Genomic DNA, 72089 nt, shown 5'->3' with positions numbered 1-72089 from the left:
AAAATCAGTCGTATCATAATTTCACGTAATTTCTCATATTCTATTAGAAGATTTTAAGTTTTAAGATGTATAATAACAACAATACTGAACTCCAAGGAAAGTTCAAAACGGAAAGTTCATCATCCAAATTAAATGGCTGCTAAAAAATTAAACGAATGGAATAAAACTGTCTGGCATTTTGCATTTGCACTACCTGTCATATGTCTTACTTGGTACATGTACAAGTACTATGATCTCCTTATGTAGAAAAATGGCATATTTAACTTGCTTTAAAAGCTATCTTAACCTCTGACTTACATCAGGGCAGTCGCATAACATTCCATTATATCTAAACTACTGTTATGATAGACTCAGATTATATTAACAACAATCAAACAATTAAATTGTCAAAACAGAGGTAATATTTCTTTTTCGGATAAATTAATTCTCATAACTAAACATAATTTTACGTAATTCCGGATATTATGTAACCGAAAAGAATTCCCGTTTTAGTAGTTTTAACACTATTATCGATATTTATTATAAAAGATGCTATGAATACAACAGTTTTATTTAGGCATCGGATTAACTTCTTATAATACATAATTTAACGTAATAACGCATATTTTGTCTCAAGTATTTTGTAAGCCTTGGAAAAAATCCCGTTTTAGAATTTTTCACAATCAGTATCGTAATATATTATATAAATTCTATTAATACAACGGTTTTATTTATGCATCGGATTAATTTAATTAATCTTATTGTACATAATTTAATGTTAATAGACTACTTGTCAATGTGTGGCATTTAATTGTTTATCAATTATAAATGTAACGAATCTGTGTAATTCGCCCTAATATATTTTTGATAATTGGAAATCCCGGCATGTTCTACCTTGTTGGTTCTGTAAAAAGTAAAAGGTAATGTTTAATCACGCAAAACGTACTCAATATATATATATATGTCGGTTGTATGATGTAAGGAATGTTCTTTAAAAGGTTGGATGAATTAAGTCAACCGCTCATATATCTTCTTCGTAAACTTGATACGTCATCTTATATCACAAACAGTTAGACTTTCATTTTCGTAAAATTTGATAGAGAAAAAGAAGATAATTGTGTGCAAGATTTTACACCGAATTTGCGAAGGAGAAGAAATAATTCGGATTCTATTTAAAAATTCGAAAATTTGTGAAAATAGTTGTGAGAGATGCCGACCAAAATGTGAACAAATTATTTATTCTTATTTATAGTTACCGGATACAATAACAATGGCATCAACATACATGAAACTTCGCATTGCATTGTTTGTGTTTTCTGCAATTGGACTAATTCTATATATTGCGGCATTTGCTCTTCCAAAATGGTCTTCTCACAAAGATGGAAACGATGGACTGTGGCAAACTTGTTATTTAAATGGTGGCACTGCCACTTGTGCTGTGTGGCCGGACAATCTAAAATCTGGTGAGTGACTGGGAAAGATTCATGTTATTAATTGAATTTCTTCTTTCGCACGGTTAAATCAAAATGACTTAAATTTTAAATTTTTATATTCTTGTCTTTCCTTTTTACTAATGTCCTTTGTCTATATGCAATTGTGTGCACTTTTGTTTGATTTTACAGGGATTAAGATTATAACACAATGTTGTCTGCTGTAATCATATATTTGACATTTTTATCATCTGTTTGTTTAGTTCACACATCATTGTCAATATAATGTAATTCGATGCGACTGTTATACAAGTAACAGGTTTAGCCAGCTATAAAACCCGTGTTTAATCCACCATTTTCTACCTAAGAAAGTGTCTGTACCAAGTCAGGAATATGGCAGTTGTTATTTATTTCTATTTTGCCATTTGATTCGGAACTTTCCGTTTTTCTATTTTCCTCCGAGTTGAGTATTTTTGTGTTTTTACTTTTTTTTTAAATACTAAAAAAGTCCGTTTCATGTCCCTTTATCGTTGACTTTAGATAACCCAGAATGGTCTACATAATTATATCAGTTTATTATTTTCTTAGGTTCCATGGTGTAGATAACCCAGAATGGTCTACATAATTATATCAGTTTATTATTTTCTTAGGTTCCATGGTGTAGATAACCCAGAATGGTCTACATAATTATATCAGTTTATTATTTTCTTAGGTTCCATGGTGTAGATAACCCAGAATGGTCTACATAATTATATCAGTTTATTATTTTCTTAGGTTCCATGGTGTAGATAACCCAGAATGGTCTACATAATTATATCAGTTTATTATTTTCTTAGGTTCCATGGTGTAGATAACCCAGAATGGTCTACATAATTATATCAGTTTATTATTTTCTTAGGTTCCATGGTGTAGATAACCCAGAATGGTCTACATAATTATATCAGTTTATTATTTTCTTAGGTTCCATGGTGTAGATAACCCAGAATGGTCTACATAATTATATCAGTTTATTATTTTCTTAGGTTCCATGGTGTAGATAACCCAGAATGGTCTACATAATTATATCAGTTTATTATTTTCTTAGGTTCCATGGTGTAGGCTAATCAATGAACAAGAGAGAAAGGTGCCACTTTCTGATTTTAATGCATTTTTAAACCACCATGAACCACCAGTAAATACAACTTAATATTAAATAATCTTTGGTGGGGAAGCTCACATAATCCGCTAATCCTTCATATCATCTTAGACCCACCCCCATGATACATGAAATCAAATTTGTCTGAATATTGAAGTGGAAAACTTCTCCCAGTGAAGACAATGATCTAATATAAAACGATGAAATTTATTCTTTTGACAAAAATTAAAATTGTATATAAGTCCCCCAATTCAGTTTCGGTCATATATTAGCCAACTAGTCCTTAGTTTTGATGAGAAGCAATCTTTTTCAAAACTTATAATGGACCTGTTAAAAAAATGAAAGTGCTATTCCGGCGACAATAGTTTTAGATTTTCTGATTATAAAAAATATTCAACGGTTTAATAAAACGAAATCTCTATTCAAATTTGAAGAAGACCTGTAGAAAATGATGATTCATAGATATAAGAAGATGTGGTATAAGTGCCAATGAGACAACTCTCCATTCAAGTCATAATTTGTAAAAGTGAACCATTATAGCAGTCTAGAAATTGTTTAGTACAATAGACAAGTGTGCACTTATAACTTGATGTTGTATTTTTATATTTCAGCTGACCACAAAGTAACTCAGATTCTCTCATGTCTGGGACTGTCTTTCTTCATTTTGTTTGTGGTGATGGCTGCGTTGACTATATTCTGGACAAATCATTGGAAGAAGGCGAGAGCAATTAAATATACAACAGTCGTTTTGGCCGTTTTGGCAGGTAAGTAACAAAAGATATACAAAAGAAGGACGAAAGATACCAGAGGGACAGTCAAACTCATAGATTGAAACTAAACCGACAACGTCATGGCTAAAAATACAAAAAAGACAAAAAGACAAAAAATAGTACCGAAGACACAACATAGAAAACTAAAGATTGAGCAACACGAACCCCACCAAAACTGGGTGTAATCTACAACAGTCGAAGAGCGGTTTTAGCAGGTAAGGAACAAACTGTCCCAAGTCATGCAGGAACTTCTGTGATTTATTAATTTGTTTCATTTGTATGTTTTCGGAGTTTAGTCAGGCATACATTTCTCTGAACTAGTTTACATTATTGTTTTATGCCATATTGTTGTTAAATGCCATTAAAAAATATGCATGGGGCTATGATACTGCGAATTTAAGAAAAGTTTGTGAAACTTTATGCGAATGGTTCGCCCTATTGTGAAATAAATTCAGTAAGAATTGTTCCGTCCTCTTTTGAAAGGCTAGATTTTGTTAGGGAACGAATAATGATCTACAAAAACTCATCCAATATAGAAGGATACAGGCACGCGTTTCGTCTACAAAGGACGTGTCAGTTCCCTTTAAATAATCTTTGGAAGGTAAATCAAATATAATGTATAACATTTGAATTAAAATATAATTAGGTACATGTATGTCAAGAATATAGATCATGATGGGGGTAGAAATGTTATCTCGCTTAATTGCAAAAAAAAAACAACAGTGAAACTTATGCGATATTACCATTCAATTGTCAATTCATTTTAAAATAAATAAATTTGGTGTATTTACTGTCTTCTGATTGGTAAAAATTAGTAGTTTTATTTTCAATGTTGTCAATTTTGATGGCGACACGCCCACTATCACGATGGTTCAATAAATTCAAAATAGATGATAGCCATTCATCAAGTAATGAATTTTCTTTTTAATTTTCCAATACGTTTATTTGTATTTTCAACTATCGTATTGATAACTTTTCTCCACACAAATGTTTGAATACAATAATTAAATTAGAACACGGTGGTATATTTTCTGACAATACAACAAGATATTTGAATAAATAATTACTGAAATTGTCAATATAAATTAACGATTTCCATAACAAAAACTAGTTCTCTTGTCGGTATTTTAAAATGTCACTAATAAAGCAGTAGGTAATCAAAGTGAATTATTAATTCGGAGGCATAAAATATTAAAATAGCAACCAATTATAAAGGCCCGAGAACACAGTTATTTCGTAGTGCATTTCTTTTAGACAATAAATGAAAATAAAAAAAAAACATAGCACCTGCGCTTTTCAATGATATTTTTACAGTGAAGTGTTCTACTTTTGGGACAAACTATATCAAAATTATAGAAACATTATCAGCAGTAACTCAAAATATGGACAAGTTCACGTTACAAGGTCTTCAAGTTGATATCTTTTGACAGCTTCAGACGGTTTTTTCTTCAGCTTGACCAAAATCAGTACTTTACTTTGACTAAAATTTTGTTACAGTGTTATTTCATAACCGTACTTGTTATTTGAGGCATAAAGCAGGACGAAATAAATTTTAAAATGGAATACATGTACTAGTAAACAAAATTGCAATTAATACACTGTCCACAGTAAGAACTCTATTAAACATAGTTTTAACCTGAAGCAAAATCAAACAGAAACTTTAAAAAAAACCTACGGTTGTCATGTTCACTACATGTGGTTATATATTCTTCTTTTGGGGGTGCCAGGTTTTATAAAACGTAATTTATTGTCAGAGTTATCGGGTTTTCCCCCCTCTAACATTACGATTTATAACAATTGATAATTTCTTTCTATTACAGTTATTTTTGCGTTTGCATGTCTGATGATTTATAAGAAGGACAAAGAGTCCGGGAACAGCACCATAGCTATTGGGTGGTATCTAGCCTTGGTTGGTGCCGTCATCGCAGTTATAACTATTCCATTTTATTTCGTCGATGCCTGCAGAACGGTGGAACCGAAGAAACAAGATAAGGAAAAACTGTTTCAAAATATTGGTGTTCCGCCGATGCCAGCTCCGACCAAATTTCCAATCAAAGGAGAAACAGATCCGTTTAATCCAATTAATAGTTCATTTGATCCTAAAAATAGTAAGAGACCACCATTACTGAACCAACTTAGAAAACAACATACAACGTTCATTCATCCGCCACCAAAACCACCCACTAAAAAATTAACAAAGAAAGAAATAAAAACGTTCCCTCTACCGCCGTCTAATACAAAAATAAATTTGTTTGATAAAACTGAAATTGAGGATCATCCTTCTCCGGTTCCTCCTCAAGTGATCCAAAAAAGTTCAACCCCGGACGGTGCCAAAAAGGACTACGATACGGCCAGTACTAAAAGTACCTCTATAGGAACAATGTCTCCTGTCCAAAACGAGGCAGACAATAGTCCACCTAATCACAGTGTGTTTAAATTCCACAAAACAAAGACAGTTCATAAAAACGGCAAAACAATGTTGAAAATTCAAAGTCAAAATGATACTGATCGACTCCCACCTGTCATGATGGTCATGCCTGGGGAAGATGAAAATGGCGACGATATCGACGAGGTTTCACTCGAGGGCGGAATAAGTGGCGGGAAAACACACAACTCTCAATGGGACCAAGAACAAGCAAGACGGAAATTTGGCGCGTATTTTGCCGATATGAGTGCAGGTGATAATACGCTCGTAGAAGGGAAAACTTCAAAACTCCTGGGCAAATTTAAGAAAAAGATAAATTCCTTATCTGAAAAACAAACAAAACCCATGAAAGGTAGAGTAAATGATGTTGTCGATATATATGCAGACGAACACAATAAAGAAGCTGCAAAAGAAAAACCTAAAACAAAGAAAAAATCTAAAAAGAAACAAAAGCTGAAGCGACCAATTTCATCATCCTCTTCTGCATCAGCTATAAATCCTGACATTGAAACGTGTGTTAATACCTACAATAGAGAAAGCAGTAACGTAACCCAGGACGGACTGACAATACATAACGAACTTGACGAAGAGGATGTATAAACGTCGGTGTAATTCATGAAGGACTTACAATGCACACTGTACTAGAACGGTTGAAAGGAGAAATAAGGTTATACTATTGAACTTGATAAAAACTGATCTCGGGTTCGTTAGTTTTCAGGTGACTCGAGTCCTCATTATTGCAGAGATCTGATTCCTTAATGCTTGTTAATTTATTTTTTAAAAGTGCTCTTAGGTAAAATGTGGTATCAATACTAAGTAAAAACTAAATATAAACTGTTAATGTAAGAAACCGTCCACAAATTTACACGTTTGTTATAATGTTATGTACGAAACAGATTTTTGTTGATCAATAAAAATAATTGTTACACGTTATTGTCCGTTTTGCATCATTCGCCCTTCTTTTATAATATGCTCTGTAACCCTCTCAGTTAAGCGTTATTTGATTTATTATACTGAATGTCCTATTATTTTAAAAACGAGATTTTCACTAAAACATCTAGAAATAAGGCTGCAATATATACAATATTGGCACAACTTCATGCTTACTTTCAGACTGTGAGGACTTTTTTCAGACTGTGAGGACTTTTTCAGACTGTGTACAAGTATTATTATTTCTATGCAATTTGTTTTAAAAATCAGTTGTTGGCATGACACGGGTTATGTTCTTCTCGTATATTTTATGATATTATGATACTAAACCCATAAGTGGAGGGATTGTGTCTGATATTCATATGATGAAGACATAATCTTTCAATCTGTTTCATTGAGGTCTGGAGCTGGCATGTCAGTTGGTAACTGCTAGTAGTCCTTTGTTATATATGTATTACTGTCATTTTGTTTATTTTCTTTTGTTACATCTTCTGACATCGGACTCGGACTTGTCTTGAACTGAATTTTAATGTGCGTATTGTTATGCGTTTACTTTTCTACATTGGCTAGAGGTATAGGTGGAGGGTTCGGATCTCATAAACATGCTTAACCCCGCCGCAATTTTGCGCCTGTCCCAAGTCGGGAGCCTCTGGCCTTTGAAAGTCTTGTATGATTTTTAATTTTTAGATTCTTATATATATAATTAAGAATTCTAATATGACGTCCTTATTACGCTTTGTAAACACAGCCGTGTTCTAATTCAAATAGAACATGGGCTGCACGTGATTGACGTCACAATTGAAATTGCAACGTCAGACGAATTTTGAACAACGCCAGAGATCATAAATGGACATTTTTGTTGGTGTTGCTCGCTAGGAAATTAAATAAAAACATTCTAAAAGTAAGTTTAAATGCTTCTGTTCTTTTTTTATTGATAAACTGCTGATTTCCTATAACGTTTTTGGCTCATGAAATCAAAATGATGACATTCCGAGCGTCTACTATAGGTCCGCTTCGAAGTGAAAGAGTTCAAATATTCCTATTAGAATCGAAATAATTCTATCCTGCCATGCTCTATGCTAATTTTAACATGGGTAGGCATTATATTTGTAAACATTTAATACCTCGCTAACGCTCGGTATTAAGATATTAACAAATATAATGCCTACCCATGTTAAAATGAGCATAGAGCATGGCAGGATAGAATTAAAATGAGCATAGAGCATGGCAGGATAGAATTATTTCTTAAATAATTCTGTCATGCCATGCTCTATGCTCATTTTAACATGGGTAGGCATTATATTTGTTGATATCTTAATACCGAGCTTTAGCGAGGTATTAAATGTTTACAAATATAATGCCTACCCATGTTAAAATAAGCATAGAGCATGGCATGATAGAATTATTTCGATTCTAATAGGAATATTTTGAACTTTTGTACTTCGAAGCGGACCTATAGTAGACGCTCGAAATGTCGCCATTTTGATTTGATGAACAAAAACCCTATAGAAAAATCAACAGTTTATTAATAAAATAGAACAGAAACATTTAAACTTACTTTAAGAATGTTTTTATTTTATTTCCTAGCGAGCAACACCAACACAAATGTCCATTTTGATGTCTGGCGTTGTTCAAAATTCATCTCACGTTGCCGTTTCACTTGTGACGTCAATCACGTGCAGCCCATGTTCTATGCAAATTAGAACATGGCTTTGTACCCAAAGCTAAAGAAGCACGTCATATTAGAATTCGGAGTTTAGTATGACTTCCATTATCACTAAATTATAGTATACATATTTTTTTAAGGGGCCAGCTAAAGGACGCCTCCGGTGTGGGAGTTTCTCGCTACATTGAAGACCCATTGGTGTCCTTCGGCTGTTGTCTGCTGTACGGTCGGGTTGTTGTCGCTTTGACACATTACCCATTTCCTTTCTGTTGATGTTTGAAACAGTTTATGGGGTTCATTTGTCTGGTATCATATCCTTCTCAGATTTCTTCATGTTCGCTTATAATGGAAAAAATCTTGTTCATTGTTACTATAACTTGTTAATAATGACTTCAAAGACGGGTATTTTATTTTTGTACAGTCAAGCTAGTCCAGTCCTAGTCTTAGTGACTTTATAACCATTATTTGTTATGTAAAAATGATAATAAGTCAATGAGGCTATGTTTGAACTAAAGTCAAGCATGTTGATTGCTAATCGAGAAAACAATTTCTTAAAAGTGAATGACCCTTCTCGTTCTGTACCTTATTAGCACTGTGGACAAAAAGGGTAAACTGTCAACAAACTTATACACTAAAGTATCTCACAGAGTTCCATCATATCTCATCAATGATTCAATCAGCCTTGTCAACAAACTAATACACTAAAGTATCTCACAGAGTTCCATCATATCTCATCAATGATTCAATCAGCCTTGTCATCAATGTTTTTTTGTAAACAAGTGTATTTTACGCATGGTCAAGAATTTACAAAAAAATATTACAATTTGAAAACACCAGTGACGTGAGTCAATTTAAAGATAAAATAAACAATTTTTTTCAAGCAATAAGAGAGAATTAATTATATGATTTATTCTAAACTACTCATTCAAAACAACTGTATATGGATGATATATCACAAATTAGTTAAAGCTATGTGGTTCCATGGTTCATTGGTTATGGGAAGATCAATAGGGTTAATAGGATTGATTTAAGTACCATGTTAGAAAGTCAATATTTTTTTCTAAATTTCCATTTGCGTTGGTAGATTTCAATGATGACACTACAAAAATAAGGTACAATATAAATAAATGATTTTATGATAAAGTTATGTGCTGTGGTATAAACAAAAATCCTTAAACATTTAAAATAACAATCCCATAACAAATGACCAACATCACACTTTTTTGTTTTTTCACTTGCCATAAAGTTGGCTCTAACTATGAGTCGTTTACTTTTTACTCTGATTTAACTTGGATTCACACCGTTCTAATAAATATTTCCCTGGTATGGACGTTTTTGCTAAAATTGGAAATACAAAAATAGGATAGAACATTACATAATTTAAATACTCAGAGTAAATAACCTTTAATTTTAACATATCTAATGTGTGGTCATCACATTTACAACACAAGACATTAAATAATTTAGAGATATCGAAATAAAAATAAACCCGTAATCATTAACTTTGGCTAATAAATAGAAACATTTAACAATATAAACAAGAAAGTTAAATTTTATAAAGGTTTGGCATATATTCCAAAGTAAAAATATGTATACCATCAACAAAATCATATGCAACGTATAGTCGTACTAAATGGTGTATATATAAAGACAGTACTAAATAATCACTAACATACCACAGTTAAATAATCTAAAATAAAACACACAGAAATAATCACAGACATAACACACAGAAACAGTCACAAACATAACACACAGATATAATCACAAACATACCACAGTTAAATAATCTAATACAAAACACACAGAAATAATCACAGACATAACACACAGAAAAAGTCACAAACATACCACACAGAAAAAAGTCACAAACATAACACAAAAAAGTCACAAACATAACACTAAAAAACTCACAAACATAACACACAGATATAATCACAAACATACCACAGTTAAATAATCTAAAACAAAACACACAGAAATAATCAGACATAACACTAAAAAAAAAGCACAAACATAACACACAGAAATAGTCACAAACATACCACACAGATAAAATCACAAACATACCACACAGAAATAATCACAGGCATACCAAACCAAAAAAAGTCACACGCAGAACACACAGAAATAATCACAAACAAACGACAGTGAAATGTTTACTTACATTTATACAAACAACACTGAAATAGTCATTGACATAATCATAATCATACCACGTATACAAACGTACCACACAGAAAAAGTCACAAACATAACGCACAGAAAAAGTCTTAAACGGCATACCACACAGGCAAAGTAAAAAAACAAACCACACAGAAATACCACACTTAAATAATCACAAACATACATCACTGAAATAGTCACAGACGTACCACACTGACATTGTCACAAATAAATCACATTGACATTGTCACAAACAAACCACATTTACATAGTCATAAACAAACCACAATGAAATTAATAGCACACTTATACTACACTGAAATAAATATACAGACAACACTGATACAACAACAATGACATTATAGATACAGCATGCAGACTCTTCTGAGTGGCATAATCAATTACAGATGAAACACTCACTGACTGGAAAAATTACATAAATGGCAGCACTTAGTACATACAACACAGAAATAATTTCAAGACAGACAAAACCGAAATAACAGCACACAGAAAAAAACACTACATGTATTTCAATTCACAACACTGAAATACTATATTACAATACAGAAATAGGTTTGAGGTTATACACATAATCTTAACAGTCAGTGATTGCGATCAATTTGACATAAGAAGAAGTACCGTTTTCGGAGAATTTCGTGAGCTGAAAGGGGTGATTTTAAAAAAGGAAAATAACAGCGGTAATTTTTAAATTAAGCCTGAAATATAAATGAAAATGATGACTTCTACATTTCAATCCTTGTGTTGTCTGGGTTTTTCTTCTTCTATGAATTGAGATTGCCTCTTGGTTTATTCTCTGTTAAAAGTGTTTAAATGCACGCTAACAATTTGGGCCAAAATCTCGTATCCGAAGTTGTGATGGTTATTAAACAGGAATTGTATAAAGAAAACAAAATATTGAAAAATAAGATCTGAAAAATTCGGACTACATGTAGTTAAAAAAAATGACTGAGAAACAACTGACACGTAAAAGAACAAAACTGTAACTAAATGAATCACATAATTAATGGATCATAAACCAGTTAGAAATATATGTAAAAAAAAACCTCATCATAGATACCAGGACTAAATTTTGTATATATACGTCAGACGCTCGTTTCGTGTACAAAAGACTCATCAGTGACGCTCGAATCCAAAAAAGTAAAAAGGCCAAATAAAATACACTCCTCATTTATTATCCTATACGTGTAGTCAATGTCTAGCTAGTCTTGTTTATATCTAGGGTTGTTTATAGCTAGTCTTGTTTATATCTAGGGTTGTTGTATTATTAAATAACACCTTAGCAATCTGCAATGCTCCAATGGCTGACTGACTTCCAATCTAACTGACACAGTTCAATGGAAATTATAATATAAATTGTATCCCATTTCATTTTACTTTTTTAAAATTAAACATGAGAATACCTGTTTATGTAATTGATTGTAACTGGGTGAAAGTTCGTATGCAAAAATCATCATTGATTGAAAAGAATACATTGAATCTTTTATCATAAAGTCAACAGTTTTTTCTATCTGTATACAAATACATTTCCATGCATTTAAAATGCTAAATCATTTAAATGTTTTAATAATGTTTTAATAAATGTTTTTAAAATGTATAAAAGAGATTGAAGGTATGCATCTAAAATTAATTTAAACCCCCGGTTGATAATTTACGATAGGGATTGCGTACGTTATTCAGCACGGAAACGTGTCATACTTCAGTGCAATTCTTGTGATTAAGATTTTGTTTGTAAATTTATTAAAAGAGAGGCGAACGATATGAAAGGGACATTCAAACTCATAAGTAAAAAAAAAAATGACAACGCCATATCTAAATCAGAAAAATACCAACAAACAAACATTCTAATGCAACAACGTTTGTAACGTTCATTTTTATTGGATAACGTCACTTTCTTACATGGCATCAATTGACAATTGATGCTCTTGGACGTACGCACAAGCACAGACGGCATTTGACAGATTTTAAATACATGTTTTAACGTTGTTTTCTGTCAGTTTCATTAGAATGGAGATAACAATATTGTATTTTAACCTCCGACGGCATCAATTGGGTATTTGAATGTCGCAAATACCCGTTTACTGTCTCCACTAACGCGTCGCCAGTAAACTTAATTTGCGACCATCAAATTCCCAATTGATGCCGTCGGAGCTTAAAATACAATACAGTTATCTCCTAAATAGTGCACAAAACACAACATAGAAAACTAAAGACTTCAAGCAACACGAACGCAACCAAATCCTGTAATGATCTTATGTTCTCCGAAAGGATAAGCAGCTCCTGCTTCACTTGTGGCACTCATCGTGTTACTCACTTAAGTACAAACCCGGTTTTATAAGTCAAAGTCGGTAGGTCACATTCGAGAACGGGGACAGGATTGTAGTTACAACATTAGGCACATATCCGCCATTATATGTGAACGGATACTCCATAGCGGTCACCCAACTCGTGATTGCATCGGTAAAATGAACGAAGGTAGGATAAAATAAAGAATAGATTGAGAAATCAAATACAAATTTTTTCTTTGATAATATCTGCTCTGTTACTTTTTTCAATGCATATTCGTTTACAAAAAATGTTGCCGTTCTATTTTTCTCAAAATGTCACCAAAAAAGAATGAAAATTGTAGTTTGATAATAATTATTGGTTTGAATTCCAACACCTTTCTTATGTGAATGTTAACTATGATAATAGTCATCAAAAGTACCAGGATTATAATTTAGTACGCCAGACGCATGTTTCGTCTACATAAGACTCATCAGTGACGCTCATATCAAAATAGTTATTAAGCCAAACAAGTACAAAGTTGAAGAGCATTGAGTATCCAAAACGTAATTTAATTTACAAGGTTTTTGGAATTGTAAAAAAACAACCTCTTTATATTTTGAGTTATGCCGCTTTGTTCAACGCATAAACAGGTTTTAATGATAATATTTGGTGAAGAGTTATCTTTCTTTTGCTGAACTGACAATGTCGTATATATATGTACTATTGTTTTGTTTATATATGAATCATATTATAATGTTTAATTTCATATTGTTTCTAAATATGTATTTTAATTTATGTTTTGTCTATTATCCATTTTGTTTGTAATTCATATGCCTATAAGGGCCCTTTGATTAGGAAATAAACATATTTGATTTATATTTATCTATACACTAGACCTTTTCATAATATACCACCATTATCTTGTTTAAACGTAATTCACTTGTCCTCTTTAGGAATCTGTAACAATGAGTAACCATAACATGATAGCTGCACGTACTCATGGCAGGCAATCTCAACCGACAACAGGAACTGTCTGCAACCAATCTAATTAAAATATTCATCTCTGAAGCATATGCAGTATAACGTAATTAGAGATCAATATTTTAATTAGATTGTGTCTGCAACTATAAGAAAGTTAACTGGGAAAAAGTAAAACAGCAAAGGTCAGAGGTCAGCAATTCTCTCAACTCAGAAGAAATCATCACCTGTGGAAGAGAATTATACAGAAGAAATCATCACCTGTGGAAGAGAATTATACAGAAGAAATCATCACCTGTGGAAGAGAATTATACAGAAGAAATCATCACCTGTGGAAGAGAATTATACAGAAGAAATCATCACCTGTGGAAGAGAATTATACAGAAGAAATCATCACCTGTGGAAGAGAATTAAACAGAAGAAATCATCACCTGTGGAAGAGAATTATATAGGTTTTGAAATATCTGTTTTTGAAATTATGGAAAATGGATCCCCAAAAAAAACATTAAAGAAGATACTAGATGTGCCATTGATGTCAAATACATTGAAATAAATTGAAATAATGATCAGAAAAAAGAACGACTGTTTAAACAAGCACTTAAAACAAAAGCCAGCAAAGAAGTTGTAAATTTCTGACATTCAGAAAGACTTTTTTCTTCCTTCATCTTACCATAAATACATGAATAGCCTGTAAGTTCCTGCAAAAAAAACCAACATCGAAATCTTTTTGGAAATGTATGAAATCAAGGAAGCAGAATACAATTAGAACTCTGAAAGCATAACATAGAAAACTGAAACACCAAACGAGTAGGCAGATATGTAAAACAACCAATGTGTATATGTCATTACCGACGAGAATTATCATCAAATTCCAGACAAAGGTTCATATTCTCACAAACCTACGATCAACAATCTAATATCAGACAAATGAATTAACAAACGCATAGAACTCATAAAGTGATAAACGAAAAGAAAGCCTGAGGCCCAGATAAAATATCGATTACTTTCCTCAAAGAAACAGTAAAGGCTATTTATATGCCACCAATACTTTCCAAATATATTCCAACCGTTTATAGATACTTGATATATACCCAGATGGATATACTAGGATGATACTATCTTTGTTCCAATTTTTAAGAAAGGCGACAGATCTTAAAACCTGCAACCGACCGGTATCTCTAGTCATATCTAATATACTAGAACGCATAATAGTATCCCAGATGATGGGACACCTATATGGACAGAATATCCTATTGTACAAATGAAAAATTAGTACATTTCAATCTTTGTGCTATCTGTTTTGTTGTGCTTTAAGATTGTCTCTTTGTTTCTTCTCTGTTTAAAGTTTTAAGGCACAAGTTGACAATTTGGACCAAAATCACTCATTTGAAGTAATGGTGTTTGTATCAAAATGTTTAATAAGAACTTGTATAAAGAAAACAAAGTATTGAAAATAAGATCCAAAAAATTTAGGACTATGTATTTAAAAAAAAAATGATTGAGAAACAACGAGCACGGAAAAGCACAAAAATACTAAAAATACTAAAAACTGGATGGATCGCCTAATTAATTGATTCATAAACCAACAAGAAAAATATATGAAAATACACTCCTCATTTAGAATCCTATAGTGCAGTGATAAGACATCATCAGACTCGGACTTCTATTGAACTGAATTTTAATGTGCGTATTGTTTTGCGTGTACTTTTCTGCATTTGCTAGTGGTAAAGGGGAGGGTTGAGATCTCACAAACATGTTTAACCCCGCCGCATTTTTGCAGGAGCCTCTGGCCTTTGTTAGTCTTGTATTATTTTAACTTTTAGTTTCTTGTGTACAATTCGGAGTTTAGTATGGTGTACATTATCACTGAACTAGTATATATTTGTTTAGGGGCCAGCTGAAGGACGCCTCCGGGTGCGAGAATTTCTCGTTGCATTGAAGACCTGTTGGTGACCTTCTGCTGTTGTCTGCTCTATGGTCGGGTTGTTGTCTCTTTGGCACATTCCCCATTTCCATTCTCAATATTAATGTCTAATCTTGTTTATATTTAGGGTTGTCACAATATATGCTTTAACCATCCTATTAAATAACATATTAATCTTCTATGCATGGCTGACTGACTTCCAAATTCATTGACACAGTCTAATGGAAATTAAAATATAAATTGTATCACGTTTTTTAAAACTTTTTAATTTCTTTTAATTTGGCAAACATGGACATACCTGTTTTATATGTAAATGATCCTAACTAGGTTAAAGTTTGAAAGGATGCATTTGATTTTATATCATAATATAAACAGATTTTTCCATGAGTATAAAACTGCATTTCAGTCATGCGTTTGTTTCTCGTTTGAATTGTTTCGGGGGCCTTTTAAAGATGACTATGCGGTATGGGCTTTGTTTATTGTTGAAGGCCATACGGCGTTGTTAATTTCTGTAGTATTTCGTCTCTTGTGGAGAGTTTCTCATTGGCAATCATTCCACATCTTATCTTTAAAAAAAAATGATATATCATTGTATAAAAGTGTAAAAATATATTTAGTGTACACATCTAAATTTAATTTAATTCACCGGTAGAGAATTAACGTAGTCGGGAATACGTGCGCTATCAGATTTAATACTAAGCATGAAAAGGTGTCATACTTCAAGGCAATTTCGTGTCATATAGATTTTGTTTGTAAAATATCAAAAGAGAAACTCATAAGTCGAATTTAAACTGTCAAGGCCATGGCTCAAAAATAAAAAGACCAACAGACAAACAATAGTACACAAAACTCAACATAGAAAACTTAAGATGAGCAACACAAAACAATGCACCCAAACCTTGGGTGATATCAGGTGTTCCAGAAGGTTGAGCAGGTCCTTCTGCACTTGTGTCACCCGAGTTCATGTTAGTTTAAACCCTGTTATAAGTCAAATTCGGTAGGTCACATTCGAGAAGGGTGCGTATTGTAGTAACGACATTAGGAACATATCTGCTACTTATTATATGTGAACGAATATTGCTTCATAGTCAGCCAACTCGTGATTGCGTTCATAAAGTTAACGAAGCATTCAATGTATGATAATAAAATTAACGGTACCAATTTTCTTGCATCAGATGCGTATTTCGACAATACATGTCTCTTCAGTGATGCTCGTGGCCAAAATATTAGAAATCCAAGGCTTATATAAAAGATGAAGAGCTATTATTCAAAAGGTCCAAAAAGTATAGCCAAATCCGTGAAAGGAATCAGAGCTTTGCATGAGGGAGATTAATTCATAATAATTTCTAATATTTTGTAGCAGCAAATTTTAATAACACAAAAAATCCGTATTTTCATGGCAGTACCGAAGTACTGGCTACTGGGCTAAAATCAGCAAAATATTGCGAATTCAAATCCTTTATTTTCTTTGTAAATATTTTCCCTGTTACTCTTTTCAAATCAATTTCATCCCTTCGTTTAAAAAAATGTTACCGCACTATTGTTCTTAAAATATCACTATCAAAGACTGAAAATAGTAGTTTAATAGAAATGTTTGGATTGCCGGAATTTCAATACATTAATGATTTCTTATTTTAATGTAAATGAACGTTACAATTAATTTTACAGGTGGCACGGTAGTATTTGCTTTCCAGAATTTAGGTTGCTCTTTTGTGTACCCTACTTAGGTAAATGTATCTAAACAGTGTGATTGGACAAAAAATACAGTATCAACTGAACATACTTTCCCAAACTGAGTGATGAATCAGGTGTAGAAAAATATGAAATAATTTTATATACAGATGAAAATGAATTTTTGAGAATTTTTTTAAATTTTGCATTCACTGCACCATAAAAGACCTAAAAGTACTAGTGGCCTTAGGATTTTAAAAATAGCAAAAAAAGTAAACGGTCATGGTACATATCCAAATTCATTTCTGAATGGTAAAATGAAAGTACTTCAGTTAACTGTGAATGTAGAATTTTTTGCAGTGTTAGAAAGTGGTGAAAATTCTAAAAAGGCTATCATTATCCCTTATGGCCAGGAAATACTACCGTGCCACCTACAGGGCCTTATGTAAAATCTTTTTAGATTTTGAGTTATGCCGCTTTGTTCAACGTCTATATACTATATACTATACCTTTTCATAACGTATATCCCTATTCAAAAGAATTGAACTTACCCCCTACAGGAATAAGTTACATGCTAGTTCTACGGACTCATGTCAGGCCATCTAGGCCAATCAAGACAGCAAGAACTGTCTACAACAGAAGGAGAGCTAACTGGAAAAAGAACAATATCTGAGATCAACAATTCTTTCCTGGCAGAAGATAAAAGACCTTCATCTGTGGAAGAGAATTTGACATTTTTTAACTGTTTTTGAAGTAATGAACAAATACGTCAAATCCAGGAAAGATAATACAATGAGACACTGAAAGCGAAAATATCCGAAACACCAAACGAGAAGGCATATATGGGAAACAACCAATTTGTATCCGTGTTTACCCACGAAATTAATAATCAAATTCCAGATAAGGGTCAATATCTTTACAAACCCATTAATAAAATTCAAATTAGAGACAAGGGAGTGAAAAAGTGCATAAAACACTACAACGAATAGAAAGCCTATGGTCTAGATAAGATACTGATTACAATCCTCAAAGAAAAAGTAAATGCAATTACACCAATACTATCCAAATATATTCCATCAGTTTTTATATATTTGAGATATACAAAAAAACTGGAAAATGAAATAAAATTGAGAATGGAAATGGGGAATGTGTCAAAGAGACAACAACCCGACCAAATAAAAAAACAACAGCAGAAGGTCACCAACAGTCAATGTAGCGAGAAATTCCCGCACCCGGAGGCGTTCTTCAGCTGGCCCCTTAACAAATATATACTAGTTCAGTGATAATGAACGCCATACTTATTTCCAAATTGTACACAAGAAACTAAAATTAAAATAATACAAGACTAACAAAGGCGCAAAGACCTTATCAGTGACTCAATATTAACGCCAAAATATGCAATCTTTAATGACTTGACAACAGTATCGTAATTATATCCCTTCTTAATAAGTCTATTCAAAGGTTTTGTAAGTTTATGAGGTGAATACTGACACCTTTGTGCTTTATAAAGAATATTTCCATAAAAAATTGGATGTGAAATACCTGAACGTATAAGAAGTCTGCATGTTGAGCTATATTTACGAATGATGTCTTTATACCGATGATAAAATTTAGTAAATGTTTTGACTAGTTTGTGATATCGAAAACCCTGGTGTAATAATTTTTCAGTAATACATAAATTTCTCTCGTTAAAATCTAAAACATTGTTACATACACGAGCGAATCGTACAAGTTGAGATATATAAACACCGTAAGATGGTGACAAGGGAACGTCACCATCTAAAACGGATAATTAACGATAAGAAATGAAAAATCATCCCTTTTATCATAAATTTTAGTATTCAGCTTTCTGTTAGTGATATAGATATCAAGATCGAGGAAAGGGCAGTGGTCATTGTTAGTATAAGCTTTATTTAAAGTAAGTTCACCAGGATAAATTTCATTAATATACATACTGAAGTCGTCATTATTGAGAGCCAAAATATCATTCAAATATCTAAAGGTATTATTAAATTTGTTTATCAGATGTTGTTTTGATGGGTCTTTGCTTATTTTCGTCATAAATTGTAACTCATAACAATACAAAAAGAGGTCCGCAATAAGTGGTGCACAGTTAGTCCCCATTGGAATTCCGATAATCTGACGATATCTGTTATCTAGTAAAAATTCAAGGGCATATATAGTATCAAAGCATGTCCAGTTAACATAGTTTTTTGTTTATTGCTACTAAAAAATGACCTAAAAAGAGTTTGAACATATATATTCACATTCTGATTTTTTGAATGCCCATTTAATTAGGTGTGTGATTTTTTTCTAAATGAGAATGTGAGGCAATGTGGTATACAGGGTAGAAAAATCAAAAACTTTGAACAGATTCAAAATCACCAATATAAGCATGCAATTTATCAAGTACTTCCAACGAGTTCTTGACACTCCAAAAGTAATTTATTCCACTATTTTCGAAGGCCTTATTTGAACAATTTATTATAAGGTTTTTAATTGTACCAAGTGTGCTGGTAAGAATAATAGACAATTTAGTAGTTGAACAATGGCTTGAAGACGAAATAAATCTGTATTTGTAAGGGGTTTTGTGTAGCTTCGGAAGCCAATACATAGTTGGGACTTTCATTGTATTTGGCTCTGCTTGTAAAGCGGTGGCGAAAAGTTTATGTTTGTTACAGATTTCGTTTTCTGAAAATGGAGTCAGTTGGAATGTTGGTGAATTGGTGATATTTCTTTTTCAGAACCTCAATGTAAAATTTACGTCAAACAATAACTATATTATTAGCAGCTTTATCGGCCGGGACAAAAACAAATTCCTTGGCTAGTTCTTTTAGTTTATGAAAACATTGTTCCAATTTTCAAGAAAAGCGACAGATCTAAGCCTGCAAACAACCGACCGGTATCTCTTATATCAGTCTAATCAAATATACCAGCATACATCATATAGTATTCCAGATAATAATGGACACCCAGATGGACAGAATATTCCACATGACAAACAACATGGTTTCGGTGGAAAGCGATCCTATGAAACACAGCTGCTGGTACCAATAGACGACATAAAAGTTCACTTCAACCAAAAGCAAGTTGAAATGGGAATATTAGAGTTGTCGAAAGCGTTTGACAGAGCTTTCCACATCGGATTGTAAAAAAACTCCAACATAACGGTATCCAGATCAGAACACGAAGATGGTTAGAAATTTTCCTGAAAGACCACAACAGGTTGTAGAAGATAACGCTTTATCATACACAGCGCCAGTAATATCAGATGTCCCACAGGAGAAAGAGATAGGAACCACACTTTTATTGATATACACCAACTACCTCCCTGATGGAATAGTATATAAAAAACACAAGGCTTAGAGGGTGATAAAGTGCATAATGTTACCCCGAGAAAACAATGTCAACCGAGGCGATACCAATCTGCTCTATCACCCTCTCAGTTAATGTTATTTTATTTACCGGGTATTATACCGAATGACCTCTATGAAATGGATATTTCATAACGATTAAACAACTCGTGGTGGCGTCCGTAAAATTTACGAAAGGATGATTTCAACTTCACCATTTGGAACTTTGGGTTTTATAGCTTCCTTGTGAGCAGCAAGGAAATCATGATAGAAAATACAAGCAATGAAATATCGTATCATCTCGGAGATATATACTCTGTATGCAGAAGCGGCTGGAATGTCGCTTCATAGAAATGGAAAGTTCACAATCGGGAAGCTGAAATAATCTCTTTTGTGGTGAAATTTTGTTATCAACCCATCCTTATTGTGAATTTTTAGATGCAAGTCAAGCTATGATGCAGACTTAACTGTTTCTGATGTATCCTTAATCACAATTTCGATGGGATAACTATGTTCAACATAGTCACCGAATTTTTAATTATATAGTGAGAGAACACCAATCTATATAGCAGAAAGTAGAGTTAAAGGATACTGCTCCGTGTGCTCATTATTTTTCTTGTCTTTCTATGAAATTTTTGCATGACGTCAGCCTCACATGAATAAAAAAACAAGTCGGAGAGAAGAGGAACGCATTTGATTTCCATGGTGATGCCGGTTGTTTGTTCAAAAACACGTCCTACAAACCAAATATATCGTCAATCAAGAAATCAAGAATTTCCATAATGTCTATTTCAGAGGTGGGTGTAACTGAAATGGTGGGGAAAAAAAGATATGCTGGACAGGGGTAGAAATTTTGCCTTGCAGTAGGCCATTTGGAAACAGCATATAAAATCCCCGTTTTAACATGAAGTGGCTGCGATCCTCACAGTCATACCCGTACTCTAGCAGAAGTTTTACTGCCGGACGCGAGAAGTTAAGGCTATACTACAATTGTATACCCCAGTCTACTCTTGGGATCATTCATCCTCCATGGTCATGTCCGTATTCTAGCAAGAGTTTCACTGTCGGACGTTTTAAGTTTGCTATATGTTGATACCCCATTCAACCCTTAGTGTCTTACACATATTCATAAGACAAACTGACAATAAATCCATTTGATTTAAGATCTAAAGAGTGGATGGATGGTAATTAAGGATGGAACATTTGGACTGTCATTGGAAACACACAGAAGACAAATAGAACTTATTTGTCTTGCGTTTGTTACATTCGATTATGTAGATATATCGCATGTTATATTGATATACTGAAAAAATAAGACCAGCACAAAAAAGTCATCTTAGATCTACGGGAAATAAGTCTTAGTCTCAAAATTTCATTGGGGAATCGTCCAAAATCATTTCGTTTTTTACCAGTAAAAGGAATGTTGAGAGTACACGCATAAGTCCTTTACAAACAAAAACAATTTGATTCTATCAAACTGTTATAGGATTTGTTAACAGAATGCCAAGAATGCCAAGCTATTATAAGTATACTCTTTGTTCTCTTTAATTGATTGATTGTTATCATATTGGAAATTCTCATAGTTTAAAGCGTCGATTATGTTGAATCAGGGCATTTCCCTTATCGGTTTAGTTAATTATATATTATCACATATTTGTAACGAATACGTCGGGTTTTGCATATGCAATAACCTCAAAATTGCCCGGGGCAAAAAAGACATATCCATATTGTGCCCTGTTCCTAATGACGTGACGTCATTGCATCCTTAACAACACGTTTGTGATAATTCCCTTAAGACTTTACCTTTTACGTAATTGACGTTTTTTTCTCTCTCTTTTCTGCAGAACTTAAATATGTGATAAAAAGATTATAACATGTCTTTTCCATATTGGCCCGGGTATCATCCCTCGACCCATATCGGCCCTCGGCTAAAGCCTCGAGGCCGATATGGGAGTCTCGGGATGATACCAGAGCCAATATGGAAAAGGGCATGTTATAATCTATACTTATTAATAAATGTGACCCAAGTTAAAACAAACTTAGTTAACCTTCTGGTGCAAAAAAGGAAGCTGTATGATATGTGTTATAGAAACGCAACACATACATGCACTTTCCATTTGATTAAATCAAACAGAGACATCGTTAGAAGTGGAATTAGATATATTCTTCAAATAAGCCCCGCATTTACAGCAAGTTTTTGTAGCTCTTCTGTTTTACAGATTTAACATTCTCAGTTTCCATAGTAAGACTAAATAAATAGTCTTTTGCATTTGATTTAGTAAGATGAAATTTGGATGTTCATTTGTGTAACTAGGTCGTTATGGTTACATTTGATAATTATATATACACATTATGGTAGTGAAACCATTATATCTACTATTACGGATCGCTGTGGCACTAACATTTATTAAACTAAACAAGGAGCCTGTTTTGTTGTCGCGTCACCAACACAAGCATATCAAATTGCGATGAATAAAGAGTTTTTTAATTTGATAACCATTTTTATACATATGGTGTTGTTCTAAAATTTATTTTGTTTATTTGTTTTCCCTATTCTTTTTGTTTTTGCTTTTTACAAAGATGTTTTGACAGTTTGTGACGCTCTCTTGTTGATAAATATATAAAGAGACATACATAAATATGGTCCACTTATTTATCTCATGATACTTTTATATCGCTGTGGGAGACATTATTTTCTGTAGAATTTTTTTCAATTATAAATTAACTAAACATAAGATATAAAGGATATGTGTTGAGAAAGTTAAAAAAAAATGTATTTATTTTGTTTTGTATTTTAAAGAACGAACAAATAATACATTATAATCATTAAACATGTTTACCATATACCAGTACAATGAATACTGCATTCACATTCAATCTACCTTATTTTAGACCTACATTTCATCTGAAATCTAACTATAGTTAATGCATGCCACCAATCAGTACACAATAATTGGTCTTGAGTGAAGGTCTCCACTTCACAATTTTTGTGATATTTAAAAAGATTCAGTCTTGCAAAAAAATAGATTGTGTTTGTTATTGTAGATTTTTAATATTCTAATGTAGAATTTAAAAGTCTTTCCTTTCTATAAATTTTAAACCTAGACGAATACAAATATGTATACAAATATAACTATATAAATGAGACCAAATGTTTCTACAGACAGTGCAAAAACAGTTGATCTTAAGAAATTCCACAATACATCGTGTAGTGAGATGAAGCCGAAGAGGAAGGGTACGACTCGACAAAGGGTTTTAAATTTCATTCTATAATCTGAGTCTCGTCTCGACTGACGAAACCAGATTTCATGAAGCATTGTAGACAAGAGTGGTCTTTAGTGATTGACAGTCCATGACAGTGAAGGTGGGGCTGTCGCGATTTCTTTTCAGTTTAGTCTGAGGAAAGGACAAACGTTTGCCAAACCAAATTTTCAAATTTATCATTGTAGGGCTAAATCTCAGACAAACTTAAGTATATTTTTATTTGTGAAGGGAATTTCCAAAGGAGATTGAGGAAGTACCCATGCACAGGTTAAATATAGATATCATTGTACATATAGCTGTATTTCACATTGGTTTAAATACTTTAAAAGATTTGTTATTTATGATATTTAAGACACGAACTCAATTTAAACAATGTATAATAAGGTTTGGCGTGTCAAATCCCCTTTTACATGACGTATGAAAATGTAATAAAATCTCACAGTTCTTTTTGAATAAACTCATCATAGATACCAGGACTAAAATTTGTATATACGCCAGACGCGCGTTTCGTCTACAAAAGACTCATCAGTGACGCTCGAATCCAAAAAAGTTAAAAAGGCCAAAAAAGTACGAAGTCGAAGAGCATTGAGGACCAAAATTCATAAAAGTGTTGCCAAATACAGCTAAGGTAATGTATGCCTGAAGTAGAAAAGCCTTAGTATGAAAGGAGTCTACTTTTTAAAAAGTTCAAAGATGGGTTTGAAAAGATTTTATTTACTTAAAAAGAATAGTTTGATTGTGAAATAGCGGACATTGAACGTTAATAAAGTATCAATATTTGTTTTGATTTTGTATAAATAAAGGCAACAGTAGTATACCACTGTTCAAAATTCATAAATCAATAGAACAAATCCGGGTTACAAACTAAAACTGAGGGAAACGTATCAGATACAAGAGAACTACGACACAACACGTTCGTTTATGGTTGTTACTTTTGTTTCCCATATCACATTATTTAATTAGTAGGTATCTCTGTTTCAGTTAAGAAAGCTTATCAGTGGTGTCGGAGATGGTGGGTACTACATTTTAACTTCATCCCCCTTTTTAAAAATGAAAAATGAAAACTAAAGAGGACACTGACTAAATTATTTGATTGGCTATTAAACTAATTTGTTTCATATTGACACTTTCCGAAATTTCCCTCCCCTTTCCGTCTACTCTGTGTATCATATAAAAATGAGAATGGAAACTATCCAAATTTTAGATCAATTGAGGACCACCTGAAACTACAACAAATTCTGCTATACAAATATATAAAAACAGAACGGGACCACACTCTTTTACAACAAAATCTGGTTAGCCTAGAAAAAATGGACAAAGACTGCGTTTTGCGCTTCAACACAAAGCAATGTTACATCTTGAGCATTAAGAACATAAGCCTGAAATTCTATACCCTCGATGGAAACATATTCCAATAAGGCTAACCCAGTCCATACCTGGGACTACAGATATCGGAAGATCTGAAATGGACCACCATCATTTCAAATGTTACTAAGAAAGCAAATTCTACACTAGATTTTCTAAGGCGCAACTTAAGATTCTACCCGAAAGACTGTAAGAAAACAGTATACATTTCATTGGTGAGATCTACGATGGAATAGGGGGCAATTATATGGGACCCTTATACATCAATCTAATCAAAATGGCCTCATACATCAAACAACATCAACCAATTAGAAAGAATACAAAGAAGAGCAGCACGATTCATCACAGGGTACTAGACATCAAGGATAGGTCACCAAAATGCTAATAGTACTGGAACTTGAAAACCAACAGTCCAGAAGAACAAGCCAAAGACTGGTATTTCTGTACAAAGTGGTTGAGGGTTTGGTCCCGGCTATCAAACCTGAAGAAAATCGGAAGAAAGAAAAACCAAAGGTATCATTAAGCCGACACGCTTTGAAGACCTCGAAAGCTATAATACAGTTAACCACTCAGTTAAGAACCAACTGGAAGACAGACATAGTTTGCGCATGAGAACTTCAAAACAACTCTAATGCCGTCATTATGCGCTCTCTTTCCCGTCAGCGAGTGAAAGCCAAAAATGGTATTGCATTTTTGTCATAATCGTCAATGGCATCAACGAATGTTACTGATTAAACTACAGAAATTATCTTCACTATTCAAGACTTAATTTTGGAAGCAATTATGTTTAGGTAATTGAAATTATGATGACAATAATATACGGTAGTCTGTCCTTGAGGACAACGGTACATGATGTATCTTAACATTTGAAGAACAACATTACTTTAAACATCTACACTAATACAACAAAATAAGTTTAACAAAGAACTTTTAATGAGAAGAAAGCCATGATTGGTTCATGGCATACTCTTCCTGTACACAACAGTCCATGGTTTTAAACAAAATGATCATGGTGGGTTGTTCAGTATAAGTTTTCTATATGTTTATTATTGATGTAAACATGTAAATATAACAGTCTCTCTTTTATCTTTTGAGAATATGTCTTTCATATATTGTTGTGTTTTATAGGTTAAATCTGTTTCACATGCTAGACTTTGAAATAAATATTCTGTGAAGTTACCATGCTTTGATCTTTGAATAATCAAAATAAGAAAAAAAAACAAAGTTTTATCCAATCTCACTATAAAGAATCAGTTTAAGAATACTGGTGTGGGTAAAAAAGTCTTAATTGAAAAAAAAAACATACACTCTCGTAAATATCAGATCTCGTAAATATCCGAGACTTCAGGACAAGTTACTTTTATTTTTAACTTCGCCACTAAACGAGCCTGGAACCAGATTCCCCCTGTTTATTCATTGACGCAAGGATTTGTATAGTATACAAATCCTTGATTGACGCTCGTACTCAAAAACAAAACTTTCATATACAGAGATGTTAATATTTTACCGTAGAAACGATATTGAACGAGTCATGTTTCCTTGTTCTGTTGAAGATTATAGATACTAAATAGTCAAATTGAAAATAGAAAAAGGGAATGTGTCAAAGAGACAACAACCCGACCATAAAACAGATAACAGCAGAAACCTATATAGGGAGTAGCTTTCCAATTTAACGGAAACAACAACAAGGTTACTCATATAATATTATAAAACAGGCTTACTTTTATGGATATATCTATTGCATATCTTGTTTATTGTAGACTCAGTATAAGAAATACCACATATACAGTACTGGTTGGCAGAGTTGTGATAAGATGCTTTCAAGTGAAGTTGAAGGCCAATGTGTATTTTCATATGATAGCTATAGATATATCTTTGACATTTATTGCAATGTTTTCAATAACCCACAAAATGCACAAAATAAAACAAATTAGAGAATCAGTGTATTGTACATGTGTAAATATCAAATACTAAAGTAGTGAAAAAAAGAAATGTATAAATGGAAACTTTGTTTTATAACACATTTGTAAGTAATGCCGCTGATGAGACTATCTATCCTGACAAAAAGCACCGGTTACAAAAAAAACATGAACAAAATTTAATATCATTCCTCACATCTACTAGCCTCGAAATAAAATATTCATTACTCCTACAATGCTTTTTTCCTAAACAATTCCTTTTGATTGCATCTTTATTCTTGTCTGAGGTATCGTGAACATTGTCCAAGGACACCGACACTGGCCATCCACTTTACATCAAATAATATACAGCTTGTTTGTAAGTGACTCAAGTACACTATGTATCTGATCTATCGGTTTTAGAATCGCCGTGTGATGGAGATTGGTTCTGTGATGATATGGCCTCTTCTACCCCTTTTAATGCTAGAACAAGTGGATAAACCCTCTCGTAACGGTCTTCTCGAACATACTTTCTTACCACAGTCTGAAAAACATATTTAAATTGACTATTATCATTCACATATAAGATTGTTGTATCTATAAGTATAAGTGGTGACTAAAACATGTAATTCATTAATAAACATTATTTTACGTAATATGACCAGAATTCAGAAGTCAAGTTAACTTTTCTTGTCATTTTAAGACAGACAGCTATTTATATATCTTAACCGTTGATATATGTACTGAATAAGGTTACTCAAGGTAGAAAAATAAATATTTAGATACTGAAATAATTCGATATATACTTGTAAAACAAAATTGCTCGTAGATCTCTGAAAAATCATTTTGGCCTACTTAAGAAGTAAAATACCTTTATTTTCTCGTAGTCTGTTGAATGTTTACGACATACTTTAATAATCTTAGTCACATGTTCACTTGCTTTGTTGCTACCCATTAATCGAACTATTTGTCTGTAAATAATAATAAATTAAAAGTATTAACACTCAGGATATATAATTTTATGTTGGTTTAAAATGGTGGAAAAAAAAGAAACTCAACCGTTTTCACCATATTTATTAAAAACTTGTTTGACTGTTTATGTAAACTAAGAGTATATTATGCTTAAACATCTGATATTTTGTTGACTGTTTATGTACACTCAGAGTATCTTTTTGTACGCCTGTTGTTTGTTTGACTGGTTATGTAAGCTAATTAGAGTATCTTTTGTTTATGCCTGATATTTGTTTGACTGTTTATGTAACCTTAGATAGATATTGGAAGATGTGGTATAAGTGCCAATAAGACAAGAGTATATTTTACTTAATTTACTTAGGAGTAAACTTGGAGTATCATTTACTTAGGCCTGATATTTGTTTGACTGTCATGTTTTATGTGTTTATGTACACTCAGAGTATCTTTTGCTTACGCCTGATATTTTTTTGACTGTTTGTGTAACCTCAGAGTATCTTTTACTTATGCCTGATATTTGTTTGACTGTCTTTGTAAACTTGGAGTATCATTTACTTAGGCCTGATATTTGTTTGACTGTCTTTGTAAACTTGGAGTATCATTTACTTAGGCCTGATATTTGTTTGACTGTCTTTGTAAACTTGGAGTATCATTTACTTAGGCCTGATATTTGTTTGACTGTCTTTGTAAACTTGGAGTATCATTTACTTAGGCCTGATATTTGTTTGACTGACTTTGTAAACTTGGAGTATCATTTACTTAGGCCTGATATTTGTTTGACCAATTATGGTATCTTTGAATCTCTTTTACTTATGCCTGATATTTGTTTGACCAATTATGGTATCTTTGAATCTCTTTTACTTATGCCTGATATTTGTTTGACCAATTATGGTATCTTTGAATCTCTTTTACCATGCCTGATATTTGTTTGACCAATTACGGTATCTTTGAATCTCTTTTACCATGCCTGATATTTGTTTGACCAATTATGGTATCTTTGAATCTCTTTTGCCATGCCTGATATTTGTTTGACCAATTATGGTATCTTTGAATCTCTTTTACTTACGCCTGATATTTGTTTGACTGTTTCTGAAGGTAATCCTGTTGATTCTGTGTATTTGATATTTCATTCATTGTAGCTCCCATTACAGATGCTTCTAAAGAAAGAAAGAAATATTACTGTTATTAATTGTCATTTAATTTATAAAAATGATGAATACAAGAAATGAAATGTTGAATTAATATTTTGTTATTTACAGTCACTTGTGTCTTTAGTGAAGTTACTGTCATATTCACATTAAGGTCATTTTTTTTTCATGTTCGTCCCTCTTTTTAAAAAAAAAAATCTTTTTAAAGATTATTGGAAATTGATAGAATGTAAACAATGGAACTTCAAAAGCAGAACTTTTAAAAGGTGTGTGTACTTTATTTCAGATACTAGTATGATGAATTCAAAATATAGGGGAAACTGAGTCTTTCTGGATTTTTAAATTTAACATTGGCAATTTTCTTTCTGACAAAAACGATGAAAAAATAACAAGCATTTGTAATATTTAAGAAAATGATTTGAATTATTTTTTGAAAATCTGTAAATAGAACTTTCATTATTTGAAAGACAAGACAGTTATACTAACTAACCTGTTAATCCACCTTCTGAATGATGGTCACTAAACACACCACTCTCTTTTCCAATAGAATCTACAAGAAAACGTCTACTGTAAATATTCATGCAAACTATCATTGAAATCTTGAGAAGTTTCGTTCTATCACATTATCATTATTTAACCGTTGAATCATATCATTTAATTAAAAGTTCCAATTTCTGGTGCAAGAATGCCAAAGGTGTACACGAATATTTCATTTTTCAGACCCTATAGTTATCTTTAGTGAACAATAAACTCATCATAGATACCAGGACTAAATTTTGAATATACGAAAGAGATCATTTGACTTTTTCATGAAAGATCGTATTTTAAAACAGCATCCTTCAATACTTTATAAATGTGACTCGTTTGGAGTATTTATCTAAGTATAAAATTACATTTTACCAAAAAATGGTTAAACAATTGTTCTATAATAATAATAAAAAAAGAATAGACAAGAGAGTCAGCCCCTTTGTTAACTCAAGATTTCATTATCTACAATAATTATACGATGCCTAACTGTCATGCATACTTTATATTCATGCAAAATCAGACCCAGTTGATTCGTACTCTTACCGTCTGTTTTTGTCTTCGGTGTCTTTGGTTCCTTTTTTCTTGGTGCCACTGAAAAATGTTCAGAAAAGTCAGTCACAACAAGAACATAGCCCGCTGCTATTGACAGAGGTATACATATATACAATTGCACGGGAACTAAAAATATCATGGTCCTTACGAAGAAATAAAAATGCATTTGCGGATGATTATGCGTGCCCTTATCCATTTTGTTTTACAATTAAGAATATTTTAAGGTTTTTTATCCTTGCCAATATAAAATATTTAAATTTTACAAGTAATTATATATTGATAAAAGGGGATATGAGATATAACCTAGCACAAACCAACAAAGGGATTCCAGAAGGTAAATTAATGTACCTTTTGCTACAGCCTTTGACAACTCTACTGCAGTATGAGTGCCAATATTTTTACATTTATGACTAGCTATCGCTTCTCCTACTTGTTTAGCCGTCGGTCTGTTGGCAGATTCTTTTTGTAACATCCACATAATAATAGACTTAACGTCGTCACAGTAATCAGCGTTCTTCATTGGTGGAAGCTGGAAACAAAATTAACTCAAAATTATAGTCTGCTAAATATACTGCAATTTATACTCAAGAAATTTCTATTGCCAGGATATTTTTCACTCTAGTCTTCAAAGAGATAACACTTAAACAAGCATGAAATATTTGCCACTGAACATATGTCATAACCTTGATAATTTTATTTTACACCACAATTTTCGATGAGATAATTTTCTATAAAGATACTTTCATTTTATATTATCTACACAAAGCAACAAATTGCAAAAAAGTTTTATAATACTTTTTCGTGATGTTCTTATATTATTTGTCATCATTTAAAAAAAGTACTCTGAAAAACAATTGACCTTGATAGTTTTGTATCACATTTTAAATGTCTCCTGCATAGATAGGTTGATGATTCCCAAGTAAATCTGTATGCATATAAATTTAGATAAGACTTTATGTATTTATAATACTATTAACTTTTAAGTGGCTACTATTCTAAACAAACACAGGGTAAGTTGTCTCCTTCTTTTCTCACACAACACTGTATATGTCAGGAAACATATTTATAACACTCTATTATGGCTTTATATTTCAATATATGACAAACACCTACTTGTTTCGTTTCAACGAGTTGTCTGATCTGCTGTATATTTTTTGCTTGAAATGCATAATCACCGGTACCCATTTCAAAACACGTACACCCTAAACTCCAGATGTCAGTCTAATGAAAAGATAAAAAGACAACTTAAAAGACAACTTAAAATAACAAAAACATCAAAATGATAAAACAATTTCTAAACGTATTCTCACATTTCTATTATCAAAAATTGATTTCAATAAAAAGCCTAGAATTAAATTATTAATTCGTTTTATACGTAATGATTACTAAAAATTTTACTTTAACAATTTTTTTTTTTTCACTTTCACAATTTAAACACACTATGATTCAAGATTCAAGATGTCAGTATTGTCCAATCATGGCCCTCAATGGGCATATACACAAAATACAACAATTTTACAATGAGAAAGTTATAGTTATTAATCAAGCAAGTCGGTATATAATCATTCAATCTGCACGGCTAGGGTGACACTATTTAACCGCAAGTACTTAGCAGTTAAGATTAAAGGGTCTGAATAACCCATAGATCTATAATGAAGTGCACGAAAAATAAAGTGCACTTAATATATTTGTTGATTTATTTCAAGACTAGGCCGTGAATATACAGGCAAAAATTTTAATAATGTCAATCTTTATAATGGACAAAGCATGCTTATTCCCCCCCCCCCATTATTTCCAGAGAATCTGTACCTTTTCATCATAAGGTTTCTTTGCCAACATCTCTGGACTCATGTATTGTGGACTGCCGATAAATACAGACATATTACCTGGAGCCGCCACTGGAATCTCTCTGAAAATATAAAGGGAATTAAGATGTCGTAACAGCATTAGCCTAAGATACTGGACTGCCGATAAATACAGACATATTACCTGGAGCCGCCACTGGAATCTCTCTGTAAATATAAAGGGAATTAAGATGTCGTAACAGCATTAGCCTAAGATACTGGACTGCCGATAAATACAGACATATTACCTGGAGCCGCCACTGGAATCTCTCTGGAAATATAAAGGGAATTAAGATGTCGTAACAGCATTAGCCTAAGATACTGGACTGCCGATAAATACAGACATATTACCTGGAGCCGCTACTGGAATCTCTCTGAAAAAAAGGGAATTAAGATGTCGTAAAAGCATTAGCCTAAGATACTAGCTCACTGCGCCTATCGACTAAGTATAGATTGGGTCAGGATGTCAAGCTATAACAACAGGAGATGTAAATGAGTTTTATTACAAAGCATCGAACTATGGGAGATAGTTTTCTCTACTATAAATACAAAATATTTTAAAGTAACAGTAAAGCACAATAATTGTTTTCGTATGTTTACACTGAATTATATAAACTTGACATATTTAAACTTAACACTTTTACATTGTCATATAATTGATTTTTGACAGGCTAGATGCAATTAATAACATTTCTTGTTTGCTTTTAAAATGAAAATGCAAATATTAAAAAGTGAAAAACGTGTTCGTTTAATTCTGCTATCCTTCCTGATCGACAACACAAATGATGTTATCTTTTCAGAATGGAGCCTTCGTATAACTGCAATTCTTTGGGGAAAAAAAAAGGAAAAGCATTGGCGAATCCAAGGGGGGGGGTTGGAACTCCCCACTTTTTTTGGCCGATCAATGCATTTGAATGGGGACATATAGTTGGAACCCCCTTTTTTAAATGGCTAGTTCCGCCCCTGAAAAGATAAAAAGGGGTAAAACGGAAAGAACAAGCTCTATATCATGTCGATCAAGTGGATATCAATAATAAATAACCCTTTTACTAGTAATTGTTTTATATCTACCCACCTTGCTACGCCAAAATCTGCAATTTTGACGTCGTTATGAGCAGTCAATAAAATGTTTTTACTTTTGACGTCTCTGTGTAGTACGTTTTTACTGTGAAGAAACTGAAATGTGAAATAATTTAATGTGAAATAATTCAATGTGAAATAAAGTAACTACATGGTACTATCCACAGACACAACTTATGTTTTCAAAAGACTTTCTGATTTTGAACCATTACAGCTCCTTTGTTGGTTAATAGAACAAACAACTGAATATAAAGATATTATTATATTATGATACAAATACCCGACTACATACGATACTCAGAGGCAATCCAAGGAATACTAAAATAATAAGAATAAGAAAAGATATCAAAAGGACTGTCAAAAAATCATGTCTTATAATAAAAGACAACACCATGGCAAAAATTAAAAGACAAACATAATTTTTTACAAAGCATAACACAGAAAACCAAAGATTACAAACACGAATCCATCATAACCATTGTTGACCTCAGATGCTCAGAAAGGGTCGATGTTGATTATCGGGACCACGTGTATATCATATGCCGTCAACATGTATGTACATTTTTATATGCAGTTGCTCGTATAGTATAGAAGTTGCTACATCGGGTGCAGAGAAAGGGTAACACAGATGAGACCAGATTGAATTTGAAAAGCACTTAATGAAAATTAATGAAAATAAAGTCCAATTTCACATAAAAAGGTACCGAGAAAGAAACTCTTATCATGTAACTCATCTTCGCTTGCTAAGATACGTGTAACTTAAAAAATAGTTATATTTTAGATAGCCATAGTCTACAACCAATGCAAATAACAAATTGTAAGCCTTCTTTTAATACGAAAATTACAGTTTTTTTTAAACATTTCAATGTAGGTATATGATTTACCGTCTACAAACATGTTAATTTGACTAAAAAAGATAATGGTGCATTCAACGTGACTGAAGACATCAATACAGAAGTACATGCCTTTAGATATGTCTGAACGATTAACAAGACCAATCAAATCAAATAAGAAAAGATAATTATATTTATCTTTTTACAATTTAAATGCAACTCATCAATTGTAAACTAAAGTCATGTATACAAATAGTATATTGACTTTAAGCTAGTATTAATAATTTAAAATGTAACAGTGGATAATGGTGTCATATTATCGGTTGTTCTCATTGGGACTGTATGCTTCAACTACTTCATACGGACTCTTAAGACATCAATAAAGATACACACGTCTTTAGATATGTCTCAGTGTCTGTGTGACAAAAATCTATTCTTTTTATCATTTTACAATTTAAATGCCATTATTTCGTATACACATAGTATATTGAATTGATAGCTAGTAATTTATTTTAGTGTAAGGTACATGTACAAGGTAATGCTGGTTGTTCAGACAGGACGAAATGCTCTAAACATTAGTCTGGCTACTGTTATAAGACATATTTACTATAAAATGTTTAAAACACAGGGTACGATCCGCGGAGGAATATCAGAGAAGAATGCATGTGTCAAATAAACTTTCACAAAATTCCCATTAAACCTGTGTCAAAACAAAACTAAGATTTAATCGCAAATATTAAAGCTTTAAAACTTATTTTTAAGGTACTTACTATAATTCATTTTAGTTGGAAAGTCATTGTATGATCATTTTATTTTATTTATTAAAATACAAGTATAGTAAAGGTATAACGGTATAATGATACACATATTCCAACTAAGAAATGTGTCGAAAACTTTCTGCATTGAATATTAGAGAGTCATATAGATAATATTTTCAACATTCTCACATTTATGCTTTGTGGGCTTATGTGAAAAAATGAACCATCTGAATCGAACATATATATGGGTAATTGGTCGTTCCATTGACTTTATACCTTAAAAACTGTTTTATGTTTTATTTTTTGTTTTTTTATCTTTCTTTTTTATAATAGAAGGGCGTTGGTCTTTTCGTTGATTTTTTTTCACACTTTTCTTCAATTGGTCTGCTTTACAATTGATAGAGCTAATTGTTGAAGGTAGTAGTAACTCTCCATATCTTCTTCAAATCCTTGTCCTTCAAGTCTTCGGTTGATGGTGTTCGGTTGATGGTGGTCTCATTGATAAACACACCAAGTCTTCGGTTGATGGTGGTCTCATTGACAAACACATCAAGTCTTCGGTTGATGGTGGTCTCATTGACAAACACATCAAGTCTTCGTTTGATGGTGGTCTCATTGACAAACACATCAAGTCTGTGGTTGATGGTGGTCTCATTGACGAACACATCAAGCCGTCTTCGATTGATGGTGGTCTCATTGAAAAACACACCAAGACTTGAAGTCTTCGGTTGATAGTGGTCTCATTGACAAACACACCAAGTCTTCGGTTGATGGTGGTCTCATTGACAAACACACCAAGTCTTCGGTTGATGGTGGTCTCAGTGACAAACACACCAAGTCTTCAGTTGATGGTGATCTCATTGACAAACATACCAAGTCTTCGGTTGATAATGGTCTTATTGACACTTTTCTTCAATTGGTCTGCTTTACAATTGATAGAGCTCATTGTTGAAGGTAGTAGTAACTCTCCATATCCTTCTTCAAATCCTTGTCTTTTAAGTCTTCGGTTGATGGTGGTCTCATTGACAAACACATCAAGTCTTCGGTAGATGGTGGCCTCATTGACAAACACACCAAGTCTTCGGTTGATGGTGATCTCATTGACAAACACACCAAGTCTTCGGTTGATGGTGGTCTCATTGACAAACACACCAAGTCTTCGGTTGATGGTGGTCTCATTGACAAACACATCAAGTCTTCGTTTGATGGTGGTCTCATTGACAAACACATCAAGTCTGTGGTTGATGGTGGTCTCATTGACGAACACATCAAGCCGTCTTCGATTGATGGTGGTCTCATTGAAAAACACACCAAGACTTGAAGTCTTCGGTTGATAGTGGTTTCATTGACAAACACACCAAGTCTTCGGTTGATGGTGGTCTCATTGACAAACACACCAAGTCTTCGGTTGATGGTGGTCTCAGTGACAAACACACCAAGTCTTCAGTTGATGGTGATCTCATTGACAAACATACCAAGTCTTCGGTTGATAATGGTCTTATTGACACTTTTCTTCAATTGGTCTGCTTTACAATTGATAGAGCTCATTGTTGAAGGTAGTAGTAACTCTCCATATCCTTCTTCAAATCCTTGTCTTTCAAGTCTTCGGTTGATGGTGGTCTCATTGACAAACACATCAAGTCTTCGGTAGATGGTGGCCTCATTGACAAACACACCAAGTCTTCGGTTGATGGTGGTCTCATTGACAAACACACCAAGTCTTCGGTTGATGGTGGTCTCATTGACAAACACACCAAGTCTTTACATTACTCTGATGATTGTTTGATACATTCACGTCGTTATTCGTCTTATTGAAGTTTTTAGTGGACAAAAATAAATAGCTCACCAAGTCTGAGACTACTATAATTATAATTATCTCAGATCAAATATATAAGACCTTATAATGTAATCATATTCGTGAAATGCGTTTCGTCTACAAAAGTGTCATCAGTGACACTCGAGTAAAGAAAGTTAAAAGACCTAATCAAGTACACAGTTAAAGATCATTGAGAACTCAAAGTGAAACAATAACGACAATTTTATATCAATACAGCTATGATGATCTATTCTTAACATGTAAATAGAACATCCTGAGTAAAACTGTACATTTTTTTTTTTTTTTTTCAGTATGAAATAAAATAGCGTTTCTTACTTCTAATCCAGACGCCATCTGTCTGACGAATTCTACAAACATATATTCTGAGACGACCTTGTTTTGTCGGATGTACTCGTATAACGTACCACGCTCACAATACTCCATTATTATATAAGCACTATCTCCTTGGCGGAAGCACTCTACGTACTGAACTATATTCTGGTGTTTGAACCGCTTGAGGTCAGATAGTATTTGAGTTTCTCGGTCTAGAAGTTCATGTTCTCGTCCGTTCGCTCGGCTTAAATTGATGACTTTCATAGCATAGTTTGTAGGCTGAAAAAAAATATGAGTAAACTTTTAATATAACAAATACTCAAAGTCAAGAGTTACATGAAATGACACGTGAAGCAGAGACGAATCCAGCCATTTTCAAAAGGGGGTTCCCAACCCAGCCCCCGCCCCTGGATCCGACACTGCGAAGAGATGAAAAAAATGTACTGTTTTGATATCTTGAAAAATTCATAGATGTGTTCCATATTATTTTTTTATTTTTTTTTTTAAGTGTTATTCCTTGATGGAGATCAATTGAAACGGGTAAAGCTTTATATATTGTTTAATTTGATCACAAACTTAAACTTAAGTAAAAGTTTCCCCCTTTTTTAGGTACATGTTTAATATGTCGTTCGGTTGAAAGCTTAGATGTCAGTGTGATCATGCAAGCATCACATAAACTTTTGAATTTTTCATAGCTGCACACATCTTAAAAGATATCGAATAATTTGATGATAAAATCAGTTACGCTTAATCAGATTTGAAGAAAGAAACTTATTTTATTTAGTAGTTTAAATTTCAAAACAACAAGGCCGTCTTTGAGTGAAATATGCGTTGACAAAATAAGTCAACTCTCTATGGGGTATGAAAGATAAAACCGTATCATATTTAATATGATATATATAAGAGTAAATAAAAACAAAAAATGAAGAACGATATAAAACAGATAAGTGTTAGCGCTGATGACCACTATTTAAATAATTTTAAGTTTTCAATCTTTTGCATTTTGCAAACTGCTTTTATGAAACAAATAAATATGTTAAAACAAAAATATTAAGCAATATATATTAAGACAAAATACAAACTGACCTGAAATGACCCTGTCCTTGAGGGGATCTGATCAGTTCTGGTAACTAAATACACTTGTCCGAACGTTCCTTTCCCAATGTGTTTTTCTACAGTAAATTCACCACAACTTTTACCAATTACATTAGGTGTAGCCATCTTGTGCAATGCAGACAAGCAAACTGATGTTCTCAAAGCAAGTCACAAAGATGGAACATTTCCAAATATATTACTATAACTTCCTTTTTAGTAGATAAATATAGATGTTTATACCTGAACAGTTTATGACAATTATTAAAACGCCAATACCTCCCGATTCTATATTTAAATTTGGATTGTTTGGAATTTAAATTGGGTTCTCGGAAAATCAAGATCAATATTTACTACTGGTTATTTTCAATTTAAAATGCAATTCCTCGGTTCAGTTGCGAAATAATCTTAATTATTATTTATTAAATGTACAAAATATGTTTTCTCTAGTTGATCGTGACAAGCAAAAAACCTAACGATATTCGGTGATGATCATTGTGTGTGTGTGTAAGGTGGGGGGGGGGGGGGGGGGGGGGGGGGGATGTGCTCCATCGAAGAATGATAAAATGAAATAACAAAAACCAATAATACTATCATAACTTGTGAAACATAACAAAATAAACAGATCATTTTATTTGAGTTGACTTGATTTCTTACTAGGAATATGTAGATATAAAAAAGAAGATGTGGTATGATTGCCAATGAGACAATTGTCCACATGAGACCAAAATGACACAGACATTTAAAACACTTATACGTTAACGTACGGCCTTCAAAAATGAGCAAAGCCCATACCGCATAGTCAGCTATACTATAAGAGAAGCTGAATTATAATTATATTTGAATTTTACTAGGCTTGTACGATAACACCAAATCATGTACTCATCGCGCTACTTTGTTCACAAATAAACCTTTCAACGTGACTTAATTGCTCCAACACGAGCAGCACGACGGTTGCCACATATTGAGGAGGATATGCTTACCCTTCTGAAGCAACTAAGATCACCACCGGTTTTGGTGTGGTACGTTTTGCTCTGTCTTGTGTTTTGCTCTGTTATGTTTTGGTAGAATTTTGTTTGACCTTTCATCGGTATTCATTATTTGTCATGGCGTTGTCAGCTTTTCTTCGACGTATGAGTTTAAATATCCCATTGGTATCTGTCGCCTCTCTTTTTAAGCAATATAAGTGCCAATTGCAAATATTTTTTGGGGGGAATAAATTATCCGTCAACGTTGTGAAATCCTTAAAATCAATGTCCATGAACATTATACAACTGATGGATATGTGGTATGATTGGCAAAGAATGATGAGACAACTATCAACCAAAGAGCAATTAAAGTATATTTATGCAATAATAGGCAACCATATCTAATGGGTTTTTCAAAGTTTCAAAACCAGATCCGCATTCTTGTCCTAAAATATGCCGTTTTCTTACTGAAAACATTTCGTAAGTGTAAAATGTAGGACAATAAGTCAAGCTTACATGTATTTTGTAAAATTTTATGGCGTTCGATTCTTTTGTTTTATGTTTCACATTTAATAATTTACTTAAATGTCAAAGACAATTGAATAGAAAGTATTAACAATTATTGCATGGTATGTAATTCTATTTAAAACGGTGATATCAAGTTGTTCAAAGTTGTAGTATAGACACTGGACATTTTTATTTACCAACCAAAATACAAAAAATAACCGTTTAATTTTAAATTTGAAGTGTTTGAAATGAATGCTACAGCAAGGAACTACTATAGAGATTCGAATGATCCACGTAAGAACTATCCGACTGCAGCTAAAGAAGCCCATCTTAGACTATTGGCAGAGTTAAGCAATGTGATAGACCCGTCAGTTAACAAAGTTAGATATGATGCAATAATCCGTAGACTGGTTCCGTACATGGTATCTATGTTGTCTAAGAAAGCTCAGAACTTTATAGATATATTTGAATCTTTAGAAAAGCTCCATTTTGTTGAGGTTGGAAAGTATAGCGCCTTGAAGAAGATTCTTAGGGAGTTTGATCCACAGTATGTACAGATCATTGAAAATGCTGAGGAAGAAATCAAAATTATTATGAAATCACACAAACAACCGAAGCCAGTTCAGAGTAAGTTTAAAGAAATGTAACGGCAAAAATCTTAAAATGTTGAAAGTTTTTTAAAACCTACTTTTATTGATAATAATATATATATTAACAGACGGCATGGCGGTTATACTTCAACAATGAGGTAACGAGACGGCAACCTAACAACATGTAGAGATTAATTTGAAATAATCCATGAAACAAAACCTAAGTTCTGACTTTTTTACCAATAAAGACTGTCCCAAAAGCGGTGCTAAAGGGGAGATTTCCGTTTGCGCCAAAAATGCGTCCTTTTGCGCCGCAACTTTTTCTCTCTCCAATGCTACGTTTGCGCCACATGTTTTAAAATTACCTGGTATCATTTGCGCCAAAAATAAAACATACGATTGCACCAATTAGATGAAAACTGACTTCCCTACTCCTTTATTCGGACTTGGAACCGGCAGTTTACATGGCAAATGTTTCCTTTTCTGAAAGATATCTTCTTGTCCAAAAACACAAACATTGAAGGATGAAATGCATTAAATCGTTCATAATAATTCCTAATAATGATAAAGCCCTTACGCACGATAGGAATAAAACACTACAACTGTCATCAACATATGTGGCTTAAACATAATCAGCGAAAGCTTCTATTTTCTTCTCTTTTAGTATATCTTTATTAAATATTCGGCAAAGCAATACGTTTTGTTCTATCTCTGTAAAAGTGGCGATAAAAATCACTGAATTTGTGTAAATCAATCCACTGTGCATGACAAAAATTGTCAATTCCTTGTAAAAAAAATTATGTATATTTCATATAATAGATCGTTTTTCAATCAGTCTTAACAATTTGTTCCAACTTTCTTACACTAATTATGTCCGTATATCACTTTTTTTGTGTAAATCAACCTATAGTTCACGGAATAAGTCATCAATTTCTTTATATATCTCATATTAAAAGATCGTTTTTCAGTAATATCTTTGAAGGCTTTTATGCTTCGATTTTAACAAATATTTACGTTGAAAAACGCAGATTTATATGTGCAATATTTGTTTATTGGGTTACTGTAAGTTGGTGGCTTCTGTAGCTGTCCCACATTTGATGACTGCATAGACAACTATTATGCGCACATCATTGAAATACAATAATCAAATAACACTAGTTAGTACTTTGTTCATTTTTGAAATATTAAATTGTCATGAAATACTTAAAAAATAATTAATTATTATCAATATATCATACCCAATATACCTTTCTTTCCAATTAATAAATCATACAGACATAGATGTTTTTTAAAGCTAAGTATTTTTTTACATTATATATATATATAAGTACAGCATGATAAATTAAAATAATAAGGCTATGCAAATGGTTAATATTGTTTAATACTGTTCTTGAATAAGTTGGAACGAACTGACAAGTTTTGGAAAAAGTTGGAACGAATTGTCCAAGCAACTTGGGACAAATTTGTTGGGACGAATCGGAGTTGGAACGAATCATCCAGATACCGTACATGTACTTATATTTTAACAAATTAAACCGAGGTACGTGTTAACTAAAATGTAACAAACATAATAGGTTAAATTTTATGTCAAAAATTACACTGTGAATTGTCATTCAATAGGGTTGAAAACTTATCAATGGCCCTACAAATTGCCAAATTATTAATTTTCTTTAACGTTTGAATGTTTATATTACTCTAAATACGACAATATTATTGTAGACAGCAAACAACACCATTCTGAAGATAGCTTTGTATCTACACTATCGGAGGGAGAAAGTCATATGTGGGTTGGTAAAATTCCTCGTAAAATCGAAAATAAGATTCTAACTGAAGAAGACCTGGAGAATTTCAGTGAGGCCATTATTCCTACAAAGTTAGAAGTTGTTAGAACTGCATTTTGGCTGAGCTCAGCAGACTTAGACCAGATGATCAACAAGTCACGTGGTAGTTTGACAATTGCTCGGTTTCTCATTCTGTTGAAATGGCAAGAGAAAAATGGAGGCACTGCTTATGTGAATGATATTATCAATAGATTCTCGGAATCACTGGAAATGGATGCTTACTCGATAAACATTGTTAAAGCTAGAGGCGCTCTTGAAAAGATGACACTTGAAATGAACAACAAAAAGTAGCACTACATTTCAAATGATAAAGCCTCTCCCCCACTCCTAAAAACAAATCAAAAACTGAATTACTACACTCTGTTACCATAGAATCAATAAATAAACTCCATACATCTCCTGATTTTGATAAATTTATAGCCTTTTTATATACTTGCGGACTAAAACAACTTTTCAATAACGTACTGAAACAATTCTTTTCAAATCAGTTATTTCATTATACTTATTTCTAATAGAGGCATTTCCCCCCACTTCTTTCTGAAACGGAAAAAAAAAATGTTTTACAAGAAATTTACAGAATTAAAAATTTAATTTAAAGCCTTTTTCCAGAGAAAAATGTGAATTTTTGGTGCCTAAAGAGTGGCATCTGTTTCTAACCAATGGATGATTAAAGCCCAGGGCATTATAGGTCACTTGCACCCAGTCTTTAAAGGGGACCTGTCCCAAAGAATTTCTTTTGTCAATATCCAAAATTCAAAACCTTTTTAATAACAGTGTACATGCCCTGCCTGTCATCCTGGATGACTCTCTTTGCAGTCTAACTTTTGTCCTTGCTATGATTAAATTGACCCCCTTTGCAGTCTAACTTTTGTCCTTGTTTTGATTAAGCATGTAATATGTGTCACTGGATAGCGAACTAACAACACTCAATCAAATTGTAAAATACATATATCACTAACAGTTAGTGGCATGATATAATTATTTAATCATGTAATTTTAGCCTTGTCAAATAAATTACTTATCTTTACACAGCTCCAGAGGTATTTTCCATTTAGAATATACATGCATAGTGCACCCATACAAAAACTCTCGAGTAAATGTGTAAAAAACATCATATACAAATACTTGTAAAACATCAACTTGAGATTTTTGTTATTACAATCTAAAACTCGTTCATCTTGCACTAGTATTAAACAGTTTGACTTTTCTACACTTTAAAAATGTATTCCCAATTCCAAAGAATTTGAAAGAGTTGGAATTGCTTTAATTCAGAAAAAAAGAATGGCCCAACGTAGATATAAGTATCTTGTCTTAGGGAGGGATAACTCCTTCTTCATTTTGATTCAAACAAAAAATTCTCTAAAAATGACACTATCAAGATGCTTGATTTCTTGATGGACAGCATATTTGTTACATTTAGAGGACATGTTTTTTCAATAAACCATCGTCAATGCTAAGTGGATGAATTGTGCCCCTTTCTTGCTGACTTGCTGACTTGATCCTTTATTTCTATGAGGCTGAGTTCATACAGTAACTTTTTAGAAAGAAAGAAAGAAAGAAGTTAGCAATATCCTTAGACTTTATTTTCCATTATATAGATGGTGTTCTCTCACTTATAATTCAAAATTTGGTAACTATGTAGAACGCATCTATCCCATGGAACTAGAGATAAAGGATACAACAAATACAGATGAGTTTGCCTCATATCCTGACTAATATCTAGCAATAACAGTGAGGGTCGGGTTGAAAACAAACTTTCAGACATATGAGATGATTTCAGCTTTCCCATTGTGAACTTTCCATATCTATGTAGCAACAAGGGCCTGCATACAGAGTATATATCTCCCAATTTATTTGATATTAATAGAGGGTTGCTGCTCATAAGGAAGCTGTTAAATAAGAGTTCCAAATGATGAAGTTGAAATCATCGTTTTGTAAATTTTTTGGACGCCATCACCAGTTGGTTGACTGGTATGGAATATTCGTTTGATATGATATTGAATATGTTTCTTATGTCATTACTACAATCCTGTTCCCTTTTCTCAAAGGTGACCCACCTAATTTGACTATTTACCGGGTTTGTAATAAAATGAACAACATAATGATTGCTTCATAAGGAGCAGGATCTGCTTACCCTTCCAGAGCACCTGAAATCACCCCTAGTTTTTGGTGGGGTTTGTATTGCTGAGTTTTTTGTTATCTATGCTGTGTCTTGTGTACTATTGTTTGTCTGTTTGTCCTTTTCTTTTTTAGTCATGGCATTGCCAGTTTATTTTCCATCTATGAGTTTGAATGTCCCTCTTTGTAGGCATGACAATTATCTGTATTTCTATATTCAAACTTTTAAACTAATCTGTCATCATACTTGCTTTATTGTATGGAATACTGTTGTAGTAATTTATTTAAGTATTGTATTTGCTGGACCGACCGACCGACCGACCGACCGACCGACCGACAGACCAACAGATGGACAAAACTGCATACTGTCTTTTTTTACTTCCATGGTAGGTGACTAAAGAGTGTTTTTCCAATGGAAAATCTGGTTCTTTACAACTGAGACAAATAGCCATCTATATGTCCAATATTCTAAGATAGTATCATGTGGCAATATAGTTAAGTGAAATAAAATATATTCACAAAATTATCCTAAATATATTTTATTCATCAAGAAACATTATCCAGATAGTCTAAATTCAGTTGTTTGAATTGAACTTGTTGTTCATACCACTTAGCTATTGTTAACAGTTCTTTATCCTTAAAGTTTTGTCCTATAAATTGTAATCCTATAGGTAATCCATCAGCCGAAAGCTTGGAAGGCACTGATATAGCTGGCACACCTGAAATACAGTGACATTACAAAATAAACTTTTACATACTATATAATAGGTGGCTTGACGGATGCAAACATTATTGATTTAATAAAGTTATGCATAAATAGGTGTTATGGGCAAAATGTTATCTGAGGGAAAAAAACAAGGAATCTTAACATTGGACAAAACACTTTAACTTGACCTTAGTACATCCTTAAATTTTGACAGTAAATATGGAGTGCAATTAGTAAATCAATCTTTCTTAATAATGTATCATGAATACCAAGAGGCAAGAGTCTGTCCATTTTTTCATATGATGTGATATGGAATCTTTTTTACGAACAATAGTTACATACCAGCCATATTTACAGGTTGTGTGAAGATATCTTGTTCCTCGGAGGAAGTTCTATTATCTCTCTCAGTGAACCATTTATATGTTGGTGCTGTGGTCAAGGTGGTAGGGGTCAGTAATATATCCACACCAGAGGCAAAAACTTTCTTAAAGTCTTCAGATATCAATCTTCTTACTTGCATTGCTTTGGCAAAGTACTTTTCATAGTTCCTGTGAAATATAAGGATAAAATTGTACTTGTATAACTGACAATGGAATAAAAGCAATTACTGTTTTGGGAATTTTCATGGTTATTTGAAGCACAAAAAAAAGTTGAATTATGTGCTTATTTTATAAATATTTATAAATAGTTTGATCCATAAAGGATGTGGAGTGATAAGAATATCTGTTACAGATTAATTATAAAAATGTCTGATTTAAAAATAATGCATTTCATTAACAGTGTTGTATGCCATACTTCCAAAAAGTACAAAATAGGCTGAAAAGAATGTCTTTGTAAATTCATTAGCCAATAATAATACTTTTGGGGGAACAATTTTCTAAATCAATCAAAGATTATAGGCTTGTAAAGATCTGTCCAATCTTATATAGAAAAAAATGTTGTTACATCAATACCATCCCATCGATTAACCTTTAACTGTACTTACTGTCTTAATAAGAAATAATTCCCAACTAGAATCCTGCCTCTTACAACATCATTAAATCCCTCGTGTCTGGTGGCAGCATATAATTCTTCTGTAGAATCTTCATTAGGGGCTCTGTGACCTGAAAATTAAAATGGAACTGGTAACATAACTAGGATCAAGGCCAGTATGAGGTAAAATTGACAAGTCTTATTATGAAAACTCAGAATTGCACATGAAGTTATCCAATAAAAATTCACCAAAAAAAATGTCTATGCCCAGTAGGTAAAAATAAATATTTAATGTATTATCAAACAAGGAAGTGACTGATGAGGAGATCTGAAAATAGCTTAAACACAACAAATTAACACCAAATATAGAAGCATGTCTAATTACAGAGGCTGAGTCATTTGTAATTAAAATTAATGATGAAGTGATTCGTGAAAGGGACATAAACTGGAAAGACTACCAAACAGATGGACTGTGAGACAGATGATTGTAAAACAATCAAAATGAGAAAACTACCTTTGTTAGTTTTGATTGGTTAATATAAGTTGATAACCTCAGAGTCATTTGTAAAGAGTAGAATGTAACCCTCTTACTGAATATGTTAGTTTTAATTGATTCATATAACTTCTTAACCTCTGAGTCATGTGTTAAAACAGAATATTACCAGTATCCTCTTATTTAGCAATAAAGCACTGGGATTTTTAAAACACCTGATAGCATACAAATGCTTACCAAACTCTATTCCATCATAGCGAGCCATATTAGATGCTACTTCACAACAGTTCAGTACAATATAACATAGGATAGAATACTGTGTATGTGGTAAGGAAACCTGTGTGACCTTTGCCCCTGCCTTTTCAAACATGTCTGCAGCTTCTTCCCAGGCATTATGAACATCTTGTGACAGCCCTGGAGCATGATATTCCTGTTAATCATAGGATTCAAAAGATAATAAAATTGTGAATGGAAATTGGGAATGTGTCAAAGAGACAACAACCCAACCATAGAAAAAACAACAGCAGAAGGTCACCAACAGGTCTTCAATGTAGCGAGAAATTCACGCACCGGGAGGCATCCTTCAGCTGGCCCCTAAATAAATATATACTAGTTCAGTGATAATGAACGCCATACTAATATCCAAATTGTACACAAGAAACTAAAATTAAAATGATACAAGACTAACAAAGGCCAGAGGCTCCTGACTTGGGACAGGCGCAAAAATGTGGCGGGGTTAAACATGTTTTTGAGATCTCAACCCTCCCCCTTTACCTCTAACCAATGTAGAAAAGTAAACGCATAACAATATACATAAACATCAATCAATTAGAAAAACTATCTTCATGCAAATAGGTCACCAATTGTTTTCTCTTTATACAAATATAAATTAATTTTGGATGTAACACATCTTCTGATTGGCTGGCGTTGTTTTGTTTATCAACTCATAAAATAATTAGTCATGTGATCGTGATGTCATCAACGTTTTTTAATGGTTTACTCCGGTTTAAAATGGAATTTTGAATTAAATTATAAGAAATAACTGTAATATTTTTTCTGTCTATTCAAAATAACATGAAAAAGGTGGTGCACACTTTAAAATAACCAGCTAAGCAGGTTATTCAGTGTGCACCACATTTTTTATGTTATTTCTTTATAGACAGAAAATATATTACAGGACAGTCATTCCTTAAATAAAATAATTCTTCACAACACTTTTTCTCACCACAGCTGATCTGCTGAAAACACTTTCAATGTGTGTCCGTGGATAGATGAATAGCATCCTAGCACAAGTTTGTTGATGGACAAATAAATATATTTGAGATATATTTAAAACTCAATAGTGATTACATAAAATATAATTAAAAATATAAGAAGATGTGGTTTGAGTGCTAATGAAACAACTATTCATCCAGCTAATGTTTATATAAAGCTATCCTACCTTAGGTATACCTATATGAAGATCTTTTATATCTATATTATCAGGCAATGTAAAGTATTTAAATTCGTCAGTTACAGTTGTAGAATCATGCACATCATGACCCGCCATTACATCTGAAATAAAAATATCAACGTTTATCTTTTGAAAGTCTTTTATCTTCTTAGCTTAGAATAACAACAATTGATGAAGTAATTAATTTCTATAAAAGATGACTGGAATGTACTGAAGGTCAAGGGGAAGTAATTCACTAATTAAACAGTTTACACATATATACATATATTTATGTACGTCACGAAAGAATTTTATCGTATGATAATTCTATAAATATAACAATAGAATTGTAACCAGTTTTATGAACCTGAGTGTATTTAAATATGGTGGGCTCGATTTGAAATTATCGATAAGGGCGTTGACCATTCGCATGTACACACATAGTTTTTGTTATTTATACCTGCATTGCCGTAGACTTACATTGACAATGTCTGATATGGAGGAGGAAACCTTAGATTTAGCGAGTGAACAAGGTACGTCTACTAGAAATCTGCATGAAATGTCTAATGCAGACTTATTTTCGCTTCTAAAGACATATATGGATACTAGACTGTCGGGTATTGAAACCTCTTTCACAGATACCACCCATACTTTGAAGAAAAAGATTAAAAAGGCTGAAAATTCGTTCAAATTCAAGGGTCATCAGGTCCAGTACGAGCTGAACGTAGTTGTACAGAGGGCGTTGGATATCTAGGGAGAAACAAATTGGAAAATAAGGATAAGGGTAAATCTGAAAACTCAAGTAATATTTTAGTTGGACATACAGATGAAAATATCTGCCTAAACTTACTGAACAAAATACTTGCATCATCCACTGTTTTACTAAACAAAGCTGGAACATCCATGGAGTTGACAAGGGGAACTAACCCATGTCTGGATAACATGCCATAGGTTGGTTTAAATCCTACAACACCACAATAAGCTGCTGGGTTCCTTGTGGAGCCTCCAGTATCTGATCCCAGTGCCCTACAATGAACAATCATTTAATCCTACAACACCACAATAAGCTGCTGGGTTCCTTGTGGAGCCTCCAGTATCTGATCCCAGTGCCCTACAATGAACAATCATTTAATCCTACAACACCACAATAAGCTGCTGGGTTCCTTGTGGAGCCTCCAGTATCTGACCCCAGTGCCCTACAATAAACAATCAATTAATCCTACAACACCACAATAAGCTGCTGGGTTCCTTGTGGAGCCTCCAGTATCTGACATCAGTGCCCTACAATGAACAATCAATTAATCCTACAACACCACAATAAGCTGCTGGGTTCCTTGTGGAGCCTCCAGTATCTGATCCCAGTGCCCTACAATAAACAATCAATTAATCCTACAACACCACAATAAGCTGCTGGGTTCCTTGTGGAGCCTCCAGTATCTGACATCAGTGCCCTACAATAAACAATCAATTAATCCTACAACACCACAATAAGCTGCTGGGTTCCTTGTGGAGCCTCCAGTATCTGACATCAGTGCCCTACAATGAACAATCAATTAATCCTACAACACCACAATAAGCTGCTGGGTTCCTTGTGGAGCCTCCAGTATCTGACATCAGTGCCCTACAATGAACAATCAATTAATCCTACAACACCACAATAAGCTGCTGGGTTCCTTGTGGAGCCTCCAGTATCTGACCCCAGTGCCCTACAATGAACAATCAATTATTTCATGTCAATTGATAGGTTCGGGTTTCTTGTTAACTTTTAATGTTTAGAAACCTACATGGTAAATATTGGCCTCAAAAAGTAGTGTATATGAATAAAATAAAAATAATTTAACTTTTTTGTAGTGACAAGGTTAATTCAAAGCTATCAATAAAAAGATAGAGAACATGTTATAAATATCTACAGTACAGTAACAATACTAGTGATGCCAAATTACAGCATTGTCGCCAGATTTATGTTTTTCTAATCTTCCATAGTCACATGCCAATAATTTAATGAATTAAATTACCCAAAACAAACCCCTGATGCCACTGCTGCAGCACTGCCACCTGAACTGCCACCAGCTATATGCCAATCATCTGTTGAGGTGTGGTAATTTCTCATACTGACTTGTTCAATGGGTTTGGTCTGTTGATTTTCTAGGTTAGAACTGGTAAATTTATACTTCCATGGATTTTTTACAGGACCATGAATACCATCTACACTTCCTGAGCTGTAATCATACAAATCTTGTGTGTTCATATTGTTTAGAAACTTTTATCATGCATGTATATATTAAATTACATTTTACAGTCAAAATAAAAATGATCACCTCTACAGTATTTAGTGACAAGCTTTTTTGTCAGGTCACCTTGTCCTGCTTACAGTAATAACTATACATTGTTTATGTATTTTTCACAGGACATCTCTCTTATAACTGTTTCCAAGGATGAACTTTATAAACAGGTTTGATTATACTAGTATTTATAAAATCTTCAACTAAGAAATAAATGTCGGTTTGAAGTGGAGTATTGGCAACTTTCTATTCTCTGTTATAATGGATTATATTTTCAATGTTATTTCACATTTTTGAAGCAATAAAAAATATATTAGTCATCTTTTCATTTAGTGAAAGGGATTATTCATTTTAATTTTAAGTGACTTAAGTCATATTTATAAGTCTTAAATGATACTTCCATCTTTAGATATAATAGTTCTGCCCTTCATTTAGTTTAAACATGGCCCAATACTTAAAACTTTCTGCAAACATTGTGTATATCCATTCCTAGTGATATCATTTTCATATATTTTAACACCTTTAACAAATCTATAAACTGCTGTGACTAAAGGGACTTCTCATCATACTGACACCTAGTGCAGAAATTGAGAATGAATAAATTGAAAGAATTAATAAACTTTTTATTCTGAAAGATTAATATCAAATAAATAGCTTTCATTTCCTTAAAATGTGCTCATATTAAAACATAGCTTTTTACCATACACAAATTACCCCATAGCAAATTCATCCATATTTGTTTTTCCAATGAGATAAGCCCCTTCATCTTGTAATCGTTGAACCACCGTGGCAGTGTAGGGAGGGATGTAGTTCTGTAACATGGTAGTGGCACATGATGTCCTAATACCAGTAGTGCAAAAATTGTCTTTGACAGCAATAGGGAGGCCTTCTAATTTTCTCCATCTCATTGGTTTACCTGTGATTAAGATATTTATAAAAAAATAAATAAAAGAGATGTAGCATATCATGACATCCATGCAACAATAACTCAGACACTAATCTACTTTTACTTTTGTTTACTTTTAGGTCCTTTGGTTTTATCACTGTTGCTATTTATCAGAAGAGTTTGAACAGCTATATACTAGTACAAAAATTTACTATAATTTATGTGTTGTGTCCGATATTTACTATCATTTACTCATTTATTCATATATCAATTCATTCATTCACTTAAGGACAGTTAGCAAAAAGACTTTAGCCTTTATTTTACACTGCACAAATTTATAATGCATGCAAATGGGATATATAACTTTTTCCCTTTTTTCAGGTAAGCACACTTACTTTTGTAGGACTTATAATGCATGTACATCTAGCAAATTCACAGTTCATGTTAAAAGAAAACTTCAAGTTAACATTTGAAATAAATGTTTATAATAATTATGTATTTTGAGTATGAATAGATCGTTTGCTTCTTATTTTTGTCACTGTATGCTTCTTATTTTTGTCACTGTATATGAATGCCCTACCTTTTAGAAACCAAGTGGCCATTTACCTAGTTTTATTGTGAGGTTGATAGATTTACTGATTGATTGATCACTTATATTTTACCTCAAACAAATATTTCAATACTCTATTAACATAGTGTCTATATTAGAGGGTTTGCTATTTTTTAGATAATCAAATGTAAATACTTTTTTGTCTTCTTTTATCAGTTTCAGCAGCAGCATCTCTACTAACGTCCACAGACTCTGTGATAAAGGCATTTAACTGTTGGGTTTTGTTTAATCTTTCTATACATTTCTCACACAAGTCTTTAGCAGTGATGGATCCATCTCTTAATTTGTGAACAGCCTAAAAGAAAGAAACCAATATCATGTCATGTTACTGGTGAAAAATAGCAAACTAAGGTCTGATAAGAAGGAACAAGAACATGAGGGTAGTTGGTTTTAAAATACATTTGAATGATAGGATATAGATGGTTGGTAGTGGGAAGAGTAGGAAAAAGTAGGAAAGAGTGTGTATACATGTACCCCAACAGCTGATCACATTAAATTGAACATTCAAATCAGCACTTAATGTCAGTCTACTTATGACACATTCCATATTGTGATGTTTGTCCTATTCCCTTTGGTGAAATTTAATTTTGAATGAGTCTGAATTCCCATGGTTGAAAGACGCATAGATGACAAGAGATGTTTGCATGGTCGATGCATCTTGTCATCACATCTGGAATTCATTAAATTCTTTCTGGAGTTTTCAATTATTTATGTTAGAGTATTTTATGATTCTCAAAGCACTTGTGAGTTAGTGTTGGAAATATAGCTGTCTTTATATTGTTTATTGTGTGTGCTGTATATGTCTTAATATTATATGTGCTGTTCTTCTTCTCTTCTTTTGTTACCGAAAACCATCAACATACAGATGTTTACTTTCCAGCACATGCCTGTTAAATGTTTCAAATTAATTTGTTATGGTTATTAATGTTGGCAAAAAACTCTACAGAGCTTAATATGTTTGTAGTTCAGTGGAGTCCCCCGTGTCTGTGCAGCCTGTGATATTGCGCATTACCTGATTTTGTCATATCAAAACAGTTAAAAAAACAAAATCGTTCTTGTTATTGTTTTAAGCCTTCTGAAGGGATAAAAAAAAATAAAAAATTGATAAGTTCAAGAGATAATTAATAACTGCAATCCTATGATTTGCCATATTTGGCCATTTTCCATAAAAAAAAAACATCATCAGATAAATTTTTTACTTCCAACTTATATCAGATTGAAATAATTTTTGCTCTGCATCCTTGGCAGTGTATTTGGTTCAAACTTAGCTATATTTCGTAGAATAAAATCTTTCCTTTACTCAAAATAAGCTATTTTTTAAAGGCATGTTCGAAATCACAAGACATTGGAGGAACTCTCTGAACAGGCGAGGGTTTCCCTTATTTTAAACACACATTTATACAAAAAATCTAGAGGATGAAACCAATATAAGATTAAAGATTTTATGAAATAAAAGTATGTTATTAATGTGTTCACACAATATTATCTAACTATTGGTTTTATCAGTTGCATGAAAGTGAAGTCACAAGTCTTGGGTGCATGGACTGCACCGTACATGTATTTCATGTAACCGGACTTAAAACAAATGTTCTTATCTTATCTTTCCTTTGCAATTGCTTAACCTAGTGTGGAATCGGGATCGTTTGCCCTGATAACATGTTCGCCCTAGGTTCGTTCACACTGAGTTTGTTCGCCCTGATAGCCTGTTCGCCCTCTTTTCATTTATGATATGTATATGTTACATCAATGAACGAAATATATATTTAAAATTTATGTATATCTATTAAAAGTTAAATACAGAATATTTGCCAAATTTATATTTATTACTGTAAATTCAGAAATTATTGCGAGGTTTTTATTATTGCGAAAAATGCGAATGAGTTGTAAACGCAATAATTTAAACTCGCATTTTGAAATATTTTATATGGATTTAACAGGATTTTTCTTAAAATCGTAAAAATTAAAATCGCATTTAAGACTAAAATGACAAAATCGCAATAATAAATGCACGCAATAATATCTTAATTTACAGTAAATAAAATTGGTCAAAATTTGGTAATTCAATCTCTCTCTGAATATAATCGATACTAGAATACCATGTACATGTATTTACAATAGAGCTATGTAACTGTTTACAACATATAAATGAATCAAATAATAAGCATCTCTGTAGCTTAAAACAAGCTTTTAAAGATTTGTTGTATAATTCATCTTTACACTGCTTAAAAATACCACTAGATGTAAATGTGATTCCAAGATATCTATATAATTTTGCACTTTCAATCTCTTTTATAATAGCATTTTAAAAAATTTCCTGGCTTGTTAAAAATTATAGTAAAGCAGCTAGCTTTACAAGTTACAAGTTAACATGATACATGGTAAATATTCGGCAAAATTGTAGACTGACTTCAACACATTCAATTATATACACACAACGCAACACTATACTGAAAAATAAAATCAGGGCGAACGGACTAGGGCAAACAGCTATTAGGGCGAACAGAAACTAGGGCGAACCAGAATCAGGGGGGATGGACCCGGATTCACCTAGTGTCATATAGTGATTAAGTTTGTGTGAACAAATTATAGCTGAGATTTCACATATTTTACAGTGTCTTTGATTTGTTTTTTTTTGTTTCAATATTTTTAGGTAATTCTAGCAAGTGAGTGTGTTGAGATGATGAGTTGTTATGTTTTAAAATATTTGTAATTAAATGTGGTCGATGACACAGCATTCTTAAATTTATCTTTAACTCAAAATTAACCTCTTTTAAAGTCAATGACAGCATTTCGATTTACAAATGAAATTTGTAGAGTTGTCCCCCATCTGACTGGATGTGCCGAATGGGAGACAACTCTTTTTTCTTGTGAACCCAGAAGTCAAATTCAGTGACCCATAAAAATCTGTAGTAGAGTTTCGTTTGTTTAATTTTGACAGTCAATCTTTAATCTTACAATATCCAGAGGGCTGCAATTCAGATGTAGATGTTATAATTCTTAGTCATTGTAAACTTAAGTTATTAGAATGGCCGCTGCGGCAAGTCCGATAGAGTTTGAGCTGGAGAAGACTCTTGGAGAAGGAGCTTTTGGGAAAGTATTTTTATGTTGTGACAAAACAGATAAAACACAAAAGGTACATTATTTTATACATTTTTCTTGTGTTCTAATTAGATAATTTGCTTTAACAAGTAGTAGTTTTAGTAGTTATATTTCAAGTTGTCTATTTATACCTACTTTCTTTTTCACACACAAATGCTCTGGGAACAAAAGTGAAAGTAGACATACTGGACATTATGAAGAAATGTTCAATGTTGGATTACATGTTATTCTCTATATGATATTCATCTACAAAAGAACAGGAGAAGAAATTTTATCATTGACCTGTAGTGAATTTGGAGAGTGGTGACAACTGATATATGAATTCATTTCCATAGGCTGAACAAGGGGGGGAGGGGGCCCTTTTGTGGGAAAAATTTGGTTGATTTTATTGGGAATCACTGAAGCGTGACTAGAGCAGGCCATCTCTTCGGCCAGTCAGAGGGCCCCCCCTTTGGAAAAGTTCTGGATCCGCCACTGATTTCCGATAAGTTCTAAAATTACACAACTTTTTTATCCAGTTGAAGCTATCTGTTTAAACAATTCACCGTGCATAATACTTTTTCATGAGACCTGTTTAAACTACTGTAAATACTTCAAACACAATATTTTTTACTTCAATTTTAATTTTGAAAAATTGGATCATACTCTATCAAAGTTTATTAATGATTGCTTTCTTAAGTTTTTCCTCCCTCAGCTCAGTACTGATGACCTCTATTTTTGGCGGCCTGACTAAATAGCGATAAGGTGTATCTACTGCAGTGCGCACAAAGCTGGAGTTTTTGAACTGATCGGTTATACTTTTAGGAACTATGACCGCACCTTTGTTGCTACAGACTTGTTGGTCTATAATGTTCTTATATACAAAATTGTTATATGTTGTAGCTCTTATTAGTCGTTTGGGTCTATGGAATTTCATAAGATCGTCAGGTGGAAGTGCTGGTATCTTCCCCTCAACCAATTCAACGAAGAATATCAGTCGTTTTTTTTTTGTCATCTTGACTGCGGCTACCTAATCTGAAGTTCTGATAGCATTTTTGTCATACGTCTTTCATCGCTTGATTTGTAGTCTTTGGTGATAAATCTAGCCCTTTTTTATGGATTCTAAGTTGTCGATGTCTTTTTTAGTTATATGGGTCCCAAATAATTGATCTGTACTCCATAATGGATCTCACGAGTGCTATATGCTGTTTTATCGGACCACAGATGAATTATCACGTTGTGATTGGTTAAACGCCATCACGTGGTGACCCCCTATGAGACCGTATGGGGTTAATAAGTTTCATATGGGGTTCGTGACGTGTTAATGGCGATGTCGTCTATTAATATTGTTGTGTTTCATTGTTTATTTTTCAACAAAACTCTGGCCTCACCCCCTATGGATTTTACTAACCCCCTATGGATCCGTAGGGGGTCAGTAGCGAACCATATAACTTATATTACAGCATTCCCTAGGACAGTGCTGTAGGTTTCTCTTAAGGAAACCTAGCATGGAATTTGCTTTTTTACATGTGTTTGTTAATAGTTCCTTCCATTTTCGGGTGCCACATGTGGAGCAGGATCTGCTTACCCTTCCAGAGCACCTGAGATCACCCCTAGTTTTTGGTAGGGTTCGTGTTGTTTATTCTTTAGTTTTCTATGTTGTGTCATGTGTTCTATTGTTTGTCTGTTTGTCTTTTTCATTTTTAGCCATAGAGTTGTCAGTTTGTTTTTGTTTTATGAGTTTGACTGTCCCTCTGGTATCTTTCGTCCCTCTTTTAGATCTTCTTGTATTTGTAGCCTGAGATAAGATCTGGATGACATTTGTTCGAGTGTGTAGTTACATTTTTTTTTGTATTTAGGTTGTAGAACCGTTGGCTAATACTTTTCAGGCTAAGCTTATAGCATTTTTCGGCGTTGAAGCGCATACCCCAGTCATCTGTCCATGTTTTCAGTGATTTTAGGTCCTCTTGTGATTTATTGTGATCAGTTCGCTTTTTGATTTCACTGTACAGTCGTCTGCAAATAGTCAGACTGACAAGTTTACTGCATCTGGTAGATCGTTTATATGACACAGGATGAGGATGGGCCCTAGAACCCCTCCTTTGGGACTCCAGATTTGACGGATGCATTTGTTGAGTGTTCTCCATCAAGTTGGACTCGCATCAAAGTAAGCCATTTGTGTATGTTTCCTCTAATCCCATATTGTTTTTTTGTTTTTTTGTGTGTGCAGGAGTCTATCATGCGGTACATTATTGAATGCCTTGGAGAGGTCCAGAATTGCTATATCTTCCTGGCTTCCTTTGTCGTATGACTGGAGCATGTCATGGATTGTGATGGCAAATTTGGTCTCACATGAATATCCGGATCTGAAGCCATGGTTTAGTGATGTTTATATACTTTTCTAGAGGTTTTAGCATGAGTCTGCATATTATGTGCTCTAGTAGCTTACAGGGTACTGATGTCAGTGAGACAGGCCTGTATTTTCATGTTGGTCTCCTTTCTTAAATAGGCTAGAGATGTTGGCATTTCTCCAGTCATCTGGTAGGGTACCACTGTCTAGGGATAGTTGGAATATTATTGGTGCCAGGTGTTCATAGCATTGTTTTAGTATTCTGTTTGGTATTATGTCTGGGCCAGATGCTTTGAATGGATTGATTTTTTGTAGCAGCTTTTTTACTCCCTCTGTTCTGATGGTGATTTGAGTTATGGAGTCTTTTACCCTGATGTTTGTTTTAGGCAGTGTTTGGGTTGTATTCTTTGTGAAAACAGACACAAATTGCCCCAGTAGAATTTGAGCCTTTTCCTTGCTGTTGTTTATGAGTTACCCTTGTCTTTTTAGTGGTGCAACTCCAATGTTGTCTTGCTACCTTGACTTGACATATTTCCAAAAGGGTTTTGTGTTGTTCTTGTTCATTCCTTCGATTATGGCATTGTTGATGTAGTTGTTTTCTGCTTTCCTGATTTCTCTCTTGCAAGTTTTTGGTAATGGCGATACTTTGTCCAAGATTTCGTTTTTTGGGCTTGGTTGTACAGATTTTGTTTTTTCTTCAGCATTTTCTTGATTTTGTGGTTTATCCATGGCAGTCTGTTGTTTGACTTGACTTTTTAAGATGATATTTTTTTGTCAAGGCTGGCAAATAGGTGTTTCTTAAATGTCAACCAAGCTTCGTTGACATTTTGATTTTTTTGGATATCATTCCTTATTTGTGTTGTCAGTAAATCTATATCTTTATTTACTTCATTCCAGGCGGCTCTTGCCCAGGTGTAAACTCTTCAAGGGTTAGATTTTGAGTAGTACAGTTTGATGTATGATTGCACAGCCTCATTTATGTGAAACCTCTATCTTTAGTATCACGACATCTGACAGAAAGAATGATGTTTGTGGTTCCTACATAATAAAACTTCTTTTTTTTACATTTCAGTATGCTATGAAAGTGATTGATTTGAGTAAGTCCCCTCAAGAGGAGAGAGAAGCTGCTGAAAGAGAGGCTAGATTGTTGTCGGATTTTAAACATGAAAATATAATAGCTTATATAGATTCATTTCAAGAAAAGGGTGCTTTATGTATAGTTACTGAATTTTGTGACGGTGGAGATTTGTCAGAATACATTGAAACACGAAAAGGAAGTCCATTTAATGAAGATCAAATTGTAAATTGGTTCAGACAGATCTGTAGTGGCTTACAGGTAAGCATTGACTTATATTCTTGTATGAAAAATAGAATGTAAAAAAAAATCAGTATTTGAAAGGTATTTTGGGGTTCAAATATTCTAGTTGCAAAGAGAAATAGGGAACCATTATAAAATACTTGCAAGAAGATTATTTGGTAACTGATGGGCTGTGGGCTCATTGACAAATCTCCTTATTTTTTGAAAATACCATATTAATTTATTTTTTTCAACATATACCTTGACATATACATTTGTATCACACATACCTGCATTATTCATTTGTATGAGAAAATAAATGTACAAACAGAGATTAACATCACTTGATCCATGATAGCTGACTTGGAATAGACTCTTTAGTGCTCCCTCATCTCCCCTTTCACACTCTAAACTTTTTTGATTAAATGTTTTCACCAGAAAAGTTGATCTAAATGCACATATAATGTTTGACAAAAATTTTGACAAAATCACAGCAAACTCCAAAATTCTGTACATTATGTTGTTGTTGCTTGTATTTCAGTATCTGCATGCTAGGAATTGTTTACATAGAGACATAAAGACACAGAATGTTTTTCTGACAGGACCACAGAAAACTGCTAAGTTAGGCGATCTGGGATTAGCAAAGTATGTCTTATATACATTTGACAAGTTAATATGATAAAAATTACTGTGCCATGTAATTAATGCAAGCAAAATATAATCTAATTATAAAAAAAATTGCTTGGGAAAAAATAATCACAAATATACATGTAATGCCTACCCATGTTAAAACTACAATAAGATATAGCTTGCATCAATTATTTCTTAACTCTTTTACAACATTTTTTAACCTGTTTGTCTTGCATTCAATTAATAGCAAAAATTACCACATGTAATTTTACATCAATAGATTTGTACATGGAAGTAAATTGTATAGGGTTTAATGTAAAGAGATAACAGCTATGTGACAATGTTACATCAAGAATACTACAATGTACTACAGTCTCAGAATGTAAAAAAGGAAATGGGATCTTCAATTCAACATACCTAAATTGTAAACAGAATTTAAAAAAATCAAGCACAAACTGAGTATAGATTGGTGGGAAGTTTTAAAAAAGGGATCAGACACATCTATATCATTTTAAACAAGGTTATTACTAAAACTAAAGAATAAAAACATTTTATAACTTCCATGCACTTTTGGTAAGATGGTTGGTGGATTGATTAATGTCCAGTTGCAAATATTGCATGCATGTTAAGGATGATATATATTGATTGGAGCAGCAATACTACATTTTGTGGAAGTCCTTACTATATCTAATTACATACTTTGTTTCTCCACAGAGTCTTAGAAAGACCTAATGCCAAAGCTGTTACATTTTGTGGAAGTCCTTACTATATGTCACCAGAAATATTTGCTTGTAAACCCTATGATACAAAGGTAAGGTTTTGTGTTTTAGAATATTTTTACATGATGCCATATTTGTGAAATTCTTGAAAACCATCACATTACATCTTAAACAGTAGAATGATTTTCTTAGACTTCCTTGTAGTAATCTTTTTATAATTGGTGGAAGTAAAAAGAAAAATCATAGACAAATTATGTAAATGTCATTGATATCAAAAACGGATCAGTTAGTGATCAGTCATGGAACAGGCAACATGTACTGTTTTAATACTTTTCTTGTTTGTCCTGTATTGTTTTCACTTAAAATCGCTATATCTACCTATTAGCCTATTTTTTTCCAGAGTGACATTTGGGCAATGGGTGTAGTTATGTATGAAATGTCAACTTATTTGTATTCCAGAGTGACATTTGGGCAATGGGTGGAGTTATATATGAAATGTCAACATGTATTGTTTAAACCACGATAGCTACCATGTCTATCTGTGTTCCAGAGTGACATTTGGGAAATGTGTGTAGTTATATATGAAATGTCAACATTTGTTTTCCAGAGTGACATTTGGGCAATGGGTGTAGTTATATATGAAATGTCAACATTAGAAAGACCATTTGATGCTATGTTGATGCAGCAGCTAGTATTTAAAATTGTACATGGAGAGGTAATTATATCAATATTTGGTTGAAAAATGTAAAGAATAAAAAGAATTGTGGGTTATACATTGATGAAACAGAAACCCATCAACACAAATATAAACAACCAAACTAAGACATACTGACCGGCTCTTCAGCAAAGATCATGGAGTTTTGTTCAAAGGGGAAATAATATCAAAAACAATGTTGTTTTTCATATAAATGAAGTAAACTGTTACTGTCTTTACTTAAGTGCAGAGGTTTATAAATATATATATAAAGTGCCTAGAAAATCAACCTAAAGATTCTAGAGTGGGAGGTGTTACCTTCTAGTAGGAATTAAAAAAGGATCTCTGATACAATACACAAAGTATTTATTTTTAGTGTACAGAAATGATCATCTTCTGGTCTCTTCAGTATAATTAGTTATTTAAAATGGATGCATTTATTGTAATTATATCATACTTTTGAATTTCAGTTACCTCCAATGCCAAAAGATAAATACAGTGCCCAGTTTTGTAGTCTGTTAGAAAAGATGATGTGTAAAGATTCTAAAATCAGACCCTCAGCCGATGATATTTTATCTGATTCCCTGTTTACAACATTTAAAAAACCAAAGGTAAAGTAATCATACAAAAAATGATGTGTAAAGATTCTTAAACCTGACCCTCAGCCGATGATATTTTATCTGATTCCCTCTTTACAACATTTTTAAACCAAAGGTAAGACAAACTTACCAAAGACGCAAAACAATGAATGAAGTTAGATGTGGGTCAATGACTCAATACCATAAATAAAGGCAGAAGTGGGTCAAATATGCAGTACCATGAATAAAGGTGGATGTGGGTCAAATATGCACCTACCCAACAAAGATGCAATACCATGAATTAAGGTAGATGGGGGAATTATGAACTACCCAACAAAAAGCAAATGAAAATTTCTAGAGGGAAGCATACAGTCTGTTTAATAAACTTCAGCCATATTGATGGATATTTCATTTTCATATCACTACAAATTATTCTCCTTGATCTGCCACTTAATCGATTTATGTTCACCTGACAGGCCTGTAGCCAGGAATTTCCAAAGGGGGGTTCGTTGGACTCACAAACTCGACTTTAACAGTCACAATTCGAGCAGAACATTGACTGTAACAGTGCTTATTTGTTTTCAAGGGGTATGCCTGATGATGATGATATATAAGTTTTTTCAGGTTGTTATCTAGTATATTTCTAAGTAAATAGACATGTATGTTATTCTACTAGTTGTAAAATTTTGAAATGTGTCTAATATACTGTAAAAGCAGAATTTTTTGTGGAGGATTTTATTTTGTGGACAGAATATATTGCCGAAATTAAAAAAAAAGTTTAACCTTCATATACTATCTCATCCATTTAATGGAAACCACAGAATTAAATTCCAATGAAATCTTATATAGAGACAAAACCAAGAAATTTTAACCCCACAAAAATTAATGTTTCTACTGTATCATTCTTTAGAACTGTGATACAGAATTCAGAAATTTTAATGTTTAATTTGTTAACTTTTTTTTCTGTATCACAGACCCTTCAAGCAGTGTCCCCAAAGAAAAGCCAGTTTGCCACAACCATGTCCAAAGCAGGATTCGAAAGCATCATTATGCAAGGAACAAAAAAGGAAAAAGATGTTTATGATATGTCAAAGTTAGTCACAACATTGAACGAAAAACAGCAAAAATATGCCCGCAGTGTCTGGGCAGCTTCAACTAAAGGTGTAGAGAATATCTTGGAGGAGACAATTACTGAGAAAAAGAAAGATTATGATAAAACATCTAAAGGTTTGAGGTCTATGTATAAAAAGAAACCAGCTGACACAGATGATATAGGTCTTGATATGGATGCCACGCTGACGGAAAAACAGAAAGAGGCGATGAAACCAATGGATCCAAGACACATGGTCAATTTAGTTGTACACACCTTGACACAGATATTTCCAAAGGTAAGTTTTAAACTATCAAATTCTATCTCATTTTAATTAAGATTTTGTCAGTTTTATTCCTATTCAGCCCAATTTATATATGAAATTTTGTTCTTGAATTTTTGCTATAAAGAAACAATCACAATTGACATTCAAATGTTGGGTAGCAAATAATTTTGCGGAATATAAAAACACTTAAACATTAAGGTCATTTTCCTATTTTTACATTATGCAGTAAGATTTATTGAACATCTTGTGGATGGAATGGATCTTATTAAAAGTGAAAGACGTCAAATTAAGTGTAAGCATCAGACTACTAACACAAAGGTTCCTGGTTTCGAACCCCATCTTGGGCAGAAAATTTCATGGAGTGAATTTTATGGCTTTCTAATGACACCATTTGCGAGTATGGTCTTGGAAAATGATGATAGATTTTCAGAAGGGAAAAATAAATGGCTGATACTTGCTAAGAGAGAGCCACATCTCTTGCACGTAAAAGACACCCTTGTTGATTTTGAAAAAAAGCAATCTAATGCTGCTACAAGGAAGCACTCACCCTCGCAAAGTGGAGAGGGACTAATATTAGTTGCAATAACTTGTTTCCCAATCCACTATAAATCAATATGTTTAAACTAAAGATTTCTAATTTATTTTTGGTATTTACTCACAAAATTGAGAAATAGAAAGGGGAAGTTACTTATTTTATGTTAAATGTTTCTTTTTTAGGGAGAAGATGGTGAAGTAGATCAAAATCCTATAGCTTTGAATGCTGCAGGTAAATTGTTTCTTTGTTTAGATTAGAACTGGTTTGTTTATACACTAATTATATTCACTTTTAAAAAAAAAAAAATCTAATTTGTAAATAGATATAGAAGGATGTGGTATGAGTGCCTATGAGACAACTCTCAATCTAAGTCACAATTTGTAAAAGAAAACCATTGTCATGTACACAAGTAGCATTCTTAAATTGAACATTGATTTTTTTCTTTATAACATATATTTCCAAGATTATCTGCTTAGGATGAAAATTAATAGTCAGTAAAATTAATAGTCAGTATACTGTAGAAATATGAATAAAAATAGATTAGGGTATACAACAATAAGGCAACAGGCCCATTATGCAAAACAAAAAACCAAAAGAAACAAAAAAACAGAGGTATTAAAATACAATCCCCAATAAAGGCATCTACACAATATGTTAAACAAGAAATCCTCATGTACATAAATCAAAGAGAAACTTCCATAAAAAAAAACATAAACAAAAGAAAATATGAGCTGATAAGAAATGACACTAGGCAATCACTAACAATAAAAGATTATTTAAAATATATAAGTCTATGAGTCCTAATTTTGCATATGATTATTTTTTACAGACACCTCTAAAATGACCCCTGAAGAACTACTTTTACATCAGATAGCTATGCTTCAAGCGTAAGTTGTTTTAAGCAGTGATTTCTACTTTTTAACTCACCTGGCCCAAGGGGGTATCTAGTTTGAAAAATGTGTACAGTGACCCGGCCAACCAACCAAGATGGCCTACATGGCTAAAAATAGAACATAGAGGGTAAAATGTAAATTTGGCTTATATCTCAGAAACCAAAGCATTAAGAACAAATTGACAGTGGAAAATGTTTATCAGGTCAAGATTGATTTACCCTGAAATTTAGAGATGAATCTGACAACCTGTTGTCAGGTTGCTGCCCCTGAATTGGTAATTTTAAGAAAATTTTGCCCTTTTTGGTTTATATTATCTTGAATATTATTATAGATAGAGATATACTGTAAACAGCAATAATGTTCAGCAAAGTCAGATGTACAAATAAGTCAACATGACCAAAATAGTCAGTTAACCCCTTAAGGAGTTATTGCCCTTTATTGACAATTTTTATAGGACTGCAAAATTTGAAAAAATTTTCGTCGTATATTGCTATCACGTTGGCGTCGTCGTCGTCGTCGTCCGAATACTTTTAGTTTTCGCACTCTAACTTATGTAAAAGTGAATAGAAATCTATGAAATTTTAACACAAGGTTTATGACCACAAAAGGAAGGTTGGTATTGATTTTTGGAGTTTTGGTCCCAACATTTTAGGAATAAGGGGCCAAAAAGGGCCCAAATAAGCATTTTCTTGGTTTTCGCACTATAACTTTAGTTTAAGTTAATAGAAATCTATGAAATTTTTACACAAGGTTTATGACCACAAAAGAAATGTTGGGATTGATTTTGGGAGTTTTGGTTTCAACAGTTTAGGAATAAGGGCCCAAAAAAGGGCCCAAATAAGCATTATTCTTGGTTTTCGCACAATAACTTTAGTTTAAGTAAATAGAAATCAATGAAATTTAAACACAATGTTTATGACCACAAAAGGAAGGTTGGTATTGATTTTGGGAGTTTATGTCCCAACAGTTTAGGAATTAGGGGCCAAAAAGGGACCCAAATAAGCATTTTTCTTGGTTTTCGCACCATAAGGTTAGTATAAGTAAATAGAAATCTATGAAATTTAAACACAAGGTTTATGACCATAAAAGGAAGGTTGGTATTGATTTTGGGAGTTTTGGTCTCAACAGAATAAGGGGCCCAAAGGGTCCAAAATTAAACTTTGTTTGATTTCATCAAAATTGAATAATTGGGGTTCTTTGATATGCCGAATCTAACTGTGTATGTAGATTCTTAACTTTTGGTTCCGTTTTCAAATTGGTCTACATTAAGGTCCAAAGGGTCCAAAATTAAACTTAGTTTGATTTTGACAAAAAATGAATCGGTTGGGTTCTTTGATATGCTGAATCTAAAAATGTACTTAGATTCTTGATTATTGGCCCAGTTTTCAAGTTGGTCCAAATCGGGGTGCAAAATTTAACTTTGTTTGATTTCATCAAAAATTGAATAAATGGGGTTCTTTGATATGCCAAATCTAACTGTGTATGTAGATTCTTCATTTTTGGTCCTGTTTTCAAAATGGTCTACATTAAAGTCCAAAGGGTCCAAAATTAAACTTAGTTTGATTTTAACAAAAATTGAAATCTTGGGGTTCTTTGATATGCTGAATCCAAACATGTACTTAGATTTTTTATTATGGGCCCAGTTTTCAAGTTGGTCCAAATCAGGATCTAAAATTATTATATTAAGTATTGTGCAATAGCAAGTCTTTTCAATTGCACAGTATTGCGCAATGGCAAGAAATATCTAATTGCACAATATTGTGATATAGCAAATTTTTTTTTAATTAGAGTTATCTTTCTTTGTCCAGAATAGTAAGCAAGAAATATCTAATTGCACAATATTGTGCATTAGCAAGATTTTTTTTTAATTGGAGTTATCTTTCTTTGTCCAGAATCAACTTAAATCTTTGTTATATACAATATACAATATACTTTTTACTACCAACTGATAAATTAAAATAATCTTTACCATTCAGTGATAACAAGCAGTTTTTTTTACATCTTAATATTTTATGATGTATTTGAATGAGTAGTTATTGTTGCAAACTCCATTATAAATTTTAATTGAGATTAGTTTTGGAATAAGGGAAAGGGGGACGTGATTAAAAAAATTGGGTTCAATTTTTCTCATTTGAAATTTCATAAATAAAAAGAAAATTTCTTCAAACATTTTTTTGAGAGGATTAATATTCAACAGCATAGTGAATTGCTCTAAGAGAAAACAAAAATTTAAAGTTCATTAGAACACATTCATTCTGTGTCAGAAACCTATGCTGTGTCAACTATTTAATCACAATCCAAATTTAGAGCTGAATCCAGCTTGAATGTTGTGTCCATACTTGCCCCAACCGTTCAGGGTTCAACTTCTGCGGTCTTATAAAGCTACCCCCTGCGGAGCATCTGGTTAACAAATATTTTTCGTAAATTTTTGTAATCTTTACAAAAATCTTCTCCTCTGAAACTACGAAGACAAATTTAGCTGAACTTGTTTACAATCATCATTAGGGTATCTAGTTTGAAAATTATGTCTGATGACCCGCCCATGTACAAAGATGGCCGACATGGCTATTTTAGTACATAGGTTAAAATGCAGTTTTTGGCTCATATCTCTGAAACCAAAGCATCTAGAGCAAATCTGGCATGATAAAATTGTTCATAAATTCAGGATCCATCTGCCCTGAAATTATGCAAACTAGGCAACCTGTTGTTGGGTTGCTGCCCCTGAATTGGTAATTTTAAGAAAATTTTGCAGATTTGGTAATTTTCCTGAATATTGTTATAGATAGAGATAAACTGTAAACAGAAATAAATTACAGCAAAGGAAGGCCTAAAAATAAGTCAACATGACCAATATTGACCCCTTATAAAGGAGTAATTATCCTTTATAATCAATTTTTAAGAATTTTCATAAATTTTGTAAATTTTAACAAAATATTTTTCACTATAAATACTGGGCCAAGTTAATTATAGATAGAGATAGTTGATATACTGGCTCTTAAGAGCCTCTTGTTAAATCTGGAAACAGATCAACCACCAAAAAGTCATTTTTGTTTTCTGTAGATTTGAGATTTCTTTCCTTGTACAATTATTTGTACAGATAGATTTCTATAGACCAGTTTAGATACATGAATATTGAATTTCAAAGATTTTTTTTTCCTTATTGGTAAGCATTTGAAATAATTATCATACTATCAACATTTATGATAAGGTCTGTACAATTTTTTTTATTAACTTTCCCAAACAAAGTTTGGAGACTTATTGTTTTTGCTCAGTTCTTCTTCTTCTTCTTCTTCTTCTTCTTCTTCTTCTTCTTCTTCTTCTTCTTCTTCTTCTTCTTCTTCTTCTTCTTCTTCTTCTTCTTCTTCTTCTTCTTCTTCTTCCGCCGCTTTAAAAAATGAACTTGTCCGCAGCGTTTCTCCAAAACTGCTTGTCAGATTGACTTAGGATTTCATAAAATTATAGACTAATATGTCTAGTGAGCCATCATTCTTTCGTTTGTGCATTGGGGTCTATTAAGGGGTATTTTGGGGGGTAGAAAGCAGGGAGGGTTTTACTATAGAACCCTATGGGATTTTATTTTCAATTTTTTTTATATGAATATAACTTGAAAACTATAAGTGATAGATACATACAGTCTTCAGAAATGATTATAGAACAATAAAATAAATCACATGAAATATAGAGGGATGCCCTGGGGGTCAACCGCACCCCCTTTAATTTTAGAATGGGCTATTATCTTGTAAACGGTCCAGATCCCCACCCCTAAACCATATATATTCTTGTAGGGGACAATAAAACAAATCAAATGAAATAAAAGGGAAGTCCCTAGGGGGTCACCCCACCCCCTCTTGTTGGAAAACTTGTAAACGGTCCAGATCCCCACCCCTAAACCATATATATTCTTGTAGGGGACAATAAAACAAATCAAATGAAATAAAAGGGAAGTCCCTAGGGGGTCACCCCACCCCCTCTTGTTTGAAAACTTGTAAACGGTCCAGATCCCCACCCCTAAACCATATATATTCTTGTATGGGACAATGAAACAAATCACATGTAATTAGATGGAAGTTCCTGGGGGTCACCCCCACCCTGTTCAATTTGATAATGTACTATTATCTTGTAAACAGTCCAGATCCCCACCCCTAAACCATATATATTCTTGTAGGGGACAATAAAACAAATAAAATAAAATAAAAGGGAAGTCTGTAGGGGGTCACCCCACCCCCTTCTGGTTGAAAACTTATAAACGGTCCAGATCCCCATCCCTAAACCATATATATTCTTGTAAGGGACAATAAAACAAATCAAATGAAATAAAAGGGAAGTCCCTAGGGGGTCACCCCACCCCCTCTTGGTTGAAAACTTGAAAACGGTCCAGATCCCCACCCCTAAACCATATATATTCTTGTATGGGACAATAAAACAAATCACATGAAATTTGATGGAAGTTCCTGGGGGTCACACCCACCCTGTTCAATTTGAGAATGTACTATTATCTTGTAAACGGTCCAGATCCCCACCCCATAACCATATATATTCTTGTAGGGGACAATAAAACAAAGCAAATGAAATGTAGGTAAAGTCCCTGAGGGTCACCACCACCCCCTTCTGTTTGAAAACTTGTAAATGGTGGAGATCCCTACTCGTAAGCCATATATATTCTTGTATGGGACAAAAAATCAAATCAAATGAACATGGGACCATATGAATGGGGAGTTATCGGAGCTTTGTTTGGGAGACTTCCTAACAGCATCCTGTTACAATTACTTCTTGTTTGTTATATTTTTAGTCAAACGAAAAAATAATCTGGAAAAAAATGGAGAAAATTAATTAATCTGAAAAATACCTTTTAAGTTTTCCTAATTTCCTTACCGACTTTTAATGAAAGTATTGCTATTTTGAATTGACAGGCATTGTTGTAGAGTATTAGGATTTCCCATGTTCAGGAGAGCCTATGACCTGCTAGATGCCACAGACGACAACATGGAATTAGAGGTAATGATGACATAGTATAAGAAATATTTGATGTATGATCAGGGGTCGAATTTAAGCTTTTTTGTGTACTGGTCAGCCGGACCAGTGGACTGACAACTCTACTGGTCCTGCAAAAATGACATTCATTTGACAAACACTAATATAAATGATAGATGTTTAATTCTATTTTGATGCTTTTTCGTGTCTTCCACATCACCGCAATCCTCACAACGACCATATGGTGCCTGACTGTGTCGTCTGGAGTGATCTTTTTCCCATGATTTTTGGTATTTGCGTTTCCTTTTGTAAATTTCATATAGTTTATTTCAATCTTTCTTTTGATTTTCACTGATTTTAATTTTTTTGTGCAGCGGTTTAACTCCTTCCAAAAATTTCCACATTTTATATAGTTGTGAAGGGCCCTCACCCGAGATATTAACTTGGTCAATTGTAATACCCCCCCGTACCGTGTAATTGATTTCACAGGTAAATTGTTTTGTAAACAAACTGAGATTGCGATGCAATCAGTGATTTTTATCGATAAATTTCTACTGGTCCGCCAGACCACCAGCTGACAAAATCTACTGGTATGCACACATTCTACTGGTCCCGGACCACCAGACCAGCGCTAATTTCGACCCCTGTGTATGATCAACTGACTAAACTCAATTATAGTACTTTTTAGTAGATTTGTATGTAATTAAAACCTGTTTGAAACAGTTTGGTAACCTTGGTTAAACACATGTTGATTAAATTTGTCTCCTGTAATTTCCTGCAATATCAATTTGAAACATTACACTGCTTTTTCTATTAGATTATGGGAGACCCAGATTCTGCCACTTTACCCTGATGACCAAAATAATTAGTTTGTTAAATTTTCACATCTTAAAGTTTAAACATTTAATGTATGTGGAGGAATAAATAATGCAACCTATATGGCAATACACCTTATCTCTATTTGACAATCATTGATGGACATCACACAGGTTCCCGTAATTTTTTTATGTCATACTACAAAATATCTGACCCCGCAATGGAAAAATCATTGATGTATGACCTCAATACTTCTGGCGGGACAGATTTTCGTGTCAGCTAGAAATAGCGATAAGGTGTAAATGGATAAACAAAGGTTCAATGCATTCTTTTTTATGTTACATTTCTTAAATTGTATAGTGATACCAGATGTATATTTTGTGAGTACTTGTTATGTGACTGGATTACCAATGTAAAATCCTATTAAGTTATATGATATCAATTTAAGTCTGTATAGTGTATTTGTATTTTAATTCATCAAATATTTTTTACTTTCAGGAAAAGTTGATAAAACTTTTGACACCAGAGAAGTTTGCTATGACTGGAGTCCAGTTGTTTTATTGTAAGAACTTTGAATATAATTTGGATAAACTAAAGAGTGGACCTGGACAGACTGATGCATGATGGTAAAACTCTCAGGCTGTGAATTATGTGTCAAATGATAGTCATTTATGTAATATATGAAAGGAAACCTGCTGCATGTGTGACCTTTGGATTGAGTAATGATAATAATGGTTTATTCCATCTTCTGAGCTGCCAAACAATGAAGATGAAGCTTACATGAACTAGAAAAATTGATTAAGGATATAATTTCCACATAAAAAAAATTCATAAAAAAAGCCTGTGTAATAATTCTTTGACAAAAGCCAATGCATGTATCTTTCCAATTGAATTATTTAATTTTTCCTTAATTTTACTGTAAAAAGCTGTACATTAACCCTAAGATGTCCTACTCGTCAAACATTTAAGTTTGAGAATTGAATAGCTCTTTCCATATTTCTACTGATCTGTGGAATAAGCAATATATATATATGCTTGTAAAAAAACATGATTGCAGTTTATGATTAACCTTCCTGGTCAAGAAAAGCAGTACTATATTATATATATTATTGTAAGTACTTCTGTCCTTTAGATTTGACTTGTGTGATATTTGTATATTATAGACAATACTACATGTATTAACAAAGTAATATGTGTGACAACATTCACACGTAAGTTTAGTTTCATTTTTTAAAACAGTTTTCTATTAATAAAGTTTCAGGGGGGTTCTGGGTTAACTCTAAAATAAAATTACTACACCACAAAATTGACTTCTTATATAGTATGTGACAGCTTAGCTAAAGATATACATGTGATTTTTATTTAAGTAGAGAAATTTTGTAAGTGTATGTTAATTTATATTGTTTGAGGATAAATTATATTGTTAGTTAGTAAGTAAATCATTGGTAACTAAAGGAAAGAACATAAAATATAAATCCTCAATCATATACAAATGCAGGAGTAGACTGGATTTATTTCAAACTACATTTCTCATTTAATGAGTTCATTTTATGCCAATCTTATTGTTGAAAAATAGCATTTTATACTAGGTGTTGGAAAAATTAACATCTGACTCTTTGACATTCAATATAAGTCTGATGTCATGGTGGTTTTAGAAGTACGTTTATAAATTTACAATGTGTCTATCAAACCATGTTAAAGAATAATATTATGAAATGTAATCATAGAAATAAACAAGGAGATGGCTAGAGAAAGTTATATTAGATTTTAAGTAAAGTAAAACCGGTGAATCAAGAAAATATTTTAATATTTTAGTTGTAGCTCTTCTTTTTTTAAAGATAGAATGAAATAAAAAAAAAGTATTCACATTTCTCTACTGTATTTAATCGGATGGTATATTATGTATGATTTTAGGATGCGTTAGTTACTTAAAGCTTGCACATGATCAAATAAAAACGGTATTGTGTTAATAGAGAATTTGCCATGGTTACTGGATTTAGATCTGTTTGTTGCACATCATGCACTTTGCTGGTATAACCTTATGATGTTCTAAGTTTATGACAGACTCCTGTTATATGCAAACAGAGAATTACATTTTTATATTTACCTTTAATTTTTTATATAACATTGCATAGCGTTACGGTTTGATCATGCACCGAGATGCGGATTTCTTTCTGTCTAATTGATTGTTTAATGTAAAGTACTTGCAAAAAGGGTATACATTATTTTCTAATTAAACTGAGAAAAGGTTTAAAGTATATATGATATTATATTAAAAAAAATCAAGTATCTGTAATGCTAAAACAAGCACAAATCAAAGACTGCAATAAAGATAATATATTTTTTGATAATTAGGTATATATATCACCAATTATATAGTTTTTATTGATTAAAAATAGCAGAAAAAAATAATGTTCAAAGGTATTTCAACATGAAAGATTTTGTATATTGTTGTATAAATGCTTTGGGTGGTTGAGATGCATGAAATCGGTGTTGCTTTTATGTTGGTACTGAATTTTACCAAAGCAGCAAGCTTAGATATGAACAGGTAGAT

The 72089-nt window shown here is 32.9% G+C and overlaps 5 protein-coding genes across 6 annotated transcripts; 3 read left to right on the top strand and 2 right to left on the bottom strand.

Moving 5' to 3' along the window:
- The first annotated feature begins 747 nt into the window (after positions 1 to 747).
- On the top strand, positions 748 to 6667 carry LOC134713256 (uncharacterized). The gene is made up of 3 exons (XM_063574928.1): positions 748 to 1442; positions 3156 to 3308; positions 5135 to 6667. The coding sequence occupies exons 1-3, from the start codon at positions 1250 to 1252 to the stop codon at positions 6337 to 6339; spliced, it is 1551 nt and encodes a 516-aa protein (XP_063430998.1). The 5' UTR covers positions 748 to 1249; the 3' UTR covers positions 6340 to 6667.
- Positions 6668 to 26680: 20013 nt separating this feature from the next.
- LOC134713230 (serine/threonine-protein kinase Nek4-like) lies at positions 26681 to 38477 on the bottom strand. Of its 2 annotated transcripts, XM_063574926.1 has the most exons (12): positions 38188 to 38477; positions 37105 to 37380; positions 33357 to 33457; positions 32633 to 32655; positions 32247 to 32323; positions 31551 to 31658; positions 30786 to 30966; positions 30429 to 30476; positions 29848 to 29907; positions 29276 to 29366; positions 28112 to 28211; positions 26681 to 27784 (listed from the first exon to the last, which is right to left on the bottom strand). In XM_063574926.1, the coding sequence occupies exons 1-12, from the start codon at positions 38320 to 38322 to the stop codon at positions 27638 to 27640; spliced, it is 1347 nt and encodes a 448-aa protein (XP_063430996.1). In that variant the 5' UTR covers positions 38323 to 38477; the 3' UTR covers positions 26681 to 27637. The 2 variants fall into 2 exon arrangements, with proteins under 2 accessions (XP_063430996.1, XP_063430995.1); XM_063574925.1 differs by lacking the exon at positions 32633 to 32655 and having other exon boundaries at positions 26683 to 27784; positions 32247 to 32346; positions 38188 to 38476.
- Positions 38478 to 39808: 1331 nt separating this feature from the next.
- LOC134713214 (uncharacterized) lies at positions 39809 to 42495 on the top strand. The gene is made up of 2 exons (XM_063574924.1): positions 39809 to 40295; positions 41978 to 42495. Exons 1-2 carry the CDS (start codon positions 39917 to 39919, stop codon positions 42388 to 42390), a joined length of 792 nt encoding a protein of 263 aa, XP_063430994.1. The 5' UTR covers positions 39809 to 39916; the 3' UTR covers positions 42391 to 42495.
- A 2245-nt stretch (positions 42496 to 44740) lies between these two features.
- Positions 44741 to 54464, bottom strand: LOC134713181 (glutamyl-tRNA(Gln) amidotransferase subunit A, mitochondrial-like). The gene is made up of 10 exons (XM_063574922.1): positions 54364 to 54464; positions 51734 to 51893; positions 50817 to 51018; positions 49836 to 50039; positions 48671 to 48846; positions 47830 to 47942; positions 46626 to 46818; positions 45909 to 46026; positions 45266 to 45471; positions 44741 to 44936 (listed from the first exon to the last, which is right to left on the bottom strand). Exons 1-10 carry the CDS (start codon positions 54385 to 54387, stop codon positions 44764 to 44766), a joined length of 1569 nt encoding a protein of 522 aa, XP_063430992.1. The 5' UTR covers positions 54388 to 54464; the 3' UTR covers positions 44741 to 44763.
- Positions 54465 to 54469: 5 nt separating this feature from the next.
- LOC134713197 (serine/threonine-protein kinase Nek5-like) lies at positions 54470 to 71705 on the top strand. The gene is made up of 11 exons (XM_063574923.1): positions 54470 to 54731; positions 58099 to 58362; positions 58865 to 58968; positions 59668 to 59764; positions 60280 to 60387; positions 60837 to 60977; positions 61919 to 62332; positions 63038 to 63086; positions 63685 to 63742; positions 68659 to 68743; positions 70034 to 71705. The coding sequence occupies exons 1-11, from the start codon at positions 54624 to 54626 to the stop codon at positions 70157 to 70159; spliced, it is 1554 nt and encodes a 517-aa protein (XP_063430993.1). The 5' UTR covers positions 54470 to 54623; the 3' UTR covers positions 70160 to 71705.
- Positions 71706 to 72089: the final 384 nt, after the last annotated feature.

This window comes from Mytilus trossulus, chromosome 1 (genome assembly GCF_036588685.1).
Source record: "Mytilus trossulus isolate FHL-02 chromosome 1, PNRI_Mtr1.1.1.hap1, whole genome shotgun sequence".
In the NCBI taxonomy this organism is placed as follows: domain Eukaryota; kingdom Metazoa; phylum Mollusca; class Bivalvia; order Mytilida; family Mytilidae; genus Mytilus; species Mytilus trossulus.
Note: the sequence above shows the minus strand (reverse complement) of the source record. Positions and strands in the feature narration are given on the sequence as shown.

What these genes read in the sequence shown, in the direction of transcription:
- LOC134713256 (XM_063574928.1), top strand. Translation starts at nt 1,250, where the DNA reads ATGGCATCAACATACATGAAACTTCGCATTGCATTGTTTGTGTTTTCT. An exon ending in GCCGGACAATCTAAAATCTG is followed by an intron (nt 1,443 to 3,155) that starts GTGAGTGACTGG and finishes TTTATATTTCAG; the next exon opens with CTGACCACAAAGTAACTCAG. An exon ending in CGTTTTGGCCGTTTTGGCAG is followed by an intron (nt 3,309 to 5,134) that starts GTAAGTAACAAA and finishes TTTCTATTACAG; the next exon opens with TTATTTTTGCGTTTGCATGT.
- LOC134713230 (XM_063574926.1), bottom strand. Translation starts at nt 38,322, where the DNA reads ATGGCTACACCTAATGTAATTGGTAAAAGTTGTGGTGAATTTACTGTA. An exon ending in AGATGGCGTCTGGATTAGAA is followed by an intron (nt 33,458 to 37,104) that starts GTAAGAAACGCT and finishes TTCACATTTCAG; the next exon opens with TTTCTTCACAGTAAAAACGT. An exon ending in CAGACTACGAGAAAATAAAG is followed by an intron (nt 27,785 to 28,111) that starts GTATTTTACTTC and finishes TATGTTTTTCAG; the next exon opens with ACTGTGGTAAGAAAGTATGT.
- LOC134713214 (XM_063574924.1), top strand. Translation starts at nt 39,917, where the DNA reads ATGAATGCTACAGCAAGGAACTACTATAGAGATTCGAATGATCCACGT. An exon ending in ACAACCGAAGCCAGTTCAGA is followed by an intron (nt 40,296 to 41,977) that starts GTAAGTTTAAAG and finishes ATATTATTGTAG; the next exon opens with ACAGCAAACAACACCATTCT.
- LOC134713181 (XM_063574922.1), bottom strand. Translation starts at nt 54,387, where the DNA reads ATGCTGTCATTGACTTTAAAAGAG. An exon ending in GCATCAGGGGTTTGTTTTGG is followed by an intron (nt 48,847 to 49,835) that starts GTAATTTAATTC and finishes TGTTCATTGTAG; the next exon opens with GGCACTGGGATCAGATACTG. An exon ending in TTCATATAGGTATACCTAAG is followed by an intron (nt 46,819 to 47,829) that starts GTAGGATAGCTT and finishes TATGATTAACAG; the next exon opens with GAATATCATGCTCCAGGGCT.
- LOC134713197 (XM_063574923.1), top strand. Translation starts at nt 54,624, where the DNA reads ATGGCCGCTGCGGCAAGTCCGATAGAGTTTGAGCTGGAGAAGACTCTT. An exon ending in CAACATTTAAAAAACCAAAG is followed by an intron (nt 60,978 to 61,918) that starts GTAAAGTAATCA and finishes TCTGTATCACAG; the next exon opens with ACCCTTCAAGCAGTGTCCCC. An exon ending in ACGACAACATGGAATTAGAG is followed by an intron (nt 68,744 to 70,033) that starts GTAATGATGACA and finishes TTTTACTTTCAG; the next exon opens with GAAAAGTTGATAAAACTTTT.